The 72,089-nt window shown below is 35.5% G+C and overlaps 3 protein-coding genes across 6 annotated transcripts in view; 1 reads left to right on the top strand and 2 right to left on the bottom strand.

The window, feature by feature from the left end:
• Positions 1-14,057, top strand: part of pacsin1b (protein kinase C and casein kinase substrate in neurons 1b) — a 32,092-nt gene extending 18,035 nt beyond the window's left edge. For 2 of the 3 annotated variants that reach the window (XM_016285798.1, XM_016285800.1), the window contains exons 2-10: positions 5,400-5,513; positions 6,700-6,856; positions 7,037-7,272; positions 8,360-8,515; positions 9,816-9,991; positions 10,874-10,994; positions 11,092-11,222; positions 11,317-11,507; positions 12,714-14,057. In XM_016285798.1, coding sequence (XP_016141284.1) covers positions 5,454-5,513; positions 6,700-6,856; positions 7,037-7,272; positions 8,360-8,515; positions 9,816-9,991; positions 10,874-10,994; positions 11,092-11,222; positions 11,317-11,507; positions 12,714-12,823 — 1,338 coding nt within the window. In that variant the 5' untranslated portion in view covers positions 5,400-5,453 and the 3' untranslated portion in view covers positions 12,824-14,057. Of the gene's footprint in view, positions 4-5,399; positions 5,514-6,699; positions 6,857-7,036; positions 7,273-8,359; positions 8,516-9,815; positions 9,992-10,873; positions 10,995-11,091; positions 11,223-11,316; positions 11,508-12,713 lie in introns of all 3 variants that reach the window. The other variant, XM_016285801.1, reaches the window with a different exon arrangement.
• A 2,283-nt stretch (positions 14,058-16,340) lies between these two features.
• On the bottom strand, positions 16,341-31,319 carry spdef (SAM pointed domain containing ets transcription factor). 2 transcript variants are annotated; one of them, XM_016285858.1, is made up of 6 exons: positions 31,084-31,319; positions 22,016-22,466; positions 20,067-20,264; positions 19,081-19,128; positions 17,177-17,311; positions 16,341-16,558 (listed from the first exon to the last, which is right to left on the bottom strand). In XM_016285858.1, the coding sequence occupies exons 2-6, from the start codon at positions 22,458-22,460 to the stop codon at positions 16,380-16,382; spliced, it is 1,005 nt and encodes a 334-aa protein (XP_016141344.1). In that variant the 5' UTR covers positions 22,461-22,466; positions 31,084-31,319; the 3' UTR covers positions 16,341-16,379. The 2 variants fall into 2 exon arrangements, with proteins under 2 accessions (XP_016141344.1, XP_016141345.1); XM_016285859.1 differs by lacking the exon at positions 31,084-31,319 and adding an exon at positions 22,754-22,967.
• A 9,033-nt stretch (positions 31,320-40,352) lies between these two features.
• On the bottom strand, positions 40,353-57,460 carry ilrun (inflammation and lipid regulator with UBA-like and NBR1-like domains). Its single transcript, XM_016285797.1, has 5 exons — positions 57,144-57,460; positions 53,615-53,769; positions 49,890-50,087; positions 49,036-49,340; positions 40,353-40,639 (listed from the first exon to the last, which is right to left on the bottom strand). The coding sequence occupies exons 1-5, from the start codon at positions 57,305-57,307 to the stop codon at positions 40,604-40,606; spliced, it is 858 nt and encodes a 285-aa protein (XP_016141283.1). The 5' UTR covers positions 57,308-57,460; the 3' UTR covers positions 40,353-40,603.
• Between the last annotated feature and the right edge of the window lie 14,629 nt (positions 57,461-72,089).

The raw sequence follows: 72,089 nt of genomic DNA, 5'->3' as shown, positions 1-72,089 counted from the left end.
TCGGTGAGCCTTTTGTTGCTTTTCCTCTTTTGTCGTGGTTGGAGCGTTCGTCATCAGTATGGAGGAGATGATGCATGTGCTGGAGGAGAGCTTTGTTTGGGGGAAGCATGGGGTTTTGTTTTTGACTGTCGGACTCGTATTTGCATTCATGCATTTGGCAGATGCTTTCATGCTGCTTGCATTGCATTCAAGGTATACATTTAATTATGATTAGTTGAGCTTATCAGAGTTACTTTAACACATGCAATGGCTGGAGTCTCTGTTTTTGTGTGTATTTTAGGGCATTCATACATGCAGTGACCAACCGTTGGCATGTAGATTGTATTTGAATGTGCTTGTATTATTTAATACTGTCTCATATAATTTGAAATGAGATAAAGATAGTATTTAATGGCAAGATAAAGTTGCCTTACTTATTTGAAGACATTTTAATGTGATCTAAATATAGAAAGTGATTAAAGTTTATGATCTTAAATAATGTGGCATGTTTTATGCATTTGTGATGCAATGTTTTGAGTGTTGCTATGATCTAAGTCAACAGTTTAGGATACCCAACCACTTTTACAGTTCTTTTGTCTGATGTGCCAAATAGAATCATGTGCAATGATTAAAACGCCGCCCACTGCCGCCACGTCAGTTTGAATGGATTAACTGGACATGCTGCCCAAATTGAGGCCATTTTGCCAAACTGTTTTTGAGCAACTTGCACAATCATTTCTTTAACCCTGTAAAGTTTTTAGACAAAATGGCTTTAGACAAAATATTTTTTAAAAGCTGCATATATATATATATTTTTTTGTATTTGATACATCAGGCTTTTATGTCTCATATATGTTGCAGAAGAGAATTTAGAGCTCAAACTCAAGAAAAAAAGACCTCAGGTTTATTAAGAGGCTCAAACTGAGCAAAAGTATGCAATTTTGTGCAGATGCTGATATTTATGTAACCAAAAAGTTAGAAATTCTGGTTGTAATATAAATCAATGAGATCATTATAACAGTATAGCAGATACTTACATAAAATCTTTATCATAAAAGCTTTGTAGTTTTAAAACATATAATGCAATGCAATACATGCATATACATGCATATAATATTGCATGCAGTGCAATGCAATACAATACACGATGATGAGAGATGAACAAATAAATAGAAAACATGATTTTTCTATTTAAAGGGGTCATATGATTTTGCTAAAAAGAACATTATTTTATGTATTTGGTGTAATGAAATGTGTTTATGCGGTTTAAGGTTAAAAAAACACATTATTTTCCACATACTGTACATTATTGTTTCTCCTCTATGCCCCGCCTTTCTGAAACGCATTGATTTTTACAAAGCTCATCGTTCTGAAAAGTGAGGTGGGCTGTGATTTGCCAGCTATCCAGTGCGTTGTGATTGGCCGAATACCTCAAGCGTGTGACGGAAATGTTACGCCTCTTCCATACTGTGATGATGCCCTGTCTGGCCGGAGCGACGAGACAAAAACATTAAAACCCATTAAAAACGAGGCATTCGTTGCATCCAGTGGGGACATAATTACGGATTATAATGACTTATATTGTCTTTTTACGCGTTGCATCGCACCGCGTAAACATAAAACCATGTCTGCGTTTGTGATCGGAGGAATGACAAAGAACAAGCGCTACTCTACACTGCTCAAAACTCGCGTTTGAATCATCAGTGGCAAATTCTTTAAATATGAAAACTTACTTACTTAGTCTGTGAGTCAGAACAGCCGGCATTGTAGTCTACTCTCCCAGGATCAGGAAACAGTCCTCCATAAAATGCGCTGCACACATCTGAATATTTGGGTTGAACTGTTCTGGAACAGTGTTGTAAATACAACTTAACCATTGATTTCTAGTCATGTCCTCTTTTGGAAGGCCAAACATAGTAGTTTCGCTTTCACAATGAAACACACAGTGTCACACACAGCGGGCTTGAGTGAGGAATGGCCGGCGAATTCAACGAAGTAATGTCCGGCGGGCTTGTGGCAACCACATGTGACGACCCCGGGCTGGACTCCGCTTCATCCACGGTGAAAGCTGATCCGGCGATCCACAATGCGAAGTTGATGTATTTCCTCAGCGACCAGCACGGATCAGCTCCAGGCATGACGAAGCGGATATCGTCCTCTTTTGGAAGGCCAAACAAAGTAGTTTTGCTTTCACACCGAAACACAGCGCCTTCACGACATGGCGGCTGCAACAATACTACAGCGAGAATAAAAGTTATGCCTTCTTTCTTTGCGTGAACATTTGGGCGGTGTTATGCAAAGCTTGCCACATCGTGACGTAGATATGTGGGGGCGTGTTAGAACGAGCCGTTTTAGGTAGGTGTGGCTGACTCTTAACTTTTATAAAGAATATCTCTTTGGATTTGAGACTTTAGTCTTTGCAACTTTACAGATCTTCTTTATGCACCAAGAGCTTGTAACACTTCAAAGAGAAAGGAAAAATTGAAATCGCATCATATGACCCCTTTAAAAGAAAAGGATTTATGGATAGTTAAATAAACCAAAGATGCTTCAGTCCATAAAGTGTTCATCTTGAAGAATTACCGTAACACTTTACAATAAGGTTCCATTTGTTAACGTTCGTTTGTTAACGTTAATATTATTTAATGGACCTGAGCTAACATGAACTTACAATGAACAGTTGTAGTTTTATTAACTAATGTTAACAAAGATTAATACATTCTGTAACAATGCATTGCTCAATGGTAGCTAATGCATTAAATATAGTTAACAAATGGAACATTACTGTAAAGTGTTACCATCATTACTAACAATATTCGTAAGTTATTCTTGCATTTACTTTATAAAAATTAGTAAAGATTTCACAGCAAAAAGACACGTGAACCACAATCTGAAGGTGGACGTTTGAACAGTGATAAAAAGGCTTTGTGATACTATCAATCAGATGACAGAAAGGATTGTGTGCAACATGTACATCACTTAAAGGCCTTATTTGTGTATAGATTAAGATGTCTTTGTTGTTAATTTTGGTGCATTTATGCCGTACGTCATTGTTTTTGTCTCTCTGAACTGTGTTCACATTTATTGGTTTCAGTTGACACAATCATTATTCAGCCCCCCTTCCGGTGTCTTAATAAATAACTGGAGGCCCTTAAATCAGAACGTCTCTTCTTGTCAGGTCTGAATAATGGCATGACATCATCATGGCTCGCCTATAATTTTATTATCATTGCAAACACTCAGAAGTCACTTGAGTCATTTGTCAATGTCGTTTTTGTTCGTTTTGCTAGTATGCTGTGTTTGTTTCCAGGCATAATGTGGCCAGATATAAAGTGGCCGTGGGATTTAATCATACTGAATCATTGTGTATGATCAGATGACACCTTTGTGTTGAAAGTCTGGACTTTTGGTGGCTATTCTTTAAGTGAGAATATAATAAACAGAATATCAGAATATAGACATATATACATACAGAAGAATATACAAAATCACATAGATCTCTACATTACTATTTAGTCACATTAGCATGTTATTGAATGTTTTGTACAGGCAAAAATGACAGTTTAATTAAGTTTCCTTCGACAGATTCAATTAGGTATTGTCTGGGTTTAGATAAACACAAAACAATATAACTTACAAGCCATTACTATTGCAAATATTCCCTGTGTTGTATATGAACCCGCAGCGACATGCTTTGTCAGACAGCGTCTCTGTTTTAAATCAGTTGAAATGATGGTCTTTATCATGAATCGCCACTCCCAGAAATATTTGGTTAGTGGATGAACTATATTGGTTTAAAATAACCTTGCCGATCCATGAGAGCGTGCATGTCCAGAACAACAGATCTAGTTTCCACTTGATTGCTAAAAGATTCCTCCAGGGCTGTTTTAGGCTCCACATTGTTTTCTTTTTGTCAGTGATTTAGCAATGGCAAAGTAACCAAATTACATTTTTAATATTGAAGAGGCTACTTGGGTTGGTAGTCAGCGACAGGGAACCCATTATGGACATCTGTGCAAGTTTTTAAATTAGTCTTAAATGCACAGAAAACTAAATTCATGCCTAACACAAAACAAAAGACTTCACTTTTCATGCTTTTTGGACTATGAACAAAATGAACATTTGCTGAAAATGTACTCACCCTCAGGCCATTCAAGATGTAGATGAGTTTATTTGTTCATAAAAATAGATTTGGAGAAATGTAGCATTCCATCACTTGTTCACCAGTGGATCCTCTGCAGTGAATGGGTGCCGTCAGAATGAGAGTCCAAACAGCTGATAAAAGCATCACAATAATCCACACCACTCCAGTACATCGAAAAGCTGCGTGTTTGTAAGAAACAAATCCAGACATTTCCAAGACGTTTTTAACTTCAACTTTATTGCTCCTGGTTAGTACTGGGCACTAAATGTTTTTTTTGTTTTTTTTAGGATTCTGACTTAACGTTATCACATTTTCCCCCCTGATTGTGCCTTTATATGAATACACCCATTCACTGCAGAGCATCCAATGCATTTTATGGTGACCTATTCTTTTAAATTACTAAATGCATGGTCCAACTTGACATATTGATGTTTTAAATGTATTTAACAAGTCAAGTCAAGTCACCTTTATTTATATAGCGCTTTTAACAATACAGATTGTGACAAAGCAACTGAACAGCATTAATTAGGAAAATAGTGTCAATAATGCAAATTGCAATTGCAATAATGCAATAATTAACAAAGCATCATTTTCGTGTAGGAGGTCCTGTTAGGTTGGTATAGAGGGTAAAATACTTTACTTCTCTGGCAGCCATATCACCTTGTAGCCCAAGACTGGTTGCCCACTGAAGCTAAGCAGGGCTGAGCCTGGTCAGTACCTGGATGGGAGACCTCCTGAGAAAACTAGGTTGCTGCTGGCAGAGGTGTTAGTGAAGCCAGCAGGGGGTGCTCACCCTGTGGGTCCTAACGCCCCAGTGTAGTGACGGGGACACTATACTGTCAACAAGCACCGTCCTTCGGATGAGACGTTAAACCGAGGTCCTGACTCTCTGTGGTCATTAAAAATCCTAGGATGTCTTTCGAAAAGAGTAGAGGTGTGACCTCGGCATCCTGGCCAAATTTGCCCATTGGCCTCTGATCATCATGGCCTCCTAACAATCCCCATATCTACTGATTGGCTTCATCACTCTGTCTCCTCTCCACCAATAAGCTGGTGTGTGGTGGGCGTTCTGGTGCACTATGGCTGCCGTCGCATCATCCAGGTGGATGCTGCACACTGGTGGTGGATGAGGAGATACCCCCTGACAATGTAAAGCGCTTTGAGTGCCTAGAAAAGCACTATATAAATGTAATGAATTATTATTGTTATTCTTGGTAAGTTTTTGCACAATAGTGCTTATGTTCTCATCACTTTTGTAATTTTCTCTTTTCTGCAGTACATGGTGAATTTCATTTGTTAGCTTCAGTCCTGCTCTGCCAAATCTCACAGCATGTCGGGTGCCTACGATGAGTCCGCCATGTCCGACGAGACCACGGACAGTTTCTGGGAGGTCAGGCTCAAAATCTTACTACATGTTGTTTTTGAATATTATTAATCACACATATCTCATTTGTCCAGGCATGAACAGGCAACTACGGCTGTGAAGCGCTGGTGGTTGATTAGATGCCGAACATGCTTTTAGCGATTGTCACGTGATGTTTTATCATATTGACTAATCGACTTTCAGTGATGTGGAAGTGTGTCATTCAGCCAAAGGGAACCAAACATTATATTGATCAGCATGGTATTAACATAGTAAAACTGTGTCATTGTTGTTGATTTATCTGCCATAAATTATAGAGCAGACTCTAGTAAGATCCCATTCACTTTCTCCACAGAGAAATCTATTTTGAACAGATAATATAAAGCTTTCAAGCCAGACCTAGCGTGAGGTTTGAGTTTGTTACAAGCAAGTAAATATCATTTTGACACCATATAAAAATGTGTTTGATAGAATACAATTTCTGGCATAATCCTAAAAGAGATCTTCCAAATTACGTAATTAAGTATCCCGATGCTCTTAAACTATGTAATTATAAAATATATTATATTTAATTAAAATTTATCAAATAAATAATTACACCTAAAATGTATATATATATATAATTTAGATATATTAAGAATTAATTTTATGTTTTATTTTTTATATAATTTATATTTTTGTTTTATTGTTTGTTTAAGAAGATGGGCTATGTCTATACTGTTATACTACTCTTACTATCGCTGTAGTATATAGTATGCATACGGCACACACTATGCAATTTCATATTTATAATTTGTATGTATTTTTTTTATATTAGTTATATAATTTTTTCATGATATATCATGTATAGTATTATGTAATAAATATATATACTACAAGTATATTATACATATACAGTATATATATAACAATATAAAACTATTGAGAGAACAATTTTTTTGATGATTTTAATATACTTTTTTCATTTCAAAACCAAATTTTATTGGTTGGGTAAATTAATTAGATTTATTTGTATTATTATTTTAGATTAGATTACATTTTTGTAGATTACATTTGTTTGTTGTATGTTTTTTTTTTATCCATGTGGAACCAAGGACACTGAAGAAGTGGACAGTCACGGTTTTCTATTGAATTACAGATCATTTAGCTCTAATGCTTTACTGCTGCCCTGTCCGTGACTTGACCTATTTCAGAATGCATCCATGTTTCTCAGGTTGGGAACTACAAGCGTACAGTAAAGCGAATCGAGGATGGCCATCGACTCTGCAATGACATGATGAGTTGCATCCAGGAGCGTGCCAAGATCGAGAAGGCCTATGCGCAGCAGCTCACCGACTGGTCCAAGAGGTGGAGGCAGCTGGTGGAGAGAGGTGCTGAATGATTGATGATGTGGCCATGGAGAACCGTGTTTGTGCAGAAATCCTTGAATAGATTTAAAGCGACAATCTTAAAAGCAAATATTTTGTTGATTCTTAAGCTAAATAAACTTCTCTTTCGCCCTAGCTTTCTCACTCAATCAATTTGAATGCGTTGTTTATTGCCGCTCGCAGGGCCGCAGTACGGGACTTTGGAGAGAGCCTGGGTCGCTCTGATGACAGAAGCAGAAAAGGTGAGCGACTTGCACCAGGAGGTGAAAAATAACCTGCTGAACGAGGACTTAGAAAAGGTGAAGAACTGGCAGAAAGAGGCCTACCACAAACAAATGATGGGCGGCTTCAAAGAAACCAAAGAGGCAGAAGAGGGTTTCCGGAAAGCCCAGAAACCTTGGGCCAAAAAACTCAAAGAGGTGAGGAGACAGAGCTTTGTGGCACTTTCTCTTTTAAATATGCAATGTGCAATGATGTTCTTTTGAACTTTGTATTTTTCAAAGAATCCTGGTAAATAAAATGCATCATGGTTTCCACAAAAATATGAAGCAGCACAACTGTTTCAACATTGATGATAATCAGAAATGTTCCTTGAGCAGCAAATGGCATTTTAGAATGATTTCTGAAGGATCATGTAACACTGAAGACTGGAGTAATGATGCTGAAAATTCAACTTTGCATCACAGGAATAAATTACATTTTAAAATATATTAAAATAGAAAACAGTCTGTTAAATTGTAATAATATTTCACAATATTACTGTTGTTATCCATTTTTATAAATGCAACATTGGTGAGAAAAAAAGAGACATCTTTCAAAACCCAAACCCCCACTTTTGAACATTAGTGTGCACATTTAAAATGTACAGTTTTTAAAGGCACACCAAGTAATATTTCCAATCAAAAACATAAATATTACTTTCAAAAAATGTCTTGTGAAAAAAAAAATCAGCTTCTTCTTTTTGTGACCTGAAGTGAAATCCCATAAATGCTGATGAATTAGAGGCAATTTGGAATGTAAATAGTGTTCATACTGTGCACAGTGTGCATATTTTCTGTATGCATGGAATACTAGAGTATATTTGCCCAAATGTGTAGTGTACAACAGAACAATGTGTGGGACAGCTATATCCCAGAATGCAATGTGCGCAACTTTACATTGCATTTTTCGAGTGACAATGGAAACGGAATCAATATCAACAAAATATTAGATTTAAACATGCAAAATAAAACATGAATTAAACACGTAATGCACGGCGGCATACTACTCTTTGAAATGTTTGTCGTTAAGTAATGTGTTCTGTTTCACATACGCAGCAAGCAGCGCACTAGACTAGCACTAGTCTACTGCAAATATAGCCATAGACAAAGACTGACTTAATGCACCTTTATTGTTATGTCCTGACTTGGAACTACAAGACATTTTGGACATATCTTTGCTCAAATCTACAAACAATTGCCTTAAACTGCTTATGCTTATCAAGTTCATCTTATCTTCAATCTGCAGTTGGAAACAGCAAAGAAAGCGTACCACATGGCCTGCAAAGAAGAAAAAATTGCATCCACAAGGGAGGCCAATAGCAAAGGAGAGGCATCAGTCACATCAGATCAGCAAAAAAAACTCCAGGAGAAGCTGGACAAGTGCAAAAACGACGTTCAAAAGGTCAGGCAAGGAAATAATGCATATTATGCACAACATGCATTTTTAATAACAATTTCATAGCATAAGCAAACCAAAAGTTATGTTTACCGCTCATGCACTTACATTGAAAGTCTACGGAACAACTGGGACATTCCTTTAAATTGTGTGAATGGCTTAAATTATTGTAAATATTTGGTTTTGTATTTTAGCAGTATCCATAAAATGTTGGCCTGCCGGCCTGGTTTCTTTCGATATGTATTTTATGTAAAATTCCTGTTGCACTTTATGTGACATTTCTTTCACCCGTCTGTTAACAAAAAAATCAGCTTTTAAAGTTCAACACAATAGAAGCAACAGACGGCAGCGAATGGAAATGTCCTCGAGCAATTTCATCCGCTATTCATTACACCAGCAGGTCCGACTCCCCAGAGCTTCCTTTCATATTACTACTCTGCCTTTGGAAAACTTAATGGGAAACAACACAGGGCCGTTCAATAAATGGCCCTCTAACGCACTGTGCAGTCAATTCATTAACCTTTAACCTAACCCAGCATCCATTACAAGCACTTAACCCAGAGTCCCAGAGGAATCAGCTGAGCCACAGTACAACAATAGACAAGTTGGACAGTTGAGTGACGGCTGTAGTTATCTATGAAACCATCCCATGTGCATTTATAAAACCAGCCCATATAATGATATGAGTCAATTATGATAATGTATGCATGCTGTTGCAAGTAAATGCAGGTTTACTCATGTTTCACCCCAAAATCAAAAGCTGTCTTTCAAAACAAAATATTTAAGATAATTACCTTACCTTTCTTTATTATTATTATTATTTGTTGTTGTTGTTCTTGTTTTACAATAATGAGAATTTGTGAAAATCGTCATTAAAATAGCACACAATATATATGAAAAATCGTAATTGTCCTAAAATAGTTTTATTTCTTATGAAATATATTTGCCTAAAAAGGGTTTTGCATTTTGTCATTATTTTCATGACACTTAATCACATTTCCCTGACAAATATTAATTATTTCAATGTGTCTAAAAATTGCCTTATTTCTTATTTTATATATATATACACCTAAATTTACTATTTCATTTTTTTTTCTTTGCAGTCCACTTATAATATTGCGGTTTTGTGTACCAAACATGACAATTTTTTGTCCTCTCTGGCCCATGAACTGGGTCAGAATTGAACTTTTAGAACTTTATGCAAATACTCTGTTATGATTGGCTCACCTCTTCACATTTGCATAAATGAGGCATCTCATATGCAGCAAGTCAGAGGATTTAAGATGCTGTTTGTTTTGTGTTTCAGGCCAAAGAGAAATACGAGAAGAGCCTTGATGAGCTCAGCAAGTGCACGCCGCAGTACATGGAGAACATGGAGGTGGTGTTTGAGCAGTGCCAGCAGTTTGAGGAGAAGAGGCTGAACTTCCTCCGGGAAGTGCTTCTGGATATCAAACGCCATCTTAACCTCACCGAGAGCCAAAGGTAAGCTTCAAATCACCTGAACCTGGTGGTCTGAAGTCTTTGTCTTTTTATGAACATAATATATTCATAAACATACTTGATTTCTGGTTTTTGAGGTCATCTATATGCTAGTGTCCTGTTGAGGAATGAAACTTTGAGCAGATTCAAAAGTTTGGGGTCAGTAAGATATATATATATATGATTTTTTTTTTTTAAGACATTAATATTTTTAGTCAGCAATGATGCATTCAATTAATAAGTAACAGTAAAGGTATTATTCATAATAATACAAAAGATTTCTGTTATGAAATGTATTCTGAAATAATAAATATTACTTGAGCTACAAATCAACATATTGAAATGATTTCTGAAGGATCATGTGACACTGAACACTGGAGTAATGATGCTGAAAATTCAGCTTTGCATCACAGGAATAAATTTTACAATATATTTAAATAGAAAACAGTCCTATTTCATTTTAATAATACTTAACAATATTACAGTTTGTACTGTAATTTTTGATCAAATAAATGCAGCCTTGGTGAGCAGAACATACTTTCAAAGACACAATGAAAAAATCTTCCCAACCCCAAACCTATATGTATATACAGTATATGCACACACACACACACACACACACACACACACACATATTACATATTATATAGACTTTTTTCATTAAAAATCATACCGACCCCAAACTATATAATTTATAAGTTGCAGTCTTCCTCTAAATATTTATGCTGGCCCATATACAAAATTCACAAATTATAATTTTAATAGCCTTTCAATGCCCTGCCCCAACTTCCTATTGAAATAGGAAATACGTGAATATATAAGAAAATTGCATTTACCAAACCAGCCATCAGTCTCTTAATAATCTCGTTAATTCAATCTCTACAGCTATGCTGCAGTCTACAGGGAACTAGAGCGAACCATCGCCTCAGCCAGTGCTCAAGAAGACCTCAAGTTGTTCAGCAACGTCCACGGGCCAGGCATGCACATGAACTGGCCACAGTTTGAGGTAAAGTCTGTATGTGGGATCTGTGAGGATGTGCAACACCACATATCTGGTGCTAGTTACTGAATATCACTCATAATCCATCCTGTCTCTGGATCAGGAGTTCAACCCAGAGCTGAGCCACTCCATTAATAAGAAAGAGAAGGTGAAGAGGAACCATGATGGAGTCACGCTGACTCAAGTCACACATGGTGTAGATCAGGGCACACCGCAGACTGCAAACCGGGGCAGGTACTGATGCTTTTGTGCTATTGAAGCTCTTTGTTAATGTTTTCATCTACGAAGAAACTAACTTGAGCTTCTCTCATCTGGTTGTGCTCCTCAGCGTGAGCAGTTCTGAGAAGAACCAGCAGTGTTCTGCCGAATGGTCCGATGACGAGCAGCCGCCTGCGGCTCAACCAGCCAGCGAAACAAATGGCGGTGGAAATCAGTTCCAAGAGGAGAGTAAAGGAGTGCGAGTGAGAGCGCTGTATGACTACGAGGGCCAAGAACAAGATGAGCTCACATTTAAAGCAGGTGAGAATCACAAATCAAAACCTAGGGGAACCATACTGCCCTTCAGAAGTTTGGGACTGGTAAGATTTTTAAATGTTTTTGAAAGAAGTCTCACCAAGGCTGCATTTATGTGATTAAAATGCAGTAAAAAACTGTAAAATTGTGAAATATTATTACAATTTAAAATAAGGCTTTTCTATGGTTATATATTTAAAAAAATTTAATTTATTCCTGTGATCAAAGCTGAATTTTCAGCATCATTACTCCAGTCTTCAGTGTTACATGTTTCTTCAGAAATCATTCTAATATGCTGATTTGCTTCGCAAGAGAATGCTTATTATCATCATCAATGTTGAAAATAGTTGTGTTGCTTCATATTTTTGTGAAAACCTTCTCTGATGAATAGAAAGTTCAAAAGAACAGCATTTATTTGAAATAGAAATATTTTTTATTTTTTATATTGTTTATATTTTATATGAAAATGTTATAGCCTACAATTTATGTTCTATAAATGTTTTCAAAAAAATTCAATTTTGGTTGTGGGAATGTTAAACTGTACCTGTTTTCTTACTGTGAGTAAAATGTTATATAAATATCTCAAAACATTTTTTAATATTCGAATAGTGAGCTGTGTTATGATGTATATTATAATGTACACTTGCCAGAATAAATAAATGAACATTAAATATAATTTTATAATTATAATTTTATTGTGTGAAAAGAAAATTCAAGAGACATGAAACTACCACAGCTACTAGAAAATCTGTGTTTGATCCTTAAAATCTAGATCTAAGTCTAGTCTTTTTTATGAATATAAAGCATTCATAAACATAGTTTCTGTTTATATGTTCTATATGCCAGTGAACTGCTGATGAACTCAATTTTAGCTGATTTTTTAAAATAACTATACTTTTAATCAGCAGGCATGCATTAAATTGATTGAAAGTGACAGTAAGGACATTTATAATGTTTAAATGGACTCTATTTAAAAAAAATTATAATTATGCATTTTTAAATTGTAATAATATTTCACAATTTTACTGGTTTTTACTGCATTTTAATCACATAAATGCTTTTTATTCATCAAAGAACCCTGAAAAAAATGGATCAAAAGACAAGAGGCATGAAACTAGCACAGTTACTACAAGATCAGTGTTTTATTCTTAAAAATGCCCATCTTTGCATTTTATCTGCTCATATTAACCATAGGTCCATATGTTTTCTCAGGAGAAGAGCTGACCAAACTGGAGGATGAGGACGACCAGGGTTGGTGCAGAGGCCGGTTGGACAGCGGTCAGCTAGGCTTGTACCCAGCTAACTACGTCGAGCCCGTTTAGTTGCCTTGTGCAGTGAAGAAGGCCTTAAAGACTTTACCCCGCACTGCTCGAATGCGAGATTTCAGAGAAATTACAATTTCTTTGCCTGATTGACTTGCTGAGAAGCTTCACGCAGCATTTCCGTAATACCATAACGAATAAAACCTACAGTATCCAAAACACATATCGTACCCCAGCGAGAGCAGGGAATGATTCTGTGCGTCTATGTAGCCATGTTCAGTATGAATTATTGTGCTGCTGACATGTGTTCGCGTATGGTCTCCTGTAACAATATTAATGTGAAGCCTAGCATAGCGAGAATCAGCTATGCAATGTGTATACTAGACTTTTATTTTGAAGTGGAGGTTCTGTGTTAAACCTAGTGGCCCTTTCTCCTGTATCAACAGGAAACGGCATTTTCAATCTATTTCGCGTACATAATTTGAGGTATTTATGGATATTCAATGAGAAAAATGTAGAGCGGGATTTGCTTTTATGCTAATTGGATGTGAAAAGAGGGTGTTACATACTAGAATGGATCCATGTGGTTGAGGGGTGGGGCTTGATGACATCATTCAATAAGGAGAGTTGTTGTAGAGGCGGAGCATTTGTATTTTTTTAACATATTTTTCTCGATGAATTGTGCACAATAAGACCAGAAACGTGTGTAAATAGGGTCAGTTTTGCTTTAATGCGTCATGATTTTTTTCCAAGTGTAAATAATGCCACGAAACACCTTAAATTCACTTTTCTTTGTTTTGTTTTTTATCGTTTCTTCTTATTTTTTTAAACCTATTTTTAAAAAATTGTGAGCAAAGAACAAATTATAAGCTTTCACTTAAAAGAGTGCAGAACTTGGGAGAAGTGTCGAGAAACTTTTTTTTTTTTTTTTTTTTTTTTTTTTTTTTTTTGATATCCTTATCTTAAAGGACTGCTGGTTGAAGTTTTTGGATTTATTGATACAAATTCAGAATTTTTGAGCTTGTTTATGAGACTGGGAGTGTCTTTTAACATGCGATCCATAACTGATTCAGTGGGCAAACTCCTTACTGTAGCACAACAATGTTCATAATAATCTATGGTGATTTCTTTTGTCATGTTTTTAGCTTCGCTCAGGCTCAGCTGATATGGATTGTGGATGGAGGAGGTTATGTATATATACTGTATGTTTAGACTGGACTGATGTGTTTTACTCTTCGTGTCAGTGTAGTAACTGTTCCATTCAAGTTCACAATAAAAAACCTCATAAATCTGAGACCAATGCAAATGAGTGAAATACAAAGCTTTGGGTCACCACTAGAGGTCAGGATTGCAGAAGTCCTTTACTGGTCTGATTATAGTGTCCAATAATCTAGAGGAAATCGGTCATATTTCGCCTCAAAATTGATAGCTAGTAAAATAAGAAGTAATATATTTCTTAAAGAAAATGAAGCTTTTTAGATTTTATTAATTGCTATTTTTCATAAAAAATATAATTATTCATAAAAATACAAAAAAGGTATTAGAATAAAAATATTGAAATTATGAAATTGTATGTAAATTGTATACATTGAATAAATGTATGTATAATATTTAGTCTGAAAATTGTCTTAATTGTATTTACATCTCAGCAGAAAAATCTCAAATGTAACAAACTCAAAATAAGTAATATTAGAAGAAAATAATGAAATTATATATGTAATATTATATAATAATACATTATATAATATTTAATAAAAATCTTAATTATATTTGCATCTCAAAGCAAAAAAATCATGGTGTTAAGAATTTGGATGGAGTATTAATTGTCACGGAAGTCAAAAAATAAAGCAAAATAAACATTCTTTTATATCTTAAAGTGCCCCTATTATATATTTTTGAAAATTACCTTTCATGCAGTATGTAACAGCTCTAAGTGGATGAAAACATCCTGCAAAGTTTTAAATCTGAAAGTGCACCGTGTATAAAGTTATTGTCTCTCAAAAGAAAGAGTCGACTCTGAATCATTGAAACGAGTCGTTTTTAAAACGAATCCCACACGTTTCATGTTGAAGTCAACATGAAACATTAGCATATTGCCCGTCCACTTGTTGGTCTTTTTGTGTTGGTTTGAATGAAAATGCAAATTCATTCTTTGCCACTAGGTGCTGCTTTTGGAGCGGTAAAAATAGCGGTTTCCCCGGTAACACTGTACACAAAGCAGCACTGCGTTCACAAACGCTGCTTTATCAGGCGTTACAGACATGATGAAATTAAACTGAGACCAATCAGACCAATCACCGCAGATTAGCGTCACGCAAAGAAGGGGTTTGGAAAAATGAATCGTTAAGCGAATCGTCTGGGAGTCGTTGAGCAAATAAGGTAAAAAATAAATGCATATTATAAGAAAATGAAAGTGTTTTTTGACCTTGCATGCATGTCAACCTTTTGTTGGGGACTCCCAAAACCAAAATATGAACTTTTCATTACCCATAATAGGGGCACTTTAAAAAAAAAATTTTTTTTTTTGTGAGATTCTCCCATACACTTTTACAACATATGTACCATGGTACAGTGATAGGTTATATGGTAATACCATGCAAAATTCTACTATAGTTCCATGTCCAAAAAATTTGGTGGTGTTGTTCTATAGAGTTAAAATGATTGTATGATTGTAAAATATCAAGTGAATGATCCACAACACAACAGGATGAAAAAAAGAATATTTAATAAAGAAATGCATTAGGAACAACAACTGAATGAACATGAAAAATTACCTCTCAGCTTTGATATAACTGTATAAGTACAGATAATATTTTGTAATGCCGGCATTAGTGAAAACAACTGTTATACAGTGACTCTTCTAGATTAGACTTCACAATAGAGATTTACAAAAATACAAGAGCCACAATAGAAACCAAACCTCTCTCAGGCTCCAAATTACTTTCTCTCCTAAACTCGGACTTCCTGACTTAAACCTGTCAATTAACCGTTACAACACACGTGACAAATGCAGTGTATGAAAATTCACGGGCCACTGTAAGCCCTCGTTTGCATCTGTGTGAAACGTGACGTGAGCAGGGAGGTGCGTGCGAAGATGGCCGATTACTGAAGAACGTGGAGAAAGTTCACATGGGCAGACATGAAAGGTTTGCAGTGTAATTAATCACAAGCCAGAAAAAAGGGGATGTTTGTTGGGTGGCAGCCAGAGATTAATGCAAACTCGAGTCATTCCACTGCAAATCATGGGCAGGGAAACCAAGGTTTACTCAGAGACACGCTGGCAGGATTCACACGCTGACAGGCAGACCTTGCGAGTAACCTGTAACATACTTCAAAGAATATCTACTAAATCTCTCTTAGTGCTTCTGTTAAACATCATCATTTATTTGGCAGGCTTTTCTTAAAGTAACAGAAAGTAGCAGTGCAAAGCCGATACTACATTTTAACAGACACACAGGAGTTTTTAAAAGAGTGCAAGTACATATTGGACGTTTCCAAGCACAATTATATCTTGGAACTTTCTTGCATCTTTCTTGGTTTCACTGTCATGCAAAACCCAGAAATAATCTGTGTAGGAGGGCTTGTCAGTTCTCAGTGGTTGAGTTCACAATCTCTCTTATACCGGATGGACGAACTGATAGACGAGTCTTTGCGAGACATCTGGCTTGCGGATGATGCCCTTTTTATAGTACTGCCGAATAGAGCGGCTGAGTTTATCATAGTTCATAGCCGGACGGTTCTTCCTCAAACCCCAGAGACGCGCCACGTGAGCCGAATCTTCGATTTTGAAGATCCCTGTGAAGACACGCATCCAAAACACGTCCGTTATGGCATTAGGTAAGTTGCTTTACTAACACACCAAATAGCAGAGTGGTACTAGCATGTTTTTGGACATGTACACTCATAAAAAGGTTGTACAAGGGTTTTTTTCCCCCAGCAATGCCATTGAAGAACAATTTCTGGTTCCTCAAAGAACATTTAAGTGAACAGTTCTATAAAGAACCCTGTTTTTCTTAGTGTGAAGAACATTTGAATAATCCAAAGAACCTTTTTCCATTGTCACTCTTAAAAAGAAAGGTTCCAAAATGGGTTTTCGCAGCAATTCCATAGAAGAACCATTACTGGTCCTTCAAAGAACCTTTCCGTAAACAGTTCTTACTAGAACCATTTGTCATAGATTGAATAACAAACCTTTTTCCACTATAAAGAACCATTTTGTGGAATGGAAAGGTTTCATAGATGTTAAAGGTTTTTCATGGAACCACAGATACCAAGAACCATTCTTTTTAAGAATGCAGCATGGTACTGGAAATAGCTCAGCAAACTATCGTGTAAATTATCATGGAAAGTGTGGCCTAATTTTAACAGGCCATGGACATCCATTATTGTGCAGGAGAGCTGTCATGTCCTCACCTTTCTCTTTATTCAGCCAGCGGATGCAGCGTCCGTAACTGTGAGGTTTGAGGAGAAGTTCTCTGAGGAACTGCCACAGATGGATCGGCTGACCAGAACAAGACGAATCTGCTTCAGACCACAGCTCTTCACCTTCTGTGAGACAACACACACACACACGTACGGCATTATAGTTACATTTCAAGTAATAAGCCATACTAAAAAAATAATAATTTAGTCGGAATAGATCATAGCCAGAGCTATCCTTTTAAAAAAAAAATACATTTATATCTAGACTGCAAGCATGTGACAGAACTCAAAAATCAATAAGACTGTCTGGTCTAAAAGTGCGTGACACAAGCATGTTCTGTCAATCATTTCACATCCCTTCATTGATTATAATGGGAGTGTTCTGTTTTGTTTTGTGACACATCTTGTTTGCAGAACATAAGAAGTGAAAGTGTCATTTAAAGGTGACATATCATGAAAATCTGACTTTTCCAGGTTTTAAGTGTTATAATCTAGTCCCCGGTGCATCTACCAACCAAGGACACGTGAAAAAGATTAACCCAGTAACTTTGTTTTGGGAAGCTTTTTTCTGCAAGCGTCTGAGAAAACGAGCGCGTCTGATTTTGCTCGCTTTGTGACGTGTCAAAGGCATCTCATTATAATATTACAGCCCCTTAATCTGTAAGTTTCCACCCACGATGCCGTCATTTGATTTCGCAAGTGACAACGGTGTACCAGTTCTAATGCCATGGCGAAATTTTGAGCAAAACATGTTAATGTTCTGTCTTTAGCTGCACAGACGAGCACAGAACACTGTTTAGAGTCCCAGCCTCAAAGGAGACGAGAGAGCAGTGCATTTATTGAGTTATTTACTGTAAATTGCTGCTGCCACACAGATCTAAAATAAACATGCAATTTATTTCCCAGCTGTTTACCTTCACAGACATAACCGACTCGTGTGTTTTTAACATAATCTTGTGTGTGAATGAGAACTTAGTTTAGTACTCGCATGCTGTGACAGCCGCTTTCTGTGCGTGTGCTTCAGATGTGTGCGCTCAGAAAACCGTATATCAGAAGTTTAAACTCATATGGTTTAAAACGCATGATTTCAGCGTGATAAACATGATAATCAGAACCAAAACAGATGTTTTTAGCAGGTACAAGCTGTAATGTCGCAGCTCTATTCTAGAAAAGGGGGCGGGGAGCAGCAGCTCATTTGCATTTAAAGACACAGGCCCGAAAAACAGCGTGTTTCTGCTTCCACTCAAAATAGGCATTTTCAGAATTATATAATAAATGATCTGTGGAGTATTTTGAGCTGAAACTTCACAGACACATTCTGGGGACACCAGAGACTTATATTACATATTGTAAAAAGGGGCATAATATGTCTCCTTTAAAGAAAATATAAATCAACATGTACATGTATCATGGACCAGTGTTAGTATTATATATAATATTATAGTATTTATTAACATTTTGAACTAGCTTTATTTTTATATTTTCAGTTTTAATTTAAATTTTTAGTTTAAGCTTTAGTAATGTACATTAACTCATCATCATCTCTATTTTTCTCTATTTTTTCTATTTAGCTTTATTTTTCATTTATTTTTCAGTTTTTTTTTTGTAATTGTAATACTTCCACTTACACAAAAATTTAAATATAATGAAATACACTGAAGTACAATAAGTACCAAAACTTCCATAGAAATAAAATGGTAAATGAATATTGTAAGCATCAGTACCATGCCATTGCCAGAATACTTGTACAAGTTGTGTGATATAAATTTCAATGACAATCCTTTGCTTTCACTAGTATATTCTCTGTCTGTGGTCTATTTGTAAGGTATTGCCATGGTATTTTTCTGTATATTGGTATCATCGGTGTAGTTTGCTGTGCTGTTTCTGTGACGTACCTCTCATCCTGGTCTCTCCACCCGAACATCTTTCCTTCATCCAAGCAGCTGAGTGCACAAAGAAAGAGAGAAATGCAGCATGAATACACATGCATGCAAACATTCAGCTTACAGGACTGAGTTAAAGCTGCCTTATATGATACAATCTCTGAATTTCAGACAGGATGCAAAATTGAAATGTGAATTTGAATAAAAAGAAGTAGAATTAAAAATGGAATGGAATTAAATAAAAGGTAAAAATAGCTGCTGAAAGTTGTTTTTAATAATTAAATAATTCAGAAATAATATTTTTCATTATGAATTACCTGTAATCATAACATTAAAAAATAAGATAAAAATGCATTGTGCATACAGTATAAGAGAATAAATAGGTGTTATTAGTCAAAGTTAATCACAAAAAAATAGCAAAAATTATTTATTAATATTTTGACTTTGCTTTTTTTACATTCTCATAGTTATTTTAATTTTTAGTTTACGCTTTAGTGATTTTGTTATGTGTTGTTGTGAATTGTATTACTTTTTAAATATTTCAATTTAGTTTGAACTTATTTCAGTTTTAGTTTTAGTACATTTCATTTAGTCGACAAAAGAACATTTCTAATTTTCATTTAGTGTTTTTAAGTTTAAGTTCAACTTTCTAATCTTTAACTTTTTAAGTTGAACCTTTTAACCTATTTTTTTAATTTTTATTTTATTATTTCAATTAATATTCATTAAACAATATTGAATAGTTTTAGTTAACAACAACAACACTGTCACTGTGCTGTATTTTTTTTTATTGTATTTTAGTGAGTTTGCTGCCATTCAAAATCTGATTCAACTTCCTGTTTGGCTAATTCAATTCAAATTCACACTGATTAAATGAAAGGGAGTGAATTCTTATATTCTGAATCTTGCACAGCCCTAAATTCAAACAGTCCTCTGCATGTACTGTAGTAAATACTTAGCTAACTCCGCACACACTGATCAGACTATTTGTATTTCACCTGATTTCCATATATCCAGATGTGCGTGTAAAGTTTCGCTGCACTGAGGCGAACGCTGTCGGAAGTCTTCCTCGCTCATGGAGCATAAATCTTTGCCATCCAGGTCCTGGAAGGCCTTTCCCACCTGCGGGAGCCTGTAGAGATGCTCCGTCCACAGCAGCCACTTCTGAACGTTCCCACAATTCCACTCCATCGGGTCTGAAAGATCAGATCAGATAAGCGATCAGTCTGGAGCGCTCAGCCATCTCTGGCAAAACACACTGTTGGGATTCAGAGCTGTTTGGACAGACTCCAAATGTTTTGAAACGTCTTAGTGAAGGAGAGCACCATTCAGAAGAGCAAACAGTGGGGATGGGTGTTTACATAAGGTGGTGTGACTGTATAAAGACGCAAAATTTAGCATGATACCACAAACTGCATGAACGTGCTCGTAAAATACGGACAAAGCAATAAATCAATTGTAATATGACATGCTGCTGACAATTATGAGCTATTTTAAGATGCACAGATATTTTAAAACAATATCTGCGAGATGTATTTGAATGTTTGCCTGCTCATCATCATTATACGGGAGAGGTTTGAATGTCCTTAAGGAAAGCTCTCAGCACATTAGTGAAACTCCGGAGGATTAGGCAGATCCTGGTCTATGTGCTTTCAGCTGCCTTCAGGGCTGCTGGAGTCAAAGGCCTTTTCTAACAGTTTCATTCTGTCTGTTTGCACGGCTCAATCATAACTCAGATCTGTCTGTCACTCACATTGAACAGGAGTGATGAATGGCGAGTTGTTCATTTGAATAAGTGTCATGATAATATCAGCATGTTGTGTTTTACTGCGGAGACTGTGAACGAGATGTGCCATGAGTGTATCACAAGTATTTTTCTATATAGGCGATATATTTGTGAAGATATATTCTGAATGTATTTTACAGAAATATTTGACCTTAATATATTGATCTCATTCTGCTATATGTGAATATGCATGATATATTTGCATATAGAATTATAATCTGAATGTAATGTAAACAAAATTTGAATTTATAGCAGTTTAATATAGTCTAAATACATTATTTGTATGTATCTGGCATCAATACATGACTTTTATCATATCTTTTTTATATATTACTATAGCTGCTTATCTTATTTTGCCGTTTCAGATTGTACAATCTTATCTTATCTTTTGCCTAAGCATCTTTAAGGTTGAGGAATATTTAACATTAACATTAAACATTAAATACATGGAATGAAAGCGTCAAATATTTTGTAAAATTTTGCACCAAAAAGACCAATATATAAATATTTGATGTATTTCTTTTCTTTTAAGTATTTAACATTTATTGTAATATTTTATTTAAAAAATACAATAACTATTTTATTACTTAAACTATATTAATATTTCTTAAATATATAAATATTCATACATCTTATTATCTTTATTAATTAAAATAATATTTGATTAATGTTTAAAATGTGTATATTTTGTGTAAGTGTAAGTTTTTAAAAATAATTTTAATAGTTAATTAATTTAATTTAAATAATAATAATATTTTCATATATATATATATATAATATTTAAATAATGTAATTACATTCTATTTTATTATTTAAAAAATAGTTTAAATAATAGTTAATTAATTTAATTTAATGTGTTAAATAGTTAATTATTTTATATGTGACCCTGGACCACAAAACCAGTCTTAAGTCGCACGGGTTTATTTGTCACAATATGGGTCAAAATGATCGATTTTTTCTTTTATGCCAAAAATCATTAGGATATTAAGTAAAGATCATGTTCCATGAAGATATTTTGGAAATTTCCTACCGTAAATATATCAAAACTTAATATTTGATTAGTAATATGCATTGCTAAGGACTTCGTTTGGACAACTTAAAAGGTGATTTTCTCAATATTTAGATTTCTTGCACCCTAATTGGAATGATTAGAATCATTACCTGGTGTGATGTTGAGAAGTTTACAAGCGGTCTCAATGTCCTTCAGAACTTCTCCCACTACCAGGCTTTGCACCTGTTCTAAAGATCTCTCCTCCACCTGTTCCTCCAGAGTAGGAGACAGCGGGGAGGCTCCCAGCCCGGGGCTGTCGATCACAGGGCACTGCTCCGGCTCCTGACACGGCTCCAGTCTGGGCCCGACGTCCGTGGATGTGGACGAATCCGACACCCTCACCAGCCAGGCGGCATCCTCGGTGAACAGCATGTCGAAGCAGGACAGATAGAGTCCCGGATGTCCTCGGTCCGAGCCGTCAAGACGGGGTTTGTGGTCGACCATCTCCAAGCCATCTTCTCGCTTAAGAAGGGCCAGCGAGCTCTCGGTGAAGCCTGTGGAGTGCGGTGGCTGAAGAACAGCGCTGTCTGACTGGATTCGGACGGGACTGGCCATTATCTCCTGCAGAAATTAAAGAGAAGAGTTGTTATTAAACCATACGCCTTGATATTACACAATTGTATGACTATGTAGTGTGTAAAAGAGCAGCCGTACACCAGAACGTTCAGCAAACTGCTGGTTCTTGAAGGTTTTGGTGCTTCATAGCCAAGCAACTCATCCTATGCAAAGAAAACTCTGAGCCTGAGTGATGCTGTTTCTGTTTTTAAGGCTTCCAGGATGAATGGGAATGAACGCAGAAAGTCAGTGCAACATGGGGGAAGCAAACTGGATTTGACTGAGTCACTTACTCATGGGTCACTTGTACAGAATGGCGACTGACACCGGAGCAGAGCAGCGGTTTGGAGGACTGCTTTCAAGGTGCCGTCCCCGGTCTCCTGTCTCCTGTGTCAGCATGAGTTTTTAATCAAATCGCAAAGAGGAAAAGATGCTTCAGATGTAGGAGCTGGAGCTGATATCTATCTCCAGTGGCCAGAGGGTAAAGACACAAAGGTGGGAAGACTGCTTGAAGGAAAGAGCAGCTCGGGTTACAAGTTCACTGGAAGATCATTATGCTTCCAAAGCACTAATAGCCTTAGAGAAATGTCTTTTTAAACTGCCGGTTGAAAACAAGAGTTTCCTTAAACAGTTTGTCTTGAAACAGTCATCTGCCAAAGCGAAATATACCTTAAAGTGAAATGAGAAGAGATATTGCAGGAAACATGCAAAAGAACAAAGACGACAAGCTGTTAGGGTCACATCAACACATGTGGCTGTCAAAATAGTGATATACATCAATATAAACCAGGGACGATATTGTTAACTAAAACTAAAGCTGTAAAAAATTGTTTTCAGCAATTAAAATAAAGCTGTAAAAATATAAATAATACATGAAAAATTTATATATTTTAGTTATAATTCATATAAAAATAATATTTTATTATGTAAATAAATAATTATTAGTTTATTTATTAAATAAAACGTTTTGATTTATTAATATAAAATTGCTGAAACTAAAATAATTAGAAATGAACTAATTAGAAATATTAAAAGCAAATAATATCTAATAATATTGTTAAAAAACAACTGAAACAAAACAAAATATACATAGTAAATGAAAAACGAATTTAAATCAGAAATACTGTCTTTGCAACTAACTGAACTAAATGTATAAATAACTAAACAAACAAACAAATCAATAAATGTTAAAAATCAATATAAAAAATCTGATAAAATGAACACAGCAAACCTTGAACTTAAATGAAATGAAACTAAAATGAAAATGAACGAGCTAAATCAAATGATTAATAAACTACTATAGTTTTTGAGTGGTTCTTTCCCATGCAAAGGTTTCCGCAATCATGCAAATGCACTGTGGATGCTGACACTGAACCTTTCCTAAAAATATCAGCTGTTCTTTGAATGAAGGCTGTGCAATATTAAAATATGTCTTAGGGGCATCTAAGAAACTCCTCTGAGGAATGCAAGAAAGCTGTCAAATATTCCCTGTGATAGAAACAAGGATCATCATGAATCATGAAGGTCTTGTCAGGGCCTCCACATTACATGAAGAACATCACAGGCAGCCAACGAGAGGCTGTCGGAACGAACAAAGCCTGCTACAACTGAGTACAACTGTAATTTGGACACACTCAGTGTTCGAATGTAAAAGCAGAAACAGATGGTTCACAAGTATTTTTTAAATTGTCTCCAGTCTTAAAGGGACAGTTCACCCAAAAATGACACCGGTCATCATTTCAAAATCAAATGCTCTTCTTTTGTGTTTTGCATAAGTCACACAGGTTTGGAACAGCATGTAAATGAGTAAACGATGACAGAAGTTTCATGCAAGCAACCACATCTCTGATTTCTGGATCTTCCTGCATAGACATTTTCCTCTTTGCACTGCGTTGGATTTCGTATGTTTTATTGATAGCCATAAAATTTCATATATAGATCCTGTGAGGGTATTTGTGGGGCAGCCTCCTCTTTTCATAAGTAAATATGCGGGCGTAATAGTCTGATTTAAAGTTCATGGCACAGATGGAGAGTAAGACGTGCTTGTCGGTAATCTGTTGTCATTAGAGTGTATGTCTACAGGACAGTCCCCATCTACCACATGTTCTCGGACAACCTCCGTTTGTTTGGACACACTACTGCCGTCATTCATAAACTGGTGAGATTGCTCCACACCCAGCGATAGCAGAGGAAAAGAGGTATAAAAAGAAAACAATCATTCAGGTTTTAAAGGATGGATTATGGCTTAAACCTTTTATTGTGTCTCTCAGTTGACTTTTCCCTCATTTTTAAAAGCTTTCAAAAGTTACAGTTACATTACCTTCTAAATTCACCTCTATAATAACTTTATAAAGTTTTAAAATCACAAACATTAATCTTTGCATTTTCAATAATAACAACAATGTTTAAATAAAATAAGCTTTTTAAATGAATGAAAATGCAACTGTTCATTGTTAGTTTGTGTTAGCTCAGGTTCACTCAGAATAATATTAAAAGATGTAACTTTTTAATAATGCATTAGTAAATGCAATTTCAGTAATGTATTAGTAAATGTTAAAATTAACATTAACTAAGAATAATAAAGACTTTATAAGTATTTTTCATTGTAGGTTCATGTTAACTAATGTTAAGTAACGAAACCTTGTTGTGACAATTCTCGTTATTACAATTTGTACTATTTTCATTAAATTTTTTAATTTTTTTTAATTAATAATAATAAATTAAGTATATTTATTCATTTATTTTTTGTTTTATGAAAAGTTAATTTTTTTTTATTCCAGGACGTACGACAAGCATAAATTGAAGGCGTTTCATTTGTCAAGACTTCAAGTAGTAAAACGTGTCAAAATGGCACTGCTGCTACTGCATGCATCACGTTGGACACGGCGATGGAATGGCAGAGGGTCAGAGGTCAAACCATTTGTCTCTCGCTCTTTCATATCTCTGTATGCAAACACAAACGGAGGCCCCGGACCGTATCTTTGAAGCTGGCCTGGAGTAAACCCTGAAGGAAATGAAGTTATCCTTCATGGAATCCCCGTTCTCATCTCCAAACGCCTGCTGTTTTCACATCCCCCTCCCTCTCCTCTCCAAGGAAAAAGCTGGAGCGTGCTTTTGGGGCCAGCTTAGTTTCATGTCTGTAACCTAGTGTCCACTCTTGCTCGCAACAGCTTGCGATAAGCCCATTAGACAGGCACATTTAGTCATATTGACTCTGGCCAGCGGAGAAAAAGCAGCGGTGAGGAGATGCAAACACGCTCCCCAGGCGCGGGATTAGGCCTGTGACTGATCCTTAAAGTTTGGTTAAAGACTCTAAAATTCATTTTGGAAGGGTTAAGAGCCGCTCCATTTGCCAGGTCAGCAGCATTCAGTGCTAAATAACCACTGTTTATCAGCGTCTCTCACCAGAAGACACAACACTGGCCCTTCCCAGCAGTCACACTATACACCTGCTGTATTCATGCATGGTGCACTTCTCTAAAAAGCATACAGAAAAGGAAATAAATTATAATAATAAAATAAAAGTTAATAAAAGTTTTTTTTGTCATTATACTGCAGTGATTAAAAAATAAAGTAAAAAATAAATTAAAGTGATTTTAAAAAATAAAATAAAATGACAATGTCCAGAAAAAAGCTTTAATTCTCATAGAAATCTAAATTTGTCCTAATATAGACTTCAGTTATAGTGATTCATTTATGCATGATGCACTTATTTAAAAAAAAAAGTAATGAAAATAAATAATAAAAAACTTAAGAAAGAAAGAAACAAAGAAAGGTCCTGAAAGGCTTTATTTATAATGTTTATGCATGGTGTACTTCTTTTAAAAGCATACAGGAAAGAAAATAAAAATTATATATATATATATATATATATATATATATATATATTTTTTTTTTTTGCATTGTGACAATTTTCTTGTTAATTAAATACAGTACCAAATTAGGCTTCATTTTCTTCTAGTTCTTCTAATTTTCTTTTGTGTTGGAATCTCTCCCATCATGGCTCAGTTCAATAGCAAAACATTACCTATTAATATCGAGTCTCACCGCTCAATGAGTCTATTAGGTTGTGTATCAGTGTGGACACGCCGTGCTCACAGCAAACGTCTCTTACTGGAAGAAATGCTCCGTCGACTGCAGGGTTTCAACAACAGCTGCGCAATACTCAGCTTGTTCACATCATAAGGACATAAAAGATTTGGCAATCATTACAAGCAATTAGTGCAGTGGCTCCCCCACCATATGACTGAGCTCCAGTGATGTGTCGTACAACGACTGGCTGATTCTGAAAAACCAGCAGCATAAAAGTTTTTTTTGTCATTATACTGCAGTGATTAAAAAATAAAGTAAAAAATAAATTAAAGTGATTTTAAAAAATAAAATAAAATGACAATGTCCAGAAAAAAGCTTTAATTCTCATAGAAATCTAAATTTGTCCTAATATAGACTTCAGTTATAGTGATTCATTTATGCATGATGCACTTATTTAAAAAAAAAAGTAATGAAAATAAATAATAAAAAACTTAAGAAAGAAAGAAACAAAGAAAGGTCCTGAAAGGCTTTATTTATAATGTTTATGCATGGTGCTGTCTATAATAATGCACTCTAAAAAATGCTGGGTTGTTTCAACCCAACTCTGGGTCAAATATGGATTAACCCAACTTTTGGGTTAAAAATTTTATGCAAAAATTTAACCCAGTGGTTGGGTTAGTCCATATTTGACCCAAAGTTGGGTTGAAACAACCCAGCATTTTTTAGAGTGTATCCAAGGTCAAAATGCCATATCCATGTAAAGTAGCCCCAAAAATTAGAGCCTTATATAGCACACTTAAAATTGACTAAATATCAGTATGGGTTTTCAGACTGAGCTTAACGCTGGGTTATTGTCAAAAATTATCCACAGCTTTACGTTGTTTCAACCCAACTCTGGGTCAAATATGGATTAACCCAACTTTTGGGTTAAAAATTTTATGCAAAAATTTAACCCAATGGTTGGGTTAGTCCATATTTGACCCAAAGTTGGGTTGAAACAACCCAGCATTTTTTAGAGTGTATCCAAGGTCAAAATGCCATATCCATGTAAAGTAGCCCCAAAAATTAGAGCCTTATATAGCACACTTAAAATTGACTAAATATCAGTATGGGTTTTCAGACTGAGCTTAACGCTGGGTTATTGTCAAAAATTATCCACAGCTTTACTCCAAATAAAACCAAAAACCATAGTTATAGTGGTTAAACCATATTGACCCAAATTTAACCATGGTTTTACTATACTAACCCTCGTTTAACCGTGGTATTTGTAGTAAAACTGTGGTTATACAAATGGTAAGCAATCTGCCAAAAAAACATAGCTAGCCTACTACAGTTTTACTATAATAAAACCATTTGAAATAGTTAACCCTGGGTCATTTCAAACCCTGGTTGTGATTCACGGTTCACACTGCTCTTTTGTTTGATTAACAAATAATAATGGGTATATAAGATGACACTGTACATTATTAAACCCGGGTTAAGTTCAGAGTGAAAAGCCCTATTAGAAGTAGGGTTAGGACAGTTTGCAGCACTTTTGCGGTGTTAACCCGGCATTGCACTGAGCAACGTTGAAAGTTACGGCTAGACGCTTAGCAACCGACAGCCAATTGCGTAGCTCATATTAACGTGCTTTGGTCAGTTACGTGCTTTGGTCAGTGACACTGACGTCGCAAATATGCAAATAAGAACGTTAACACTGAGTTTAGGAACTTACACAGTGTACAAGTTTATTGATACCCAAGATTAATTGTTAACCCCAGGTAAATTATGAGCACTGTGAAACGTGAATCAAGATAACTCAGGATTATGTTTACCTGGGATTAGAATGACCCAGGGTTAACTAGGCCCTATTTCAAGTGCGAAAAACCCATGTCAAAACCATACAAGACATCTGACATTTTAAGTGTGTTTTAAGTGTCTAAAGTGTTTCTGAGCCAAAATATATTATTCCTATAATATATTTTATGTCATAGCCTATAGGCTATATGAATATTCATTTTATTGTTTCATTAATAAACAAACTCGGATTGGAATTTTTGGCCCACAATAGTAAGGAAATTATGATTTTAAAGATTAAAGATGCTGTGGCACATCTTTCACTGATTTAAAATGAAAATGCAAATTTGTTGCATTGTTCTGTGACATTATAAGGCCATCATCTATCTTGTAAGACTGTAAAAACATTGAATTTTGCCATAATTTCTTTACAAACACAACCCACCCTGCTGTTTGAACAAAAACTGGCATGGCTTGGTAATATGCAAAGTGCCATATTAAGTCACTCAACCGCTGAGAGCCGCCTTTGATAAGTATCTCTGATTCATTTTGGGAGCTTTAAGCTCAAATGAAATCATACAGGGGATTTCTTCATTACTCAACATCACATTTATTCTCCTCTGCTAACGTGTTTGTTCTACTTCCTCGACCTCCAGAGCAGGTGTGGTGTACCTGTGCCAGGTTTTCTCAGACGTCTCAACTAGGCTATCTACAATCTTGCTTGACACCATTTGATACTGTGACCAAAAGACTGGAATCAAATATCAAATTTTTAAAAGAATAGCTCACTTAAAAATAACAAAAATTCTGTCATTTGTGTGTGTCGGCCCAAACCCTAATTTTGTATTTGAGCAACTGTTTTCCATAAAATAAAGGCAAATTGTGATTTTTACTGTCAAGCTTAAAAAATGACTGACAGCCGCCTTTGATAAGTATCTCTGATTCATTCTGGGAGCTTTAAGCTCAAGTGAAATCGTACAGGGGATTTCTTCATTACTCAACATCACATTTATTCTCCTCTGCTAACGTGTTTGTTCTACTTCCTCGACCTCCAGAGCAGGTGTGGTGTACCTGTGCCAGGTTTTCTCAGACGTCTCAACTAGGCTATCTACAATCTTGCTTGACACCATTTGATACTGTGACCAAAAGACTGGAATCAAATATCAAATTTTTTAAAGAATAGCTCACTTAAAAATAACAAAAATTCTGTCATTTGTGTGTGTCGGCCCAAACCCTAATTTTTGTATTTGAGCAACTGTTTTCCATAAAATAAAGGCAAATTGTGATTTTTACTGTCAAGCTTAAAAAATGACAATAAATAAATAAATAAATAAAATAATGCAAAATCAAATGTAAGAAAATCATTTTTAGCAGTGTAGGCTAGTTCATGCAATGCATGCACTATATTTTAAGTTATATATGGACTTTTATTTAAAAAGAAAAATTAGAAGTCATGCAAGTTTGGAACATAAGATTTTTGATCTGTTGCTTTAAGGAAAAGTTGGAAAAGTCACTCAGTACAATGTAACACTTTAGTGTAGTCACAATACCGTGCTTAGCCTCAGTGGAAATCAATAGAAACTTTACATTTGCCTTTGGGAATTGAGCTCTTTTCTTCTTCTGAAGGATTTGGATGAAAGCCAGAGCACAAGTCACTTGCACTTTTCCCTTCAGGGGAAAAAAAACTGTCATTTGTGGTTTGCTGGTGGTGTTCTGGAGGCTGCCAGATGACATTCGAAAACCTAAGAGCTTTACACCTTTTAATTTTTGAGATAAGTTCCCCCTTTTTTTTCTAAATAAGGACACATTGCATGTGAACGACAGGTGAACTGTGTCAGCTTGAGAACAGGTGCATTCAGAATCATCATATCGGCCTCTATCAATGACATGAGCTGGTGATAAGGCTGATTGCTCGGTTGCCTGGAGAACTTAAATACATATATTTATTAATGCATTTGTGTGTTTTGCCACACAAAAACTGCATTACCGGTCAAATGTTTGGACATGCCTCCTCCTTTATTATGACCAGTTTCTTCATTTGATAAGAATAGTAAATTCATAAAAACTATAAAGTAGTAAAAATTAAAGTATGGGAATGATTTAGTGACAAACACATGTTGCAAATCTGAGCTTCTTCCCAACTTCTTGAGGCTTATCCTGGCATGCTTTTAAACACTATAGTGAAAGATGGCAATTTTAATTTTGAATTCATTTATAGCCTGAAATTAGGTGTAGCCAAAACTAATTCAAAGCACTCAAGCATTTGCAAAAATATGTTCTGAGAACGTTGTGCTAACATTTCCATTAAGCTATGAAAATGATAAAACACACAAAAAAATAAATAAATAAATAAAAAAAAATCTTGATTATGTGAATGTTAAACACAAAATTAAAGGGGAACGTTTTATTTTATTATTTTGCAAACATTAGGGGAACATTACCTTTGAATGTTCTCTAAACCATCATAGATGGATATCCTAAATTTTTCAGAAAAACATTCCATAAACAATGCATAAATAATATTTTTTTTTTTGCTAATGGTTTGAGAACGTTATAACTTTGAATTAATGTTCTATTAACGTTACTGAATGAATATATGTTCATAATGTTGAGAGAACCTTGCCAGAACGTTCTGAGAACGTTCACTGTTAGAAGGTTTTTAATGTCAGATATTCAGTCAAATGTGTCTGAAACTGTTGACTGGTGATGTACACTTCAAAATATTTGCTTTTCCTTATAAATACAGATAAAAATACCAATAGCAGGTTTGTTGCCCTTGAAAGTGGGTTGATAGGAGGTAGCTGTGCAGACTTACCTGTCCGGGTGAAGACAGTGTTAGAGGTGCGATCAGGAAGGCCTCTGCTTGATTCCTTTGGTTTCTGCTTGTTTCTCAAATGTGGGTCTAATTCTAGGCCTCCTACAGACTCAACAGGGAACGCGACACGCTGGAATTGTGGAGTGCCACATTACTAACCTCAATGACTAATACTGCTAGTGACAAGAGCGTGTGTGAGTGCACCTGATGTGGGTGTGCTCAAGACTTCAAGTAAGAGTTAGTGAAGGAATGCCTGCTTCATTGACTCCCGTTGCACTTTTATACACAGGCCTTATTAAGTTGTGTAAACATTGCCTCAGAGCCCCATTCCCAGCCTGAAGGCGTTTGACATGCCAGTCCGTTGTTGTGGACCACTAACCCCCACCCTCAAAGGAGGAAAGACACAGTTACCAGAGGAACTGCCTGATTAAATGTCTGATATCCGGTTTTTAATCTTAAATGACAACAGTTATGAGAAATATGATGGGGGTAAATATGGCAAGATGGTTTAGACGTTTTGAGAATTTTTATTTCATTTCGGTCCATAGATTTTTGATTTTATTGGTGTATGTGCACAAAATCATATAACCAAAAGAAAGAAATTAATTATTGTCATTATAATTATAGTCTTATAGAATACGTTTCTGCAAAATATATCGAATTTTTATTTGGAGTATATACGAATTGGTCAAAAATCACACCATAGGAAATGAATCTTTTGCATACAGGAATTTATATAAAATTATTAACAATCTAATCAGTAATTTTATACAATAATTCTTCTTTATGCCAAATGTAATTCATTTCCCATGATGTTTCATGAAAAAATAAAAAAATCTGAAAAAACAAATCTGTTGGAAAGATGCATATGTGTAGAAATATATGCTGCCTTCTTATCTATGTGCAGATGTTATGGTACAGATATATAACTTCAAGGTGTTTCTCTCGGTAACAAATTGTGATGCAAAACACAGAGTACATTTCCAGATATTTCTGCTCATTTGAGTGTGAGAGTTTGTGCGTCAGTGTGCTGATGATACGTCTGCAAGCACGCAGCATGCCAAAATGTTTGCACAGTTAAACAGACACACCAATGCAAACCCCCCACACACACACACTTAATACAGACTTTATTGATAATAGGAAATTGAGAGAGAGAGAGAGAGAGAGAGAGAGAACGACTGGATATCAGACCATCATTTTACATGCTATTCCACAGACTTCTTTAGAAAAACCTGATAATTTTGGTATCTTTTTACACTGCTGAATATGACTGTGAAGAAACCTGCCAATGCAACAAGATAAAATAAACTTTCACTGTAAATTTATACTGTTTTAAGGATGTTTAGATACTTTTACTTTGAAAAAGAAATACTAAGATATTAGGAGTATGATGTTTGCAGTGATCTAGTCCAAATGCTGCATAATATCATCCCTGAATGTCTATAACAGGTTAACACAGGTTTGAATGTTATTTCCAGACTATAAAGAGTGACAACTGCTCAGATAAGAATTGGGAAACTTGTGAAATGTCTTGCTCCAAACAAAGGTTTACTTTGCACTCCTTCTCTGTATTTTTGTTTGTCTAGTACATTTCCCAGAGGGGGTTCATTTGCATGGCAGTTAGAAAGATTGCAGGTATATGTGCTCTTTTCACCGTCTTACTTTGAAACAACTTTCTCATGCACTATATAACCATTTATGGACAGAAAGGTTACTGCCACCGCCAGAGGTGTCCGTTTATGATGAAGTTCAGTTGAGCCATTTGTCAAAACGTGCACACCTAGAACTCACTTGATGCTGTCAGTGGCTCATTGTGAAAGAGACTGTGCACATGAAAGCCGGAGTTTGAGTTGGGTTCAATCCATGATCCATCAGACTTCTCCATGATGGATGTCGAAAGCATTAGGAATAGTGCCTTTTGGGCATACGTTTATTAATGTGTAGATATACCCTCATAAAAGGCTGTCAATTAGGAAGTGGCGTTGAGTATAAATATCCTTTGAAACCTAAAATTAGCTAACCAAACATGTTATGAAAAGAACTAGTGACGTCATTCACTGTGCAAGATGATCATTTATTTTCTGGCTCCTGTGGTCACTATCACAATTTTGTATTAGTGAAGTATAGCTAAAAGAAAATTAAGAAAGGTCTGCTCTGCTGCAAGTAACGAAGAGTACCTGTTGTGGCTTTTATTCTGGATTTTTCCCACTAACACTTTACAGAATAAATTCTGTAAGACATTTTGTAGTGAAAATGTGACACAGAATGTGACAATGACTATACAAACAAAATCTGAGGATAACACGGATTCTAGGAGCACAATTATAGCTAAAATATATTTAGACTTTTTCTAAGTAGAAGTCAAGTATACTTAAATGTCATTTTAAGTATATTTCTGAGAAGTACATAAAGCCCATTTCTGAAAAGTACATAAAAAGTAGACTAAAAGAAGTTAGTTTAAAAGAAGTATACTAATAGCACACTTGAATAAACTTCTTTTTCGTAAGGGATATATGTTCAAGAATGTTGAAAACGTTAGAAAACAGTTATGTACTATTGCTTTTTCCATTTAAATTAAACTTGGTATTTCACTAGAATTCACTTTATGGGCAGATTTCCAAAAACAAATTATTCTGATAAACATCAGGGTACGATTTGACTGTAAATTTGAACAGGTACTAGGCTAGTTTCCTCTTAATTAGTTTTCTTCCTTGGTTTTCATGGATTTCTACATTGATGATTTCAGCATAAAACATTAATGAAAATTTTTTTTTTAATGTGCTTGATCATCCTTACCCTCATCAGAGGATTCAGTAAGATAAGAAAGACAAGAAACCTTTTTCTGATTATTAAACACTGTGCGGTGTTATCACTAGCACACAAGTCACTTTTGCGTTTGTTTGTTATAGGCCTAGCTGCACATTATTATATTAATGGATTAAAAAAGCAAACACATTAGCCTGCCCAATTAAAATAGAAGACAATTATAAACTGTTACCTCTAGGTACAGGTTTAAACGAAACTAAAACGTGTTTCTACAGATACTTAAGTGAGTCATGCACAAAACTAGGATCACCTAAGGTGAGGCGTCACAATCTGAAAGTGACTAGCCTAAATGTAGAAACTTGAGAAGATGCAGCTAAGAAGTTGTAGTACTTAAACTGAATAAATGAACTTAGATTACATACATCAGAACACAACACAACAGTTCGCCATAGCAAGAGTAACCGCTCAAGAGACATTTTATCGCAAAACAAAAACACCGTCAACATTTATCACTTTATTTTAGATGTACATAAGTTCATAAATCAGTAAAGTTGTAAGGAGACGTAGTTTGTAAAACTATGCTAGGATTCTCAAAAACAAACTACATCTTTTAAAACTAGCCTTGTGGTATACCTATGTGTATCTATGTAAATCTAACAAAAACGAGAAATGATGTCAATCGTTATGTTTTGTCGATCTTCTAAGGGCTCAGCAAGTTGTTGCTATGGTTATTGAAGTGATAATTCGCGACAGTTTGGCACCAGGATGGAAAATCGAGTCCTTTCTTAAATAGCATTTAGAGGAACTAAAACTTAAACGCCGTAATTTTCACAATTTGCACTTTTCAGATCTGAGTTGACTCAAGTTGACTGACATTTCATCACTTGACTATGGTCTATACAGGTAAAGTGGGACACTTAAGCATTCACCTACCTAATTTATGATGGGTAGGCCTATTGTTCATATTTCTAGTAGGCTATGCAGTTCATGCTAAACTAGTAGGATATGGAATGATTTAAAAAAAACAACACCAGTCAGAAAGTACCCAGATTTACCTTTATTTATCTTACCTATAGGTACTATAGATGAGTCATCTTAAAATGTACATATAGAAATGGTTACAGTCCAGTGCTGATATCAGTGTAATCAAACTGCTGTTGCACACATACACCATTTTAAATAGCTTGACGAAACCCAAGGCTTACATTGTATCATCTCACCTGTATGATTTATCAATGTTTTTTGCATCACTGTGCGCAACACAGCAAAGAGTGCTGCATATCGGCTCTTAGGAAAAAGATATTTGCCCTTCGAGACTGCCTGACATGTTTACTTACCATACCAACAAACTATCACATTCACACCCAACTGTGTAAATACCAAGTCTAAATTTGCTAGTAGGCTATGCAGTTCATGCTAAACTAGTAGGATATGGAATGATTTAAAAAAAACAACACCAGTCAGAAAGTACCCAGATTTACCTTTATTTATCTTACCTATAGGTACTATAGATGAGTCATCTTAAAATGTACATATAGAAATGGTTACAGTCCAGTGCTGATATCAGTGTAATCAAACTGCTGTTGCACACATACACCATTTTAAATAGCTTGACGAAACCCAAGGCTTACATTGTATCATCTCACCTGTATGATTTATCAATGTTTTTTTGCATCACTGTGCGCAACACAGCAAAGAGTGCTGCATATCGGCTCTTAGGAAAAAGATATTTGCCCTTCGAGACTGCCTGACATGTTTACTTACCATACCAACAAACTATCACATTCACACCCAACTGTGTAAATACCAAGTCTAAATTTGTGTTTACCTCACACTACAGAAGCATTATGAAAACGCAGTCTTGGATGATATATACCCTGCAGTATTAAAGTAAGTTGTTCTGGTAAAATACACAAATTCTTGAATGGCCTGCAGTCTGAAACTTCCTTGTTTGCAGTTGTCTCGTTGGTACGTGAGGTTTTAGTGACACCAGGAAAAATGTATTAAATGGATTTAGGGAGTCAAATAGGGAAATGGCATAAAATGGAGTCAAACTTTTCCACACCAGGAAACATTTGCTGATAGTTAAACACAAAACGCTTAAGGCTCATTTGACTTAAATCAGTGTTTTTATACAAGACCCCAGTAACATCAGCTCAATACCACAGAATTTGCCTGCCGCTTGTGAGTCTTGGGGAAGAGCAGCTGTCAAACCAAGAGGAAATGCTTTGCATTTGTTTAAGGTCTTTCTATGATCTTACATGTTTGTCAGGTGGGTGATAATATGATAGTGCCGTGGCAAGCAGCACAAGTCCTGAGATGTGAGCAAATATTTGTCTAGATATGGTCTCCTCGGCACAGATCAACACATCCCATCTATGTGTAATTAGTTTAAACAAGGTTATATTCTTCCTGAAGAGCCATAGAACATCTAGGTTGTACTGGAATTCAGTTTATGATGAGAAATAGACATGGTTTTGGTTGTAAAAGGCATAAAAATATAGGCCTATTCTTCACTAGTGAAATTCTGTTGCACTAATTTGGTATATATGGGGACTCTTTAAATGGGTTAGAATCAGTTAAAGATGTGTGAATCTCATCGATTAGATATCAAAATATCACACCAAGTGGTTATTTTAAATAGCACATTTTAAGCAAACTACCTATACGCTTGATGGATTTTACAGTATTGTGGTTGTAAAAGTTAGTTTGAACATGTCCATTGTTAATGTGACAAACAACACCTGTGGTTTCTCTGCTAGGACACCTCGACTTCATACAGCCACTAAAAATCACCAGAATTCAAGTGGATTAAAAGGCATCGAGACTCAAACATGACGAAGAAAAGTGAAGCTAGTTGAAGAGACAAAGGTCCTGCATTTGAGCTCAGGTAATGACATTCAGGCTTTTGGGGCCAGAACTTGTTACGTTCTTTGTAGTGAATGGGTGCCATCAGAATGAGAGTCTAAACTGCTGGTAAAAAACATCACAGTGATCCAAAAGTAATTCACATGACTCCAGTCCATCAATGAATGTCTTTGTGAAAAGATGTGTAAAAAAAGTTTTAACTGTTGCTTCCAGCTAAAAATACCGCTTCCTTCAGTGAAAAAGTCAACTTTGAATCAGGAAAGAAATATGCACAGCTCAAGCACTGTTTACAAGCAAAACAAAAGTCCAAAACAATTCGAAACAAGGAATTTGGATTTTCTCACTGGAAGAAGTGTTATTATGGTATATTTTTGGCCAGAAGTGCCAGTTTAAAGTTAAAATGCCTTAATGATGGATTTGATTCTTACAAACATGCAGTTTCTTTACTTCACAAGACATTAAAAGATGGACTGGAGTCGTGTGGATTACTTGTGGATTATTGTGATGTTTTTATCAGCTGTTTGGACTCTCATTCTGACGGCGCCCATTCACTGCAGAGGATCCACTGGTGAGCAAGTGATGGAATGCTACATTTCTCCAAAACTGTTCTGATGAAGAAACATTTTTGGGTAAACTATTCGACAAAAAAATGTTTGTCATGCATCATGGTAAAAGGTAGAAGGTTTAAAAAAAAAAAAAAAAAAAAAAGGCAAGACGTTTATAATTTCTTTTGGGAACTGAATTAACAAATCACACTGCTCACGTATGCTGCAGGCAAAACACAAAATGACAGAATCATGTTTCAGTGTTAATTTAATCATACAAATGTTCAATTATACATACAGAAAAAAAGGGTTTTCATATTTTCTCTTTTTCACTCTGCTATCATAGGACTCTATGCAAACTCTCTGCTCAATCATACACCATGCCACGGTGCAGAAAACCCAACAGATCTAACAGAAAAAAAAGAAAGAAATCAGGAAAAAAAGACAATAATGCAGCAATGAATCAATCATAACATTAAAAAGTATTGGACTGATAGCACTTCCTTGTGGAATGCCATTCGCTGCATTAAAAAAAGATGACTGATTGAATAAAAATTGTTTTAACCAGTAATATTATTTACCTTCTATAATAGACTCTATGCAAACTCTCTGCTCAATCATACACCATGCCACGGTGCAGAAAACCCAACAGATCTAACAGAAAAAAAAGAAAGAAATCAGGAAAAAAAGACAATAATGCAGCAATGAATCAATCACACTTCTCACATGCATAAGCAACACACACACACACACACACACAAAAAATCCAGAGTGTATTTATAAATTGGAAGGAGGCTGTGAAGTGTGCAGCGCTTGGGATGAGAACATTCACTAAGAACAGCTCAAAGGAAGACTTGACTGATGAAGCGATGGCATCCTCCAATGAGCTGTTTATGAGCCGAGCACTAGGCGAAACGTCAGTTTGCCTCTGTCCTAACGGCAACATAAAACGGCAACCAGTTTCAGAACATTAACTTCTTTTATGCTTCAACTGTGAGTGCAACTTTTTGGAATATGGAAGGGACTGTCTCTTAAAACACTGCATAGATCATTTGCAATGTAAAACTGAAGCCACAGCATTTCTAAAAACCTGGACGCAACGTCGGTATCGTTAATGGCGAAATTTTCCAGGTGCATAGAACTGGGGGGGAAACAGACAAGAATTGCCTGATGTGTTAAATTTAACAGGACATGCTGACACTAATCTCTATTGCCTTGACATAAAGGTCAATTTGGGCTCATTGATTTGCATACTGCTTGAGGATAGCAGCTAATTTGTTTAAACGCTTTCTTCTTCATGACCTAACGTTTATCTCAGTAAATAGACCAATAGAGAAAAATATTATAGGAGACTTGTTAACTTTTTGTTTTGTTTATGTCTTAGAAATTGCCTAACCATTGCAGCAAAACAGAAAATGGGGAGTAAAACAGCCTTTCAGATATATTTAGCAGGATATAAACATCCAAGAAGCTTTCCATCATACCAAACACAGAGGCACGATTTAAACCAAATTAACTCCACAAAACAAATATTATTTGAAGCGTTCCAGCTCCAAATCTGCCATTTCAACATCCAGCAACAACTCAAGAATACAAATTAAAAAGAATATTTTTGGATAAACGCAAATGCTACCACAGAAAATAATTGGTATCTTAGTAAGATTAAACATAAAAAAAAGTGTGTACGGAAACGCCCTTTCAATGGAAGTATAGTGCACTTGCCACAGACTTCAATTGTAGGCACATACATGTCGATGCATTTTCAGGTAGAGAGGTACAAATTCAAATTATTTTCTGTCACAGATGACGTTCACTTGCATTTAACCCAAAATATTCCTTTAAAATGAACTCATTCTCACACTTTCCTCTCATTAAAACACCCTCAGCTCATTTAAAACAGCTTAATACCATCGTAGGTCTAGGTGAAGGACAGAAATGTATGACTGAAAAAATCAATGACGTGCTTGTGAACTCTTGGGTCAGTAAACAAGGGAACCAAAGCCACATCTGCTTGCTATCAAGTCATTACAAGTGGAAAACCAACATCAGCACTCTGGAACTCCAGAACAACATCAATGTAAACAAATATGATAACAGCAACAAGATCTCTGACGACAGCTATGACTTGACCTGTGGTGGCAGTACAGATGTATACTTCAATATAATGAGACGTAATGTGCTCATGTACACTGTACAGGTTGCTGGGCTTCTTTTTTTTTTTTACTGAATCCAGAGAACAGTTTTGTAATCAACAATTACAAGAGGCTGGCAAAGGACCATATGAAAGCAATTACACAATTTAACCTCCAAGTAGGCACATTGACCTTTTTTCTCAAAACTCTTCAGTTTGTAAAGAAAAAGTCAGCGAACATTGATGAAAAATGATAAAACTACTTGACAGGCATTAATTCTTTGTTGATGGCTTTTGTGCATGGCTGAAACACTTGCACACATATTGAGGTGACTACCGCAAAACTTGTCAAGAACAAACCCTGATCATATTTCACCGCAAAATCAAAAGAAATGAAAAACCATACTTTGCTTAAAGAAAATTAAGCCTGTTTTTAGGACTAATAAGATTTCCTTCGTTGTGACATTATTTTCATGCCAATGAATCATTTGATGTAATGCAAAAATATATATTTAAATTGTAAAATATTTTTGCCATATGTTAATTGGTTGCATTTAAATTAGGCTTATAAAAAATTTGTGCAATTTTAAAATTTAAATATTTCAATTAAATGTGAGAACAATTGGAATAACAAAAAAAAGAATATGTAAAAATAAAAAGCCATGTTTTATTAGAGAAATGAAAATTTGGGGGGATAATGCACTTAATTGTCATGAGCCAAAATATATCTTAAAAGTCCTAAAAACATGTTTTATTTTCTATACGCAAAATATAACACTTTTATGCTTTTCTATTGATTTTACTGTGAAACATGACTCGGACACATTCTAGTAAGATTCACTCATCATTCATTCATCCACCCCGTCCTGCCTCTCTTTCTCTTGTGCATTCGTGCACTCACTCACACATCTGAATTTACTGCTGTAATGTGACCAGACAGATCAAAAAACGGTGTATTTTTCATTATATCTCTTTAGAATTTCTAGCACTCATCTAAATCTAGCATTCACACATGCGTAACTCAGGTGTTGGTTCAATATTGATTTGGAGCCAAACAGATTTGTCCACACATTTGTGAGATGTTCTGGTGCGTCGGGGGAGAGGAAGGGTCACCAAGTCTTTAGAGTAAATCTCTTCCTCCTCTCACTGAACCCTGGAAAAGGGCAAAAGCAGCAGCTCTGATGAGCTACCGGGTGGTTTCTGTATCTTAAGACTGTCCGAACGGGAAGGGTCCATTAATGCCCTGGGAAGAAGCAGAAACAATAAGATAAAACACTAATGTTAAAGACCATTTGTAAATACATTTTCTGAAAGAAAGAAAAAGAAAAAAAAAAGTTCAAACCATTTGTGTGATTGCTTGCATTTTTAATAAAAAAAAGCCCCAAATCTCTGGCTTAAGTCCCTCCTTCAGTGAAAGTCTATGTGATTGATATAATGTGATTATTATAATTGCCACATAGATTAAAACTGAGAGTTAGTTCAAATATGATGAGCAATGAATGAGTAACAACAGTATCAACACCCAATTTTACACGGATATTTGACCTGCAGGTGGCTGTTTAAGCAAACAATCTCTAACTTTGTTACACTGGGAATATACACTATATTGCCAAAAGTATTGGGACACCCCCTTCTAATAAACAGGTTTGACTACTTTAGTAATTTCCATGAGAACAAATCTTAATATTTAAGCATATAGTGATATTCTAGGGAATTGTGTGCTTCTAATTTTTTGGACAAGACCTTTTCTACTCTAACATGACAATGCATCTATGTATAAGGCAAGGTTTAAAAAGAAATGATTGATTCCGTCAGTGTGGAAGAACTTGACTAGTCTGCAGAAAGCCAAGTCCTGACACCTAATCCCAGCTGAACACCTCTGCTTTGACTTTAAATACAGACCTTGAGCCAAAAACTCATCACCAAACACCAATGACTTGTACATACACTATATGGACAAATATATTGGGACACCCCCTTCTTTTGAACAGAAAAAGGCACTTCCAAAACTGTGGCAACAAAGATGGAAACAATCCATGTATTTAAAAATGGTATTTTTATCTCTGTTGCAACAGTTTTGGAGGTATCTATAAAATGACTGTGTCCATATGTACAAGTCATTGGTGTTTGGTGATTTGGCTCAAGGTCTGCATTTAAAGTCACAGTCACACCAGAGGTGTTTAGCTGGGATTAGGACTTTGCTTTCTACAGACTAGTCAAGTTCTTCCACACTGACTGAATCAATCATTTCTTTTTGAACCTTGCCTTATACAGAGACATTGTCATGTTAGAACAGAAAAGGGTCCTGTCCAAACTGTTGCTATGAAATTAGAAGCACACAATTCCCTAGAATATCATTATATGCTTAAACATTAAGATTTGTACTTATTTGTACTGTAGAAATTACTAAAGTAGTCAAACCTGTTCATTAGAAGGGGGTTCCCAATACTTTTGGAAATATAGTGTATGTATACAACGGGTTTACTGTTAGTAATCTGGGATTTCAACAGTGACTTCTTTAACTGGTTAATAATGTTTCTTCATCAGCTCACATGCTTGTATGGAACTCCATCTTGTGGCCGAGAGGCAAAGTTTAAGCCCCTTAAGGGCCTATTAAACAGCCTCTAGATTGACATTCACAGTTGTAAACCCTGACGTTAACATGTACACATCAAGGCCAAATTCAGAACGACAAATTTCTACATGGGGCTGGGAGATAAAATGCCTCATTATTTTTCAGCATAGATCTCAATATCAATTTATGAAATTGTTTAAAGGGTGTTTTGGTAAATCAGAAACCAACCCAAATAGCCAAGATGCAGATTAGGTTTTTTTTATTTTATTTATCGGAATGGATTCAGAGAAGCTTAGCATTACCTCACTTGCTCACCAGTGGATCCTCTGCAGTGAATGGAGGAAGTGTTGTTATGGATTGGCCGGAGGCAACGTTTTAAAGTTAAAACAACTTAATGATGGTTTTGTTTCTTAAAAACAGCTTTTTGCTTCACAAGACATTAATTGATGTACTGGAGTGGTGTGGATTATTGTGATGTTTTTATCAGCTGTTTGGACTCTCATTCTGACGGCACCCATTCACTGCAGAGGATCCTTTGGTCACCAAGTCATGTAATGCAACATTTCTTCAAACCTGTTCTGATGAATAAACTCATCTACATCTTGGATGGCCTGAGGGCGAGTACATCTTCAACAAATTTTAATCTATCGATGAAACTATTCCTTTAACTATTTTGAAACAGGTTTGACTACTTTAGTAATTTCCATGAGAACAAATCTTAATATTTAAGCATATAGTGATATTCTAGGGAATTGTGTGCTTCTAATTTTTTGGACAAGACCTTTTCTACTCTAACATGACAATGCATCTATGTATAAGGCAAGGTTTAAAAAGAAATGATTGATTCCGTCAGTGTGGAAGAACTTGACTAGTCTGCAGAAAGCCAAGTCCTGACACCTAATCCCAGCTGAACACCTCTGCTTTGACTTTAAATACAGACCTTGAGCCAAAAACTCATCACCAAACACCAATGACTTGTACATACACTATATGGACAAATATATTGGGACACCCCCTTCTTTTGAACAGAAAAAGGCACTTCCAAAACTGTGGCAACAAAGATGGAAACAATCCATGTATTTAAAAATGGTATTTTTATCTCTGTTGCAACAGTTTTGGAGGTATCTATAAAATGACTGTGTCCATATGTACAAGTCATTGGTGTTTGGTGATTTGGCTCAAGGTCTGCATTTAAAGTCACAGTCACACCAGAGGTGTTTAGCTGGGATTAGGACTTTGCTTTCTACAGACTAGTCAAGTTCTTCCACACTGACTGAATCAATCATTTCTTTTTGAACCTTGCCTTATACAGAGACATTGTCATGTTAGAACAGAAAAGGGTCCTGTCCAAACTGTTGCTATGAAATTAGAAGCACACAATTCCCTAGAATATCATTATATGCTTAAACATTAAGATTTGTACTTATTTGTACTGTAGAAATTACTAAAGTAGTCAAACCTGTTCATTAGAAGGGGGTTCCCAATACTTTTGGAAATATAGTGTATGTATACAACGGGTTTACTGTTAGTAATCTGGGATTTCAACAGTGACTTCTTTAACTGGTTAATAATGTTTCTTCATCAGCTCACATGCTTGTATGGAACTCCATCTTGTGGCCGAGAGGCAAAGTTTAAGCCCCTTAAGGGCCTATTAAACAGCCTCTAGATTGACATTCACAGTTGTAAACCCTGACGTTAACATGTACACATCAAGGCCAAATTCAGAACGACAAATTTCTACATGGGGCTGGGAGATAAAATGCCTCATTATTTTTCAGCATAGATCTCAATATCAATTTATGAAATTGTTTAAAGGGTGTTTTGGTAAATCAGAAACCAACCCAAATAGCCAAGATGCAGATTAGGTTTATTTTATTTTATTTATCGGAATGGATTCAGAGAAGCTTAGCATTACCTCACTTGCTCACCAGTGGATCCTCTGCAGTGAATGGAGGAAGTGTTGTTATGGATTGGCCGGAGGCAACGTTTTAAAGTTAAAACAACTTAATGATGGTTTTGTTTCTTAAAAACAGCTTTTTGCTTCACAAGACATTAATTGATGTACTGGAGTGGTGTGGATTATTGTGATGTTTTTATCAGCTGTTTGGACTCTCATTCTGACGGCACCCATTCACTGCAGAGGATCCTTTGGTCACCAAGTCATGTAATGCAACATTTCTTCAAACCTGTTCTGATGAATAAACTCATCTACATCTTGGATGGCCTGAGGGCGAGTACATCTTCAACAAATTTTAATCTATCGATGAAACTATTCCTTTAACTATTTTGATGCATGAAAAATATAATACGTAATGACATTTCTGAGTTATCATATTCATTGAAATAAGCAATAACATCACAAAATATTATGTCTGTCTATTGCTTAGTCTCACTGCTTTAATGGTTTTATTCCAAGGTAAGCTGCACAAATGGGTTGAAAAGGTCATTTTGTTGTTTGAAGACCTTTAGGTATGTCTGAAAACAATATCTTCGGTATAAAGACTCTGACATGGCTAAAGCCCACACCTGCCGGTGCTCCTCACATCATAGCGCTAATTACGACGTGTCATTGGGGAATTCTGGAGTGTGACGTATGAGGGGAACCACAGTATTACAGCACAGCATCACCCAAGCAATGATACAAAGTTACAGAAACTAAGCAACCGAAAGCAATATATGTCTTCCTCAGATGTAATGTTAGTTCTGTACTTCAGCATTGGGTAAAATAGCATTATAATCGGCTTTGTGGAAGAGAAAGCTGCTTACATGTAGTCTACAGGAAACAGCGAAGATGTTGAATATACACACAATCAGCATTTTCACGTTTATACCGGCCCCGATAATCAAAACTACTTAGCACTTGATCCATTTCTGCAGATCAGTTTTTGTGAATGAATGACTTAAGCCACCTGTTGCTTTGGTCTTCATCAACAGCCGCTTGCGCCACCTGCTGGTGAGCGACTGACAGCAGCTGGAGATCATGCATCTGTGCACTACTGCTATTCCCGGATGTGCAATAACAAATTTTCTGCTGAATTTTAGCCACTGAATTTGTGGAAGCGAATTTGGAAAGTGAAATAAAATGGACAGAAATTTGCCTGTCGAATATTATACATCGCATTTTTAAACAGATTGAATATTTTGGACGTGAATTCTGGAAGGTGAATATGAATTGTTGAATTTTTCGAAATATTCACAGCTTACATAAACAACTATGTTAAATTTCAGGACCTAAAAATGCAAGCCCTGGAAATACAAGGCAATAAAATGCAAGCACTCTTAATGCAATGCACTATTTTTTGCGTTAGTGCTATTCAACATGCTTTTTTGTTTCAAAGACATATGGCATTATTTTTCTTCCATAATAAATCAACTACACAAGTCACGAGTCAGCAATAATGTCAGCAGAGAGTCAATCAGCCCTTTTTGGGTATCTGTATGGAAATTCAATACAGGTTTTTCCAGTATTCCAGGGAAAACGTACGAGAAAATGCTGTTGGTTGGGTTTGGGAACTATTTCAATCAATCAATTCTTAAGAATTGTTTTTGCATAATCATTAAAAAAATGCTGTGGAATTCACCACTTAATCCATATAATACAATTAATATAGCTATTTACTACCATGTGCTGTTATATTGGAGCATATAAAAGAAAACAAAAACAGTAAAATCAAGTTATTACATTAAACATGCTGCATATGCTTAAAGAATTGCTGTTGAATCAAAAATGCCCAAATAAATTAAAATCACCCATAAGACGTTTTAGAGCAGATATGTTCAGAATCAATATATTTATTGAATCATCAAAAGGCTGAAACCGTTTTAGCTGTATCTCCCATTCCTAGTTGTATCACACATGTGCGGAATGAGGAAAGGTGTAACCAAACACGGTGAATCATCACAATGTGCTTTTCTTTGGTGAGATGTCACAAAACAGGGCAGGGAACAAAAAGGTGACGCATTGTTGTTACATGACCTTCTGTGCAAACAGATCATACGGCGGTCAGCACATTGAGAAGTTTCCAGTGTAGGCTTTTGGCATGAATGGAAGATTTTGAAAGAGTGTTGAAAAGACCTGCTAAAATGCCCAAATAAATTAAAATCACCCATAAGACGTTTTAGAGCAGATATGTTCAGAATCAATATATTTATTGAATCATCAAAAGGCTGAAACCGTTTTAGCTGTATCTCCCATTCCTAGTTGTATCACACATGTGCGGAATGAGGAAAGGTGTAACCAAACACGGTGAATCATCACAATGTGCTTTTCTTTGGTGAGATGTCACAAAACAGGGCAGGGAACAAAAAGGTGACGCATTGTTGTTACATGACCTTCTGTGCAAACAGATCATACGGCGGTCAGCACATTGAGAAGTTTCCAGTGTAGGCTTTTGTAGGATTTTGAGAGAGTGTTGAAAAGACCTGCGGAGTGTTTTATCTTGGTTTTCTGAACCAATCTTGGCTTGACCTTTTCACTTAACTTTGGAAAAAGCCACTCAATCATGAGCATTTGTATTAGGATCACAGAACTGGACTCATAAAATCGTTCATTATTCTAACATACAACTTACGCCTATACAGCTGGGTGATACTGAAAATTCAAAATATATCTGTGACGATTTTGTTACAGATATATACTGCCATTAAAACGTTAGGAGTCAGTAAGAATTTTTTTTTATTTTTATTTTTTAAAGAAGTATTTTATACTAACCATTAACCAAGGCTGTTATTATTTGATAAACAATACAGTAAAAACAGTGTTTTTGTGAAAAATTATTACAATTTAAAATAAGCATTTTCTATTTGAATATATTGTAAAATGTAATTTATTCCTGTGATGCAAAGCTGAATTTTCAGCATCATTACTCCAGTCTTCAGTGTCACATGATCCTTCAGAAATCATTCTAATATGCTGATTGATGCTCAAGAAACATTTAATATTATCAATGTCAAAAGCAATTGTGTTGCTTCAAATCTTTGTGGAAACTGTGATACTTTTTCTTCAGGATTCGTTAGTGAATAGAAAGTTCAAAACAGCATTTATTTGATATAGATATCTTTTCCAACATTTGAAACATCTTTACTGTCAGTTTTGGTCAATTTAATGCCTCACTGGACTAAATTATTAATTTCTTTAAAAAAAAAACTGACCCCAAACTTCTGAATGGTATTTAAAAGTCTCTCCTTCTTGGGACTCGAGTAGGAGAGCATTTAGAGAGATTTTAATTCAATTTATTTTTATTGGAGTATCAGCAAATGTTAAATTCATGGCAAGGGAAAAAAAAAAAAAAAAAAAAAAAAAAAAAATTATATATGCACAATTGAACTTCTTACAACAAAGGGCTCCAGACTGCGACTAAAACGTTTGCATTTGCAACCAAAAATATTAATTTGTGAGTTTAGATTTTGCTGAGGTCGCCACTGGCGAGCAACTATATTTACATGTTAGAACTAAAAAATGTGCATGTAATGCCTTTTTTCCTGATTGTTTTGCGATCATATCTTTTGTTATGTTCACGTATTAAACTGAGACGATGTGCATCAAAGTTTTAGTGGAAAAAAGAGTTTCAAACAGTCCTCATCTCTGCAGCACAGCAGCATATCGTTAACGATTCTCGTTTATAATCATTACTAAAATGGCTTCTTATCAATATCTTAGTCTATGCTGTGTTCTGTTAATGCGTGAACGTCATATTATTTGAAGCGCACTTGCTGTCCAGTAATCGCAAAAAGCTTTGTTCTTTGCTACTTTTTAATAAACAAAGTGCCAGCTTTAAAATTATTCCAAATTCATAACGAAATTCAAACAATACATACCGTTTTGGCGCTCTTTAATGCGGCAGGCGCGATCGTTTTAGCGCCTCACTTCAAGCGGCAAGTGAACCCATTTAATCTTTCTCTTTACTACTGTAGTACATAATGAACATGAATTAACATCAAACGGTAATCTATTTTATAAGGGAGTCTACAGTACAACTTACTGAAATGTTTCATGTAAAAGCTCGTTCAGTGTTTCAATCTGCGAAAAACGTGTAAAGCTTGTAAACACTGCAACGTAATATACATTTACCTCAGAATAACCATTAGGTGTCCATAAGCTCATCCGTCAGCTAGAAAAATAACTATAAAGAGGAGCATTTTGCTATATTTATGTGCTATTGCATATTAATATTTTTACTTAACCTGTTGTCTACATGATTCAACTCCTCCTATAAAATTGCATTTTACTAATTAAGAAAAACAGACTGAAAGTGTGAAAGACATACACTCTTAAAAATAAAAGTGCTCAAAAGGTTCTTCACAGAACCATTTTTGGTTCCACAAAGAACCATTCAGTCAAAGGTTCTTTAAAGAACCATCTCTTTCTCAACATTTTATAATCTGAAGAACCTTCTTTCGCCACAAAGAACCTTTTGTGAAACGTAAAGGTTCTTCAGATGTTAAAGGTTCTTTATGAAACCATTTAGACAAAAAAAGGTTCTTCTATGGCATCGTGAAGCACCTTTATTTTTAAGAATGTATGACAACATTTACAGGATGCATTCAGGAGGAGCCCAAACTACACTTAGTGATGCTTATGGTCCATGATATTGGTACTGATTCTGTGTAATAAAAGCATGACTGTATATTTCAAGTTGGAAAAGACATTTAGTTCCCAGGTCATCTACAAGATGGATTAAAATGCTGATAAAGTCAAGAAAAGATGAGACATAAACACATGACAGTATGATTGAAATGTTAAAATGTAAAAAATAAAATAAAAAATAATAATAAAATAAATAAAACACGTTTATTCTGTGGCACCTAAAAAAATAATTTGTCGCCTAAGTTTTTTTCTTATAGGAGCCAATGGCTCCTTACTCTATTTTTTTTTGTCTGGAGCCCTGCAACATTACAATAACATGCGATTATACATGCGATAATAGTGCCCCTGATTAAGCAAAAGTAGAAAAAATGCCATTAGTTGAAAAACTATTCGCTCTCTATCACCCAGCCATACTCACAATGCATTATCATGCTAATCTTCATTCAAATCAATGAAATACTCCAAATGGCATACATACCTGGCTGTAAGTCACTACTGATAAGTTGTTTTGGAGACCATTTGGTGTAATATTTACAGAGCTGTGATTGAGTCCATTTTGATCTTGCTGAATGGAGTCCAGAGGGGCCTCCCAGTGGCCCCCGGGGTCTTTTAGATGATCCTCATTGGTGTCCTGCTTGTTCTTCTGTGGTGAGGCGAAAGGGTTGAAATCTCCCTCCAGACTGCGGTGTGGCTGCGTGTTGAACTCTGTCTCAAAGGAGGATAACTGCTGTGTGACGCCCAGCAGGCCTCCTTCTTCCACACTCAAGATCACCCAGATCACATCTGCACAACAAGGGGAATGAGGTGAGCCACATGTCCTTCAAGTCACCAAAGTTGGTTGTAGTACTCAGAACTTGTGCTCTAATGCTCTGAATGGCATACTATCATACTAACTGTACTATTTTTAAAATTCTGTATGCAGAAAGAAAATTATACGGGGTTAAATCAACTTGAGGAGAACTTAAGTTAAACTGCATATTACCACAGAAAAGTAAATGACCACAGTGTTCTCATTTTTGGGCAAACTATCACTTTAAAACATTTGTTCTTGCATAATGTTTGCATATTATTCTTTTTTTGAAAGAATGGTTCACCTAAGCGTATTTGCCGAATATTTACTCACCTATTCCTTATAATATTCACTGAAATAAGCAATAACCTTATTGCACATAAAATTGTATGTGACTACAGCTTAGTCTGTCTCACTGGTTTAATGATTTTATCTTGGATGGCCTCTCCCATTCACTGCTCTTCAAGATAACCCAACAAGTTAACGACTTCCGCTGCCGAGAAACCCAGAAATGTGAAAACTGTCCATTGTTTGCGTCTCACCTCCGTAGAAGAGTCCGGTGGCAGTGCACATTCTCCACTGACCCTGGTACATGCCAGGAACGGCCGGACTGCGCATCTGCACGCTCACGTCTGAGATCTCCTGCGGGTCCAGAGAACGCACCATCACCATGTTCACATGACCAAACTGATCCCCGCCAACATACTTCAGACACACACCTGGGGGCCACGACTCTGTACCTGCAGAGAAGACAGGAACAACATTGACGTTTGACAAAACAGGATTTAACGTGAGGTGGCTAGATCATCAATCCTTAAAAGAAGCAAAACTATTATTGATATTCTGATATCAGTTCATTTTAGGAAATAATAGTTCATAATGCAGAAAGTGGAAGAAAAACTATTAAATTAGCAAACATGAACAAGAATTATTACTGTTCAAAATGACTACTGAATACATAAAGAATAAGACAGGCATTTAAGTAATTCCCAAAAGATTCCATAATAAATTAGTCTTTATTGTAAAATGTGCTGTTTTGAATTACAATCTGTTTGAGTAGGGCTGCACAATTAATCGAATTTCTAATCGCAATTACAATTATGGATGCCACAATTACGTAATCGTTCCAAGCGGCAATTAATCGTTCAAAGTCCACTTATATTATTTTGCACGCTTAAGATATGTTTTTTTCTTTCTACATGTTATCTTAAGGGTTTTTCCATTGTTTTAGTATAACATTATAATACCATTCATATATATATATTTTTTTATAATTTAAAGAAGAAACCAATCCGATGTATATTTGACATTTGAGGCTTAATACTATAGAAAAGCACTAAAGGTTTTTCAGTAGGGATGCACCGATACCAATACTGGTACTGGGCCCGGCGTGGGTAGCTCTCCCCACATTCATCATTGCTGTCTGGATCATGGAGGGTATAGTAAAGCTCTACTTGAAGGGTCTCTCCACTCAACTCAAGCCCATCTGTCCCTGAGGACTTTCTGCGACCCAATGGTGCTACATTAACATTAAACCAAGTGGAAGGGAGATCCAGTTGGGCCAAGCACTGCGCCAGATTCCCTTGAAGCCTGCAGGAAGTTTTGATCTCCCGAACATCTCTACAAGCATGCAGCCTCACACATGGAAGCTTGTCCTGAATCTTGAAGTCATCCCAGTCCCGTCCTGCGATATAGAACAGCACCTGGACCAGTGGGTTACTAGCAAAAACTCTAGACTGTACAATAAAAGCCCGGACCTTCCAGTTGACTGTCAGCCTTCCAGGAATGTCCAAAGGACTTGACGGCTGCAGTAGGTCCTTGGACAACGTCTGGTCTTGGGTAAAAGGTCCAAGTGAGATGTTGATTGCAGGCAGCTCCTTGGTCTGGAAGACCACAAAGCTTTCTGAACGCTGAAGAGGGTGTCCACGTTGACTTCCATATGGTTGAACTCGGTTCTCTTGGAGAAAGAAGGCCAACTGTGTGTTGGAGAGCTTAAAGTTGGCAGGGAGGTAAACTTCTGGCGGGCTGGAGGTGGTACTAGGAACCAGAACACTGAAGAGGGCATCTGAACTGGTAGGAGAAACTTTACCAGCAACTGCAAAGACAAGAAAACAAGAAAAAATACTGTTAAATATGCACTGACAATAGATAGTGTTAGCCAAGGATTGGATGTTTTTGCATAATAAAAGAATTCAAGAACTTTTCTGCATCTGCTGGTGGCAGGTAAATATTCTCCAATTTGCAAGAAAGCGAATGCTTGTTCTCTCTTTCATGCCTTGGGAGATCAGCTGGCTCTGACAATAGACACTGATTAATGGCATGCAAGAGTGTGAGATTTCAGATTAGATGGATTTGTATAAATTCAAATAATGAGAAAATTTTTATGGATACCGGGGCCCGATACTGGTCTCCTGTACTCGTACTCGTTAAAATGTCCCGATACCACTAAGCGCCATATTCAAACAAAGAAACACTAACAACAGACAGCAGAAAGGAGTTAAGGATGTCTACTACGAAGTATATGTATGCAATGAATATAATGTTAAACATTCAGTATTAACGCCTGTATAGCTGATGTGCGCGAGCTGATAAAAAAAGCACGCTGAGAGGATTGAGCGAGCGGCGGTGTGAATATATCTTTCTCACAGACATCACTGGAAAGTTTGTAGTTCGGTCGGATATGTCAAAAACAAGTAAGTAAAACAATGCACAAGTTACTTAACGGTAGGGAAAGAGAGAGAGCGCGCGCAATTCTGTTGTGTGATCTTTGATGTTCACTCACTTAGCACATGCATCATTTGGATTAAAACTTAATCGTAAAAATAAGACCATTTATAGGGGCATTCACTATAAACATCATCTATTTTCAACCTTAGGCATACACGACTTTCTGGCGAAAGTGAAACTAACAGCCTGTGTGAAATGCACTTGGCTGTACTGTACTTGTCCCTCTCATTCTGCATCAGTACAAATACGTGCTTTTTTATATTTGCTTGCTTGAGTGTTTCTGCATTATATGAGTGGCTTTGGAATATAAATCGCAGCACGTTTCAGATGAAAAAACGCGACTTCTATTTCTGAAAATATCACAGTTAGGAGATTTATAACGAGTGGTTCCCTGCATTATTACAGCAAAGCGCGTGATTACAGTACTAAGCCGCTGCAATGGAGCAGCTCTAATGCTATTAAATTAAAGCTGATGTACCACAGAGCAAAAACAAATTAACAGTGAAAGTAACAAAAACTTGTAAAATACATTTTAATGGGCATAATTAAGTGTGAAAATAACCGAAGGATATACAGTCAAACCAAACATGTTTCAGAGACCAGATATAATTCTTGATATTTTTTTACTAGTGGGTGCAGGACACTATAGTTCATTTATGTAAGTGAGGATAGCAAAATAAAGTAAACTGTGACAAATCATACCCAAAAATTCTTCATACAGTGGACTACCAGTAAAACTGATACAAATTTGGGTCTAAAAATTATTCATACCGAGTCTGGGAAAAAAATGTAAGTTCAGGTTCGCATGAAGCTGGGTGACAGCATGCCCAGGAGACTACAGGCTGTCATTAAGGCTAAGGGCTGCCCGACTAAGTATTGATAGTTGTGTAAATAATACTGTCATACTAACAGCTGTCTGAATAATTTTTGGTTGATTGTAATTATTACATACCTTTCTATCAAAATGATCTAACATTATCAAGATGAATTTGTTCTGACACAGTTTAACTCTGAGTTCTTGTTATATTTTATTACCATTTTCTAAACTATAGCGAATAAACTGGGATAATGTGAGAAATGTTGAAGGTGTCTGAATAAATTTTGGTTTGACTATCTATTTGATAAATGAAGTTAACCAACTAACATTATACATACTCTTTCGGTTTCTGTACCCAATATTTAAAAAATTTACAAATGCAATAAAAATATCGGTACTCGGTATCGGCAAGTACCAAAAGTAAAAGTATCGTACCGGGCGAGTACTGGAAAATGGTGGTATCCGTGCATCCCTATTTTTCAGTTAAGAGTGATTTCAGCTTGTTTATTTTCATATAAAAATATGGCATGCAGTTACATCAAACAATGGTATAAAGATCATTCAATGTAAATTGTGATAATCGTAATTAATAATCGCAATTACAATTTCAAGGGAATAATCAACAATTATGATTTTTGTCATAATCGTGCAGCCCTATGTTAGAGCATAAAACACAGGTGTTGAGCCTCTTCATATCTACAACCAGAGCAAGAAAACACTCACCTGTGTTCTGTATCCTCCATGTCTTTGTGAACTGTGTGTCTGGAGGAACGGACTCCCCCTCTCCAATCGTCACATCTTCCACAAAAGACATTGACGGCGTGTTGATATTTGGACTCTCAAAGTCATAATATGCACCAATAGCTGCTTGTAGGTTCCTGATAAGACACGAATACAGACAGATCAAAATTGGAGATTCAATGACAATGTAGTTGCGGAGAGCAAAACATGTACAAATAAAATGTACGAAAAGCAGATTAATCAGCCAATATATGGATATTATGAAGCTGACGCTGATATTAGGGCTGTCAGTTGATTACAATTTTTTATCTAATTAATTACATGAAGTTTTCGATTAATTAATCGCAAAATAAATTTGACTGAAAATACCCACAAAAGATTATTTAAAGCAATTTTTGTGTTAAATGAGTAAGTATCAAGTAGACATTACAAAATGAGTTTTTTCAACATAAAATGTATTACACAAACATTTAGGCAACAACGTCCTAACAAACTATGGAACATAAAAGAAGATAATTTGAGAAACATCTCAGTATTTTTGTTCATACAATGAAAGTCATTGGTAACCAAAACAGCTTTGTTACCAACAGCCTTCAAAATACCTTCTTTTATGTTCCACAAAAGAAAGTAAGTCATTCAGGTTTGAGTTTTGGTGGCGGTAAATGTCTTCATTCGATTCGTTCAAACGGCTGATTCATTCAGGAATTCAGTAAACGACTCTTGCCTTGTCCAAATACACACACTTGTGGTCTTTGCACTTAACCACTTATATGACGTATTTCCTGTATTTGGCCCAAGTGTTCAAGTGAGCATGAAGACCACAAATGTTGTACAACTTTTCATTACCCGATAGGACACACTTATACAGGTGCATCTCAATAAATTAGAATGTCGTGGAAAAGTTCATTTCAGTAATTCAACTCAAATTGTGAAACTCGTGTATTAAATAAATTCAATGCACACAGACTGAAGTAGTTTAAGTCTTTGGTTCTTTTAATTGTGATGATTTTGGCTCACATTTAACAAAAACCCACCAATTCACTATCTCAACAAATTAGAATACTTCATAAGACCAATAAAAAAAACATTTTTAGTGAATTGTTGGCCTTCTGGAAAGTATGTTCATTTACTGTACATGTACTCAATACTTGGTAGGGGCTCCTTTTGCATGAATTACTGCATCAGTGCGGCGTGGCATGGAGACAATCAGCCTGTGGCACTGCTCAGGTGTAATGGAAGCCCAGGTTGCTTTGATAGCGGCCTTCAGGTCATCTGCATTGTTGGGTCTGGTGTCTCTCATCTTCCTCTTGACAATACCCCATAGATTCTCCATGGGGTTCAGGTCTGGTGAGTTTGCAGGCCAGTCAAGCACACCAACACCATGGTCAATTTAACCAACTTTTGGTGCTTTTGGCAGTGTGAGCAGGTGCCAAATCCTGCTGGAAAATGAAATCAGCATCTTCAAAAAGCTGGTCAGCAGAAGGAAGCATGAAGTGCTCCACAAAATCAATCACAATTAAAAGAACCAAAGACTTAAACTACTTCAGTCTGTGTGCATTTAATTTATTTAATACACGAGTTTCACAATTTGAGTTGAATTACTGAAATAAATGAACTTTTCCACGACATTCTAATTTATTGAGATGCACCTGTAGTGTTGTAAAAACGCAAAGTGTTTACAGAGTTTTATTATTATTTTCAACACTTTGCATTTTAAAATCAACTTCTAAATGTCTGTTCAGCAGTCCCTATAGAGGACTCAATTTAATTAAGTGATAAAAAGCAGTTGCAAATGTTGTACAAAAATAAATATACTAATCTTTGCAGCAATAAAATGTGTAACACTTTGTTTGACTACCAAATTATATGTAATATCTTATTATTAAAAATATTTTACTTACATTGGAAAGTTTTCCGTGACCTCTTGCGCGATCTTGGCAAAAAGTCTCACGATTTATTTCCAGAACATGATGCATGACGGGATACACTAACACTCGAATAGCGCTCCGGAGCGGTTTTAGAGATAGTGTGGGTTTAATGTGCGTTAAGGGCACTGCGCTTTGGTATATTTAAGACCTTGGACAGTCTTGCGCACGCGCTCTCAAGTGGCCAAGACCGCAAGTGTGGGTATTTGGACAAGGGGTCTCTTTATGAATGGGCCTTTGAATCATTGATTCACACGATTCGTTCAAAATGCGTATTCATTCAGAAACTAAACACCACTGTGTTGCTCGGAGACGCAACAGTTCTGCTGTGGCTTTAAAGGTAATACATTCTCTGCAAAATTTTACAAAAACACAATATTCTGTTTAAAATATAACACAATATCAACTTCTTATTTACTGAACTGTTGTATAAAATCACATTTAAACTCATGATATTCAGGGAAAAAAATCACTCATGTGATATTGCTCTCGCTGATATAAATAAGAGACAAAAACTCATACAGGGGCAATTTTTGCCCCAATATCTTTAATTTTAGGGCATAACTGCATCTATGGAGCTGTTGCACTGCATCATGTTTGTCAACAGTCAACTGTATGAAATGTAACATGACGTACAGGCCTGGGGCCAGTGCGTTAACTGCGTTAAAATATTTTAATTGCGTTATTTTTTCATAACTAATTAATTAAGTTAACGTGTTAAACTGACAGCCCTAATATATATATATAAAACACACACACACACACATACAATAGAAACAATTTTAACAACTATTAGCAAATAAACTGACTGTTAAAGTAAAGTAGTAAAGTACTGGTAAAGTCATGCTCAAAACAAAAGAAAGGAGGGACACACTTGTGTTGGCCTGTGTGTAAGACCTCAGACGAAAGTACACTCGTGCATTACGTAACTCTGAAGAAAACTTTATAACAGTCCTTCCATGTCAACAAACACCAAATTTTCACACACACACACACACACACAAACAACTTAAACACTAAATTATGCTGATTATTATTATTACCAATAAAAACTAATATATTACTGTCGTCAAACATCATTTTTTTAGAAGAGTCGTGACTGAACAACGTCTGTCTCAAAACATAGCGAGCCCCTACCTGAGCAGCATTTTGAATGCACTGTCATAGTCAGAAGCATTTCAGGTCAGAAAAGCCCCAATATACTGCTTAGATAGGGAACTTAAAAGGTTTTGAAACACAACCACTACTGTAGCGAGTCACTAGCACAAACAAGCTACATGTTTGACAATTGACATAAATAAAACCAAATTTAAGAAAAATGAATTTTTAAGAAGCTAAATGTCTAACATATTACTCCTATAGTTCATATGAGCCGAAACGTTACATTTGCTGTCTTTGTAAACAGTCAATTAGCCATTAGCTTGTTGTGTTTTTCGCTTGAGATCCATTTAAACTCCACTGGGCTCATGATAGCTGTCCTAGCGAGGGTATTTTTGGCATGCAAGACATTTTAAAGCAAGAAATCGCAGTGGAGAACTCTTTATGTTTAGTTCAGCAGTAGGCCGCGGCTGAGTCCCCGGACTCACCAGTTGGTCATGTCCAGGAAGAAGGCGCAGCCCGCCGGGTTGAGCTGAAAGCCCAGCAGCCTCTGGAACTCCGAGATGAGGACATCTTTATCCGTGGTGCCCATGCAGCTGAATTTTTGCATGAGCTCCGAATCCAGGTCTATGTCCATGCCCTCCATGAGCATGCGGCTGTCCCGGGGATAAGTTTTAATTGAGTCCGAGGCCTTCTCCAGTCATAACAAGCGACCCGATAACAAGCTCAGTACGCATGGCTGCGGGCGGGGCGTGACATCACGCGCTACGTAACTATGGTGCGGAGGAACGTCAGCTGTTGCTATTCGACTGTTGTGTCTGTGGCGTGTCGTAATCCAGAGCATTCATACAAACCCTAGGCCCTATGTTACTGTAGTATGGAAGGCCTTCCATACTGTAGTGCCATAGTTGCATGTAAGGAACTTTGACATATAGGCTATACAACGATGTTAAAGGGGTCATATGATGTTGCTAAAAATAACATTATTTGGTGTAATGAAATGTGTTTATGCGGTTTAAGGTTCAAAAAACACATTATTTTCCACATACTGTACATTATTGTTTCTCCTCTATGCCCCGCCTTTCTGAAACGCGTCGATTTTTACAAAGCTCATCGGTCTGAAAAGCGAGGTGTGCTCTGATTGGCCAGCTATCCAGTGCGTTGTGATTGGCCGAATACCTCAAGCATGTGACGGAAATGTTACGCCCCTCACCATACTGTGATGCCCTGTCCCAGTGCCGGAGCGATGATTCAAAAACATGAAAACATAATTACAGATTATAATGACTTATACTGTTTTTTTTACGCGTTGCATTGCATCGCGCCGCGTAAACATAAAACCATGTCTGCATTTGTGATCGGAGAAACGACAAACAGCAAGCCCTACTCTACACTGCCCAAAAAACGTGCTTTAAATATATAAAATATAAAAACTCTTTAAATATAAAAAAACGTACTTACAGTCTGTGAGTCAGAACAGCCGGCATTGTAGTCTACTCTCCCAGGATCAGTAAACAGTCCTCCATAAAATGCGCTGGAAAACATCGGAATATTTGGGTTGAATTGTTCTGGAACAGTGTTGTAAATACAACTTAACCACTGATTTCTAGTTGTGTCCTCTTTTGGAAGGCCAAAGAAAGTAGTTTCGCTTTCACAATGAAACACACAGCGTCACACACCGCGGCCTTGAGAACGGCGCAGCCGGCGGGCTTGCGGCAACCACAAGAGATGACTCCGTGCTGGACTCCGCTTCATCCATGGTGAAAGCCGATCTGGCGATCCACAGCGTGAAGTTGATGTATTTCCTCAGCGACCAGCACGGATCAGCTCTAGGCATGATGAAGCGGATATCGTCCTCTTTTGGAAGACCAAACAAAGTAGTTTCGCTTTCACAACGAAACACACGGCAACAACAATACTACAGCAAGAATAAAAGTTACACCTTCTTTCTTTGCGTGAACATTTGGGCGGCGTTATGCAAATCTTACCACATAGTGAGGTAGATATGTGGGGGCGTTTAAACAAGGCGTTTTAGGAGGGCGTGGAGAACTTAACTTTTAACTTTTATAAAGAATAAAGGGTTTGAGACTTTAGTCTTTGCAACTTTACAGATCTTCTTTATGCACCAAGAGCTTGTAACACTCCAAAGAGAAAGGAAAAACTGAAATTGCATCATATGACCCGTTTAAACGATTACATAGTTAATTTACTTTTGTATTCACATGGTATGTCAAGAATATGTCCAGCAAGCCATTGTATTGCCATGGCAGGTGCTCAGTAAACGCTAAATTACTAATGAATAACTAATGAAGTTACTCTTACTAAAGTACTGTCGCTATACCATAGTAATGATTTACGCACCCTTATTCTTTAACTGAGTGTATATTTATGTATAAACTAAAATAACCGCACTGTTTTCCAGTTAGGCAGGTAAGAAATCCAATGCACATTGGATTTTTATTTCAGTTATTGTAAATAAAATATTTTAAAATAGTATTTGTAATCAAATTAAATATTTTTTTACGTTGTTATTATTAAAATAAATAAATAAATCAATTAATTATTGCATTTATTTAAGAAATCCCCCTTTAACCCATTGTTTCTAAAGTACTATCCAGTAAATACCCAGTGCACATAATTCAGTTATTGTAAATACCGTTATTTTAAATTATTTAATTGTTTTAATTATTTTATATAAAATTATGTTGTTTTAGTTATATTAATAAAAATATTTTCAATTACTTAATTGCTTCAATTATTTTATAATTAAAATAATTTTCATTTATTTAATCATTTATTGTATGTAGTTATTTAAGGGACCCGGCTTTAAGAGTCTAACCCCATTGTTTCTTAATATGTATAATGTGCATTGGAATTCTTAGCCGCGTAATTGTAACACAGTGCTGTTATTTCAGATCAAGGATTTCTCAAAGGATGACCCCACTACTTGCATCACATAAAATGAGAAACCAGGCCCACCATCCCGTGTGAGAGTCTCAGTAACCTGATTAGCCAGCCTGTCAGTAATAATAAGGCCAGGTCTTGGATCTAGGACCCATCGCTGTATCAGCTAGTGTGAGATGACAAGAAAGACTGGGAGAACTAGAACCACAACAGGAGACAAAGGAGTGAGTAACTTAAGATAAAGCAGAATGTGTGTGTGTGTTTGAGTTTCAAATGTGTTGTGCTTGTATGTGTGTGTTTCACTTTAGATATGGTGATGTGGGCTGAGCAGATATTATTCTGGAGCACTTACATTGTAATATACTTATGTACAAACACATATGATGTTAGTATATTTTTAATGGTGTGAATTTAAATAAGGAAAGATGGTTCCAAATTGTATCACAACCAATTCAGAATCCTTTTTGGTGTTCACTGCACAACTGTATTTTGTAGATTCCATAAACTGAAATGTTAGTGCTGGAATAAAGACCTTAAACTATTATTATTGGAAGTTAAATTGTAATAATTTAATTACATTTAAAGTTTATTTTATTATTCAAATTAAATTATTACTTTTTAATTTAATTTTATTATAAAATTAAATTATTTAGTAAAGCGTAAAGACCTTAAACCTTAACACAAATGACTTTTTCAGCATACTGTTCTAAATTGAACTTTAATAATCTACATTTAAATTGAACTTTAATACATTTAAAGTTTATTTTATTATTTAAATTACATTACTATTTTCTTATTTCAGTTTATATTTTTATTTTGTAATTTAAAATTTATTTTAAAATTTAATTTTGTAGTATACAGTAAAGACTATAAACCCTAAGGCAAAGAACTATTTCAAGATAATGTTCTAAATTCAACTTTAATAATCTAATAATAAAATAAACTTAATGAACTTATAAAATCTTATTTAAATTAAACTTTAATACTTGAATGAAATTGACATTAACATTTTATTTTATTATTTGAATTACATTTTTGTTTTATTTTTATTTTGTTAGAGTAAAGACCTTAAACCCTGGCACAAAGAACCATTTCAACATTGTTCTAAAATGAACTTGAATAATCTTAATAATTACTTTATTGTTACAATTTTTATTTGAATAACTATTGTATTTAATCATTTAAACAACCCTCCTTTAAGAGTCTAACCTCATTGTTTCAGTTGATGTTATTTCGAGCTGTATTATGCACATTTTAATGTACGCTGTTGATTGATTTGTGATCAGTTGTTTTAGGCTGCAAGCTTATGCACTGCAGAGAACCGGGGCGTCTGTAGTGAGCCCACGCGGTAGTGAGTCAAACAGACAGACAGGCAGGCAGGGAGGGAGGGAGGGGAAGGAAAGAGTCTTTTAAAAAAAAAAACATGGGAGTTTCTTGGCAAGGGGAGGGCAGAGGAACACAAACTGTGGGTGGACCCCTGTGACAATGTAGATCAGGCACCTAAACCCTCCCTGGTTGAAAAACACTAGTACCACGAATGCTTACAGTGGTTAGTACTGCCGTAGATCCGGGAGGCGGCTTTAAATTTAATTCCATGGATAATACAGACTTACACTGAATAATACCAGGTGGACAAGGACTAATAGTCTGCTTATCGCAGGTAAAGAGGATTCGTGTCCAGACCCCCAGACAGACCCCTGCTTTGCTGTTCCAGACAGAAAAACCCACAACGCCAAACCAGGAATGTCCAATCCCGCACCAGACGCCCGTCCGGACCAGACTGAGAGTGATGGGTCGTCTGAACCGTCACCCCAGTCTTTGAGGAAGCCACCTGGGCATCTGAAGTTGGCACGCAGCCTCTCTAAATCAGACTCCGACCTGCTGGCTTCCCCTCATTGTGAGGACGACGGGCCTCTTGGTGGCCGGAGCGAATCCCTGTCCAACTGTGCTGCTGAGAGGAAGGAAATGGAGCAGATGCCCTCATTTGCCTCCGAATGGGACGAGGTAAGAGCTGATGAACTGCTGATTACAGAGCAGAGGAGGGAGAACACGAGAATTCCTCTCATGAGGGACAAACCAGAACAGACACGTTAAAAGTTTTGAATTTACACTGAAAGTTACTTTTAATATACACTACCATTCAAAAGTTTGGGGTCAGTATGATTTTATTTTTTGAGAGAAATTAATGCTTTTTATTCAGCAAGGATGCAGTAAAGACATTTATGTTAGAAGAGATTTTTAAAAATGCTGTTCTTTTGAACTTTCCATTCGTCAAAGAATCCTGAAAAAATGCATTGCTGTTTCAACAAAAATATGAAGCAGCACAATTATTTTCAACATTGATAATAATAAGAAATGTTCACATGCAAGCTATAGAAGTCAACCTTGTCTAAAAAAAAAAATCTGCTAACCAAGCATAGTGATAGCAGTTACAGTGATACAGTTTCAAACCTCTCACTTTACCATAGCATAGTCATGTAACAATTTCATGTAACTGGTCTTTTTTTTAGGAGTAATGCAATAATATAACATGTTACTTTTATAAAAATTTATACTAGTATACCTACATTACTTTTCCTTTTATGTAATTTATTTTCAGACAAAGGCATTTTCCTCCTTCCTTGTAACATTGGCGCAAAGGCCTACATACTCATGTTAACTAAAGATGAAAAATTGTAATTTAAAATTAAAAAGTAAGTTATAAATTGATTTGTTAATTAAAATAAAGCTTAAATAAAATAAAATATAAATATTACATGAAAAGTTTAAAAAGAAAAAAAATTAAGAAAACTTAAACGAAAAGAAAATTAGAAATGTTTTCTTGGAAACTAACCAAAAATATTAAAATAACTTAAAATATTAATAAAAACTATAAAATTATGTAAATAATACTAAAATAACACTGGGTCGCTGAGGAAATACATCAACTTCACGCTGTGGATCGCCGGATCGGCTTTCACCGTGGACGAAGCGGAGTCCAGCCCGGAGTCATCACATGTGGTTGCCGCAAGCCCGCTGGACGCTCCTTCGTTGAATCCGCCGGCCGCGCCATTCTCTAGCCCGCCGGCCTCCACTCACTCTAGCTCACCGGCCGTTCCTCACTCAAGCCCGCGGTGTGTGACGCTGTGTTTCGTTGTGAAAGCAAAACTACTTTGTTTGGCCTTCCAAAAGAGGACACGACTAGAAATCAGTGGTTAAGTTGTATTTACAACACTGTTCCAGAACAGTTCAACCCAAATATTCAGATGTGTGCTGCACATTTTATGGAGGACTGTTTGCTGATCCTGGGAGAGTAGACTACAATGCCGGCTGTTCTGACTCACGGACTGTAAGTACGTTTTTTATATTTAAAGAATTTGCCACTGATGATTCAAACGTGAGTTTTTTTGGGCAGTGTAGAGTAGCACTTGTTGTTTGTCATTTCTTGGATCACAAATACAGACATGGTTTAATGTTTACGCGGCGAGATGCAACGCAACGCGTAAAAAGACAGTATAAGTTATTATAATCTGTAATGATGTCCCCACTGGATGCAACAAATGCCTCGTTTATAATGGGTTTTAATGTTTTTGTCTCGTCGTGCCGGGACAAGGCATCACAGTATGGTAAGGGGCGTAACATTTCTGTCACACGCTTGAGGTATTCGGCCAATCACAACACACTGGATAGTTGGCCAATCAGAGCACACCTCGCTTTTCAGACCGATGAGCTTTGTAAAAATCGGCGCGTTTCAGAAAGGCGGGGCAAAGAGGAGACATCTTCATCAAATGTACAGTATGTGGAAAATAATGTGTTTTTTGAACCTTAAACCGTATAAACACATTTCATTACACCAAATACACAAAATAATGTTCTTTTTAGCAGCATCATATGACCCCTTTAAGAGAGCGAGCCGAAATATCAGTAACTGTCATGTTACTTAGAAATAAAAAGTAACATTGTAACTTTTTGTTTCATTTTTAGAACTTTTATTATGGGCAGCACAACAATGTAATGTGTTACTGTTAAAAGCACTGGTTGTGGGTGGGAAAGGAACTCTGGCAGTGCGTACGGTTGAGAGGGAAGGGAGGGAGTCTTGACAGTATCAGCGCCGGTGGCTGAATGCTGAACGCTTGGCTGGGCCCATCAGTCCTTCTGCTGCTCTATGCTGGCCGCAGCGCACGGGGCTAATTGGGCCTTAACTGTCACTCAGCATCTTCTCAGGAAGCTTCCCAGGGGTCGGCCCACGCCGCACACACAGAGGCACTCCTCTCCCCTCTCCTCTCACCATGCATCATCAGGCTGCCTTCACACCTCGTGCTAATCACAGTGACAAACACGCATGTTGATTCAGTCACTGATCGCCATGATTGGGGCCATCAGCTGAGACTGTTGTAACAATGACTTGCCTAGACAGATGTATCGGTACTTTCAGTAAATAAGACAAAGCCTTAAGCCACCCAAGCTTGGACATTACAGTGTTTTGTTTTGTTTTTTGGTTAAAATCTCTTTAGACTTGTTTCAAACCCTATATTTCACTGCTTTGAGTGGCTTAAATCAAACAACAGCAGGTGGCTAAGGTTTTATGGGTTATTGCTATAGCATTGCTAAGATACTTGTTTAGGTTTACTTGATTGCTTGGATGTTATTTGGTGGTTGCCCACAAGGTATATTTATATGCTATTACATTAGTAATATTTTGTGCTTTTATTTTTATATTTTTAGGTTTCATTTTAATTTAGAATTTTGGTTATTTTTTTGTTTGTCTTCTTTTTACAGTTATTTTTAAAATAATATTTATTTATTTTATTAGTATTGCTGTGGTCTTAATTTATTTTTATTTTATTTCCAATGTTAGTAATTTTAGTACTCCAGCTTAAACTAATTTATTTCAGTTATGTAACATTTCTGATTTTCATTTAAAAAAAAATTTAAAAATATTTTTCTTGTGAAATTAATATTTTATTTTATTTCAGCCTTATTTCAATTTCAGTTTTCGTTTAAAAAATATCTAAAAGTATTAAAATTAAAGAAAACCATTTTTAAACTTAAAAAAGGAGCTGTCAAGAAAACATTTAAAATTTTAGTTTTGTTTAAGTTGAAACACTAAAATTAATTAAATCTGGAAATAAATAAAAACTAAAACTGAACTAAAACTAAAATTGAAATAAAAAAAAAATTAAACCTAAATAGTTTTATTAAAAATAGTACTGTCAAACGATTAATCGCATCCAAAATAAATGTTTTTGTTTACATAATATATGTGTGTGCACTGTTTATATTTATTATGTATATATAAATACACACACATACATTATATATTTTGAAAATATTTACATGTATTTTCATGTATATATTTATAGTCATATAATTTATATTATATATAAATATATTTAATATATAAACATAACATATTTATATATTTAACATATTTATAATATATAAATATATACATGCATGGTTGTGTATTTATATGTACATAATAAATATACACAGTACACACACATATATTATGTGAACAAAAACTTTTATTTTGGATACGATTAATCGTTTGAGCGCACTAATTAAAAAATACATAAAAATGACAAGAACATATAACAAAATAAACCCTAAAATGAAAATGAAAACTGAAAATATAAAAAGAAAAGCTAATTGAAAATAACTATAACATAAAAAAAACAATACTAAAACAATCACACTTTTGCTGTGGTGATCTGACTGGTATCCAAGGTGTTGCTAGGTGGTTGCTTTGTTTATCTAGGTTCTTGCTAGGGTTTCTAGGTCATTGCTAATCAGACACAGATAATGCGGTAACTTGGCACATTAATATTAAATTCAGTTGTGCAGTCACATGAGTGCATATTTCCAGTATTTTACAAATGCTTGACTTGCGCAGCTCATCCAATCAGAATTCAGAATCAAAACGATCCGTTTTGCAATAAAAACACTTACTGCTTCTTAACTTTGATCACATTTATACTCAAAGCTTTATGAAATATTATACTCTGGTGCTGCTGAAGGATTATATTATCAGATTTAGGAGTGTTATTCAAACTGTAGATTTAACCAGGTTAATAGAGCTGCAGTCAGATCATCTATACGGCGCTCAGGAGTGTCCTGTTCTCAGAACATCCTGTCTCACATTATATATAGATGACATCTATAAGTCTGAGAGCGGGAGGCAGAAAATGAGAGCGGGTGGGTTTGGAGAAATGACTGAGAGAATAAGGTGGTCCTGCTGTTAACACACCGAGCTGAGTGCTAATATACAGCCAGACAGAGCCAACCTGCTGGCACACGCTCACACCGTATCCCGTCGCAAAACAGCTGCATCAGCGTTTGAGCGTTAGTCACGGTAATGAACGTACCTCGGACACAACTTCTGAACCGTGTGATCTTTTTGATATAAAAATGTTCTCCTATATGCCTGTACTGTGGCAGTATCCTGGAATACCATGCTTTTTTTTTGATGTGGTTGAAATGCAATGTAACTAGCATGGTATATGAATGAAAATTGACTTTTTTTTTTGTTTCAAGCTAAGTACTGAAGTATTACAATCACTGTACCATGGTACAGTAGCTTTTTTTTGCAAGAGACTGACCAACTAAAATGCTTACAAGTTTTGATGCATTTATAAATTTTACTTTTGACGCACAATATTCAAGGCATTTAGCTCATGATGATCCAATTAGTAGCTGTAGAGGTTTTCACGATAAAACTATTAAAATGTTAATACTCAAATCACTAATACAATTTTTTTTTTTATCAGTTGGTTTACATGTTAAAATGACTCAAAAGTTTATACTAAAATGTAATTTAATGTTATTTTAAAATAAGTTGCCATAGAGGTTTACACGTTAGAATCTATTAAAAGTTAATACTACAATTTTATTAGATTTTATTTTAAAACCAGTTGCCATAGAGGTTTATACATCAAAGTATTTTATATTTCATTTTATTATATATATATATATTTCCTTTTTATTTTTATTTTTTTGCTTTACTTTACTTTCAGTTATCAGACTGGTTTGCGCAATAAAATGACTCCAACATTAATAAACAAATTTCATTTTATTATAGTATTTTTATTGTTTTATTTTATTTTAAAATCAGTTGCCATAGAGATTGACATGACTAAATGAGTCAAACGTTAATATAAAAATTATATTATATTTAATTGTATTTTATTTTAATCAACAGTTACCCTCACACCTGTAGGTAATCTATAGGTGCGCAGGAAAAATTACCCAAAAACAGTTCCAACTTCAAAACAAAAAAGGATAACTCCCACACCTTCATCAGTTTTACTTGATATAATGACTCAAGCATTAATACAAAAAATTATTTTATTTCAGAATCAGTTATCAGTGAGATTTACACAATAAAATACCTCAAACATGGATACTGAAATAATTTCTTGACAGTATTGGTCATACATAAACGTATGCAAAGGAATCCCTCATCTGTGCACAGTTTTAACTCTGTCAGCCCATAGCTCAGTGTGTTAATGTTTCAGCACTTTCGCAGAAAACCTGTTTAAAAATAATTTTGTGTTTGAGTGAGCGGTCACTCATGCTTTCCACAGATGGCAATATAAGTCTCTTCATAATTCATATGCAAACGGAAGATGTCAGGGGGAACGTATCTTCAGATGGCAAGTGAAAGATGTGCACGGGGGGGGGGAAAGAAGTGGGCGGCAAATGCTTTCACCTGTCAGAGATCTTCTGAGACTTTACGGCCCATTCCACACATTCCAGTATGTTCACTGAGCTTTTTTTTTTGCAAATTAGCTACAATCGCCATTCATTTTTTTCATCAAAATCTAAATTGATTTGCATTTATGTGAATACAAGAATGCAGGTAGGAGTACAAGTACAGGGAGCAAATGTCAAATGGTTAACACTAAAGCTGCCGATTTAACGCAGGTAATTATAACCAAAATAATGCATTAAAAGCATTAATGCATTTAATCATGCGCCATGACTCACACAACTTGTTGCTTATTACCAAAGAAAAATTATAGAAATATATTGCAGATTGAATGCGTACTACCCAGTAAATACTTGAACTCAATTTTTTTAAATGAAACAATACATTTAGAGGTGTGCAATGTCTTCTCATAGTTTGATGCCTTGTTTATGCTTTTTAGAATTTCTTTTAATCTATTAATTATTTTAGGCTAATTTTACATGCTCAAAATGAGAAAGCATTTCTAAACTAAAACCTTCCAATGTATGTAAATGCTTTTTTATTTTATTTTATTAAATTGTTTTGTAATTTTATTTTGAATTGTTTTATTTATTTGTTTATTTATTTGACTTACAGTGATGAATTTAATTAATTAATAAATTAAGTAATTTGCATAATTTAATATGATTATAACTTTTATAATTATTTTAATACACAACGTTATGCACTGTAAAAAAAATCCGTAAAACTTACGGTAAAAAAACGGCAGCTGTGGTTGCCAGAATTTTACCGTAAAAAATACAGTAGCAACATTTTAGGTTTTACGGTTTTAACTTAAATTTACAGTTAAATACCGTAATTTCATTAACTGATATAATGTTAATATACCAAACTATTGAAGTACTGAAATCTGTTTTGTACCTTTGTAATACATTGATAACCACCAAATGCAGGAGGTGATGAGAAAGTCACATGATGAACCAAAGCCCATCACAAGCAGCTTTTAGATAATAGCATATATAGAAGGTGCACAGTGTGTCATTCACACAAACACTAAACACCATCATGGTAACACACATGACACTGAAATAATGCAATAAACATTAATTTAGCAACATTAGGTGTAACACACAACCCTAATATACAAAACTGTTAAGAAAAAACTAAGAAGAAACATAATTATTTCAACAAAAAAACATCACATTTGAAATGTAACGCAGAGAATTCTGGGAATGTCAATTTACATTATTACTGTAAATTAGGGCTGGACGATATGGCCAAAATTGATATCACAATATATTTCTTAATTTCGGTCGATACGATATAATTCCGATATCGATATGAACACTATTTATCTGAAATAGAAATCTTTTGTAACATTATAAATGCCTTTATCATCACTTTTGATCCATTTTAAGCATCCTTGCTAAATAAAAGTATTAATTTCTATAATTTCTTTCCCAAAAAAATAATAAAAATCGTCTGGATTATATTGTCTTCTTGGTTGGTGTTGTCGGTGTCAGGTTTTTGGATTACATTTTGCAACGTTTTGTTCTGTTTTGTCCTGTTTACTTCTAATAAACTGCACATGGAACTTACCCTGTTTCCTCCTGGCATTCCGTGACACCATTTAACAGGTTTTTACAGTAGCATTTTTACAGTCTTTTACCGTTAAATTCACAGTCATTTTTTACAGTGTGCATAAGCTTTTTTGTGCTATTCTCATTTTGTTGATGTAGAACTTGGCTCAAATAATGTTACATTTGAAGAACGTTTTATTTTCTGATATGCATGGTGTTACAGATTGTTAATACAAATAGTTTGGAGGTATCTACTGACAGTCACATTTATAGATTGGTATCGTCACTCTCCATTCTTATGAATTGTAAAATGGCAAACTGTGTAATTTTCAGAACGAGATCATATCCCAGTGTCCTGGTGGCTCTGCTTTAATCAGAGTGGCTCTGTGGTGTCAGCAAGCCATTGGCCATCACTCCAGTCTCTGAAGCCTGTAATCTTGTTACTACTCTGGCACATGGGAGGAGGCAGAGCTGTATGAAATCTTTATTACCCCTCGACTTCACATTTTCTCAAGCTGCTAGCTTCTACATATTCACTCATTAGGCTGGACATTGTGTGATGTTCCTTATTGCTGTCTCTGCAGAATGAAAATGCTGGCCTTTCATGAACTGTTTTTGGAACGCCATGGCTGGAGGCTACGGCCGCAATAACTCTCCCGCTACATCTCTCCCGTCTCTCTCTACACGAGTCTACACTTCAGTGAATTCCTCAAAAACTAAATTCTACACATTTTTAAGAAATCTGCAGTAAACATATGAAATCCTTCTTACACACCGTATGTTTGTAAATGAAAATCTGTAACCCTTCAGTTGTTAAAGGAATATTCTGGGTTCAAAATGCTTTTGATTAACAGACTAAAATTTTTGGTGCCACTGTTTAAAAAGCAAATAACAAATGCATTAACAGAAAGTGACTTACAACTGAAGTCAAAGTTTCAGTAGTCCATCTCTGTTAAATGTGTTGTATTAGGGCTGTTTGTTTATGTTTTTGTTGTCATAAGTCTGATACGGGATTATTACAGTTAACTAAAAATAAAAATATTGTTAACTAAAATATAAAACAACATATTATATTTCAGCGAGTTGCCAAAACATTGATCATTTTATTTAATCTAAGTAAAACTAAATAAACTAAAACTAATAAATACACATTTATTAAAAAATATTTAGACATTAAAAAAATGAATAAAAAGGACAAAAACACAACATAATTACTAAAACTTTAATTTAAAATATAAAAATTAAATCTAATTCAAAATATTAACAAAAATATAATAATATATCAATGTTATTAATGATAATGATTAATGATGTTAAATTATACTTGCTTGAATTTTTATATGGCATCTAATTAAAAAAATACCTAGTATAAAATCAAAATAAAGGATGGTCGCTGTATGATATTTCAAATTTGGTATAAAGGAGTTTATACTAATGCATTTTTATGTCAAGAAAGTAAATTTTACATTTATACAAAATTAAATTTTGCAGAGTAGTTGTCGTCCACCACCACCACCACCACAATAAAGGGCTTCTGACATGAAACCAACAGTATAACAGTTATAAATTCATCTTGAAGTCAATATTACAAAAGTAAAATGGGTTTGCAATTGCTATGCCTTTCCAAATAAAACAGTATGTGGTGTAGGACTTCTTTTTATTTGATAGGAATTGCTTCGTTTTACCTTGGAATAGCATGAATTGTGCAGTAAATAGAATTCAATTTGATTTCAAGTTGACATTAAGCCTATAGTTTTTTAATATAAATGTCCTGCTTTCAACATTAACCTTTATATAGAGCTTAGTATCTCTTCTCTTAATGTGAGCTGGAACATGTCTGTACTTCTGAACACGTATGAGCAGATGAAGCCTGGAATGAGCTGAGGGATTCTGGGAAGTGTACCATATAACGGCGTGATGATGCATTGTGCATTCTATAATGGATATGCATGAAAAGTGTACAGAAGTAAGTCAGTAGTACAGTATGCAGGTTACTTGAGAGTGGGAAATGCAAAGGCCTGTATGGCTTGAGGGGATCTAGCACGTGGACATCTGACTGCTAAATGAATCTAGGGGCTTGCCAGCATGTTGACGCCACAAGCACACAGCAGATGAGTTTGCCAGACTTTAAATATTACATCAAAAACCAGCGTTTTTCTATTTCAGGCCTCTCCTAAAAGTCTATTGATTGGAGAGTAATCTCTTACATGGATGGAAAAGTGTTCTTATGAATGTGATTTCGGTTTGCCTGTCTAGTTGGTGAGTTTTTTGTATATCGCTCAGGGTGACTGGGTTATTAATTGTTTGTAGGTTTATGCCGATTCCTTTTCGTAAACATTTACTGTTCTGGCTGTTACCAAACCAAGGTGTCTCCGATAATAGTATTTTTTACTCTCTTGGAGAAACTCGTTCTTCTACATTAAGATTTTCTGTTGTTGTCTTGGCAAACAACACATATGAATTATGAATTAAAATCAGTTCTAACGGAGTCCAATGAAGACTAACCTGTCATGGCGGATTACAGTGAAATTAAATATTTAACTGCATTTTATAACCCTTCTTTTCTTGATGTTGTATTGTAGATTGAAAAGATCATGAGTCTAATTGCTGGCATCGAGATCTCCAAGGAGCATCAACCTGCATCGGAAGGTAAATAAATATGAAAGCTACATATGAATGATATACACACACACACACACACACACACACACATATGAGAAATGGCAATAGAATGGCTTTGCAAACTGTGTAATGTATGGATTTAAAGTAGTTACTATGCAGTTGGTTTGGTTACCTAAATTGATTTTCAAATTTAGGATCAGGGATTTTGCAATCTTTTTACAGTCTTGCCACCCAAAAACAAAAATTACCTCATGTCATGCCAAACCTGTATGATGATCTTTCTTCTCTGGAGCATAAAATGTTTTTTTTTTTTTTGTCCATACATTAAACATCAGTGGGGTCCAATGTTGTTTGCTTTTCTTTTTATACTTTCACTTTTTATTTTCAAGATATATTAATTTTATGTGCTTACGTTTTTTTTCCCCATTTAAGTCCAAATTTTTTGTTTAAGTTTAATATTTACATGTCAGCTATATTTCAAATACTGAAAATATTTGATAGTTTTAGTTTTAGTAACCATTTGAGATAAACCATTTGAGATAAAGACATGAAATGTACCTTAAATTCTATAGGGTTTGCTAATGTTCTTTTTTTTTGGAGAATGTTTTGTATGGCTGAATTTAATGATATCAAAGCTATATAGCCTATAAACTTACAAA

The sequence above is a fragment of the Sinocyclocheilus grahami genome, unplaced genomic scaffold (genome assembly GCF_001515645.1).
Source record: "Sinocyclocheilus grahami isolate Dianchi unplaced genomic scaffold, SAMN03320097.WGS_v1.1 scaffold202.1, whole genome shotgun sequence".
In the NCBI taxonomy this organism is placed as follows: domain Eukaryota; kingdom Metazoa; phylum Chordata; class Actinopteri; order Cypriniformes; family Cyprinidae; genus Sinocyclocheilus; species Sinocyclocheilus grahami.
The sequence above is the reverse complement of the archived record's forward strand: the minus strand, read 5'-3'. Positions and strand labels throughout refer to the sequence as shown.

What these genes read in the sequence shown, in the direction of transcription:
- spdef (XM_016285858.1), bottom strand. Translation starts at nt 22,460, where the DNA reads ATGGCCAGTCCCGTCCGAATCCAGTCAGACAGCGCTGTTCTTCAGCCA. An exon ending in TGGAGAGACCAGGATGAGAG is followed by an intron (nt 17,312 to 19,080) that starts GTACGTCACAGA and finishes GTTGTCTCACAG; the next exon opens with AAGGTGAAGAGCTGTGGTCT. An exon ending in CTGGCTGAATAAAGAGAAAG is followed by an intron (nt 16,559 to 17,176) that starts GTGAGGACATGA and finishes GTGTCTTCACAG; the next exon opens with GGATCTTCAAAATCGAAGAT.
- ilrun (XM_016285797.1), bottom strand. Translation starts at nt 57,307, where the DNA reads ATGCTCATGGAGGGCATGGACATAGACCTGGATTCGGAGCTCATGCAA. An exon ending in ATGGAGGATACAGAACACAG is followed by an intron (nt 50,088 to 53,614) that starts GTGAGTGTTTTC and finishes TCTTCTCTGCAG; the next exon opens with GTACAGAGTCGTGGCCCCCA. An exon ending in CACCGGACTCTTCTACGGAG is followed by an intron (nt 49,341 to 49,889) that starts GTGAGACGCAAA and finishes CTTGTTGTGCAG; the next exon opens with ATGTGATCTGGGTGATCTTG.